The following is a 72,089-nucleotide window of genomic DNA, read 5'->3' on the forward strand; positions in this document are numbered from 1 at the left end:
AGAGCCCTACTCCTTGAGCCACAGGAGCTGCCCCTGAAAATGTAAATAACTTTAACAAAAACAAACCATCTTGTTAATGGTTTCAACTCAACTTCATTAACATATGACAAGAAGCAAGAAGGGAAAGATCACGACAATCCCAACATAGTTAACAAAACAAAGGAAGAACTATGTGACTTAGTGGTTACTACTTAACTTTGTTAGCATATGACAAGGAGAAAGAAGGGAGCGATCTCAGGGATCTCTGCATAGTTAACTAAACAAAGAAAGGGCTACGTGACTTCAGGCAGAGGGAGCATGAAGAAAGGAATATGACTGTTTTGGGAATGGAGGAGAAGCATTTGGGGGTTCATTCTTTGAATGTTCCCCAGGCTGTGAGGGCTCTGCCATCTCACAGCCCGCTCTCTGTATCTCCTCCTTTCCTATTTGCAAGTCTTAATTCATGGACATAGGTTTTTAACTGGAGGAATCGTTTGGCTCCAACTCTGCAGAGGATTGGGAAGATATAAAATAAAAATTATATTAAAGTTCCTAATATAATGTTATTGTAAAATGCTCAAATGTTTTCTAAAGGATTAAAAGAGTGTAATTTATCAAAAATATGATGAGTTTGAATTTTTTGATGTTTTGCTATATTAAAATTATTATTATTATGGGTAATATCATGGTGCAAAGACCCGTCAAGTTCAATTAAAGTTTGCATGCCTGATTTGTCATACCATGGCTGAGTAACATGACAAAAGATGGCTGTTCAATTGCAGTAATAGTATCAAATGAATTAATATTGTAAACACAATTAGATAAATTACAATTTAAACAAGTTAAAGAGGGTCCATGTTCAGTTTTGGTTATAAAAGTATTATCAACTAGTAAAAGTCTCAGGGGTGAAACACAAGTCATAACATAAAGTTCGAGAGTCATTTTTGCATCACTTCATTAGTGGGCTCCAGGACTTCCACTGGCTGAAGAATTGCTGCAAGGCACGAGAGATGTTTCTGGCTAACTCCTGATTCTGTCGTCAAAGTATGTAGAATCCATTCTCTAGTAGTGACACAATCATTAATGTTACAAGAGGCAAGTAGTCTTCTAGATTAATACCGTAGTTTCTGATTATCTCCTTTGATAGGGATGCGAACTGGAGTTATAAGGTAAAGTCACTTCATAATTTATAAATTCCTATTCAGGAAGCCAATGAGGACTGTTTAGCTATTTTAGGAAAGATGCAAACATGTCGTCTTCTCCATATTAACACAGGATCAGGCCCTTGCCAGGTATCAGTTAAGGGGAAATTCATAGGACCTCAGGATATGTAGAGGATGGAGAATTCCAAAAATGTTCTACTGCTGTGTGACCTAAAGTATCAACATTTAAAAATTTTTAAATGAAAAGAGTGTGAGAACGAAGGTTATGTGGAGTTCCAGGATATACCTCCCCCTTTTTTAGTTTTAGTAATTAAAGTTTAAGGGTGTGATGAGCACATTCAGCAATACCTTCATCTTGAGGGTTGTAGGGTATACCTGTTTTAAGGGTGACAGAAAAAATTGAATAAAAGGAAGAGAAAGTTTTGCTAGTGTAAGCAGGACCATTGTCTGTTTTGATCAATCATAGGATTCCTAGAATATTAAAAGTGGCATGCAGAAGCAAAAATGAAACCAGAATGTCAACTGTAACATGAATAAATAAAAGAGTTTTCAAATGATGGGGAATGAGTAACATCCATTTGCCAAAGTTGATCAGGTACTAGGCCACGTGGATTTATGCTGAAGTGAGGAATAGGGAGCTGCTATGGGCAAGAAAGACTTTTTTTTACTATTTGGCAAGCTGCTTCATGAGTGAGATGAAATTGATGATGGAATTGATGATGAAATTGAGATGGAATTGATGATAATTCATTTTGGTTATGAATTAATGACCATACTTGCAACACCTGAAGTAGAATTATCTGTGAAAATGGTAGGGACCTGAGGGATTGGTTGGGAAACAATAGTAGAAAGAAAAAGAAAAGAAGTGATGGAATCAAATTGAACAATTTTATCTGGTGGGTAATGACAGTTCACTTGGCCAGTGAAATTAGCAAAGGTAGTTTGCTACCAAGAGGATATTTCCCAGAGCCACTGTTGTTGGTCATCACAATAAGGGACAATGATAAACGCAGGGTCATGTCTTAGGAGTTGCCAAAGTCGTCAGCAGACCTTTAAGAATTAAAGCAGCAGTCATTTCATTATAAGGAGTTAAAATCTTTCTTGGTGTCGTTTTCAAATGAATCCACTCTAAAGGGCTAAAAGATTGTCACAATAAAGCAGTGGGAGTATGAAAAGTAGGGAAAATTAGTAGAAAGATTGAAAAGTTGGGATCAAGGCGGGTAAGTTACGCTTGCTAAAGGGCTCTCTCTATTTTAGTTAGAGCTCTGATTGCTGCAGGAATTAAAGAACAGGAAGAAGGATAAGTTGGACCTTTCAGAATATTAAAAAGAGGCTTTAAATTTCCAGTAGTAAGTTTTAATGAAGGACGGAGCCAATTAATATTTCCTGGCAACTGCTGAAAATCATTTAAAGTAGTGAGTTTGTTAGTGCAGATTTGAAATTTTTGTTTGTGGGTGATTTGTCTGTCCTCAATAAGTTGACCTAAATAAGAAAAAGGAGGAACATTTTGTATTTTTTTTTGGAGTTATACATAATCTATAAACTGTTGATGTGTTCTGTAAATGAGAGGATGATTGTTAATGTATAAGAATCAGGGTGAGAAAGGAGAATATCATTCACATAATGGACAATGTCAGCAGTAAGAAATTGTGTACAAATTGGCACTATTGTGGCAGCAACAAATTTTTGATACAAATCGGGGCTATTAGCCAATCCTTAGGGAAGGACCGTCTACTGATATTATGCAGAAATTTTGAAATTAATCTTAGGTAAACTGAAAGCAAAGTGTTTAAAATCATCAGGGTGAAGTGGGGTAGTAAAAAAGCAATAGTGCCAAGGAATAGTTGTTAAGGATGGAATTCTTGGTTGAAGTCTTATAATTTCCAGGATTTTAGTAATAACTCTAAGGTTTTGTAAACAGAACCAGTAGAGAGAAGTAAAATTCGGGTAATTTTCATATCAGGAGAAATAGTGATGATATTTTGAGTAGCATAAACTATAACTCTTATTTCTTTTACATAAAAAGACTTTCCATGGGTAAACTACTGCATCCTAAAAGAAGTCTTTTTAGGTAAGGGGCCACAAACTTTTGTTGGGATAGCCTGAGGGCCCATTTCTGGTGGTGGGACTGAGGTCCAATTCTGTGCTGTCTTTGGTGGCTCTGAACAGTTGGGAAACAATAGACATTGCCCCTGCTGTTAGATGGGCTGGGGCTGGTCTCTCAACCTGTTTCCCAAAACAGGATTTCCATGTAACTGATTTCTGTTTTGTTTGAAGTCAGATTAGTAATACTCTCGGACATGTTAATTTCTCAATTAAAGTCCTTGAAGATTGTTTTTAATTTTCAAAGTAATTTCTTTTGAGGACAAACTTTGGATTCAGTCACCTTTTGAAGATAATTTTTGGGAGGAATTAAAATTTTTACTGACAATACACACTAAGACAGGCCAATATTTTGAATATTAGAAAATATATAAATATAATCATAGAAAATTAATAATAACTTTATATTAGATAATATTTTTTATACATTCTTAACATATCAAATAACCTTAATATGTATTTCTGAGATTTCCAGTGGTCTTAATATTTTAAAAGGACTAAATTTTGAGTTTTAGTATTGAAAGGTTTGTCAAATACCAAGGGCTCAAAACATTCATTCAGAAGATTTTAAGGATAAAATATAGTCAATTAGATCATATGTAAATTCTTTCATAAATTTTTTATTATAACTTTATTTAATTCTGCACAAGTAATTTATAAATATTTGAATTTTGTTTGGATTGTCTTGCCTATCACTATTTGAAATAACTTTTGTTTTAGGACAAAATTTATTATATAAGTTTTTTTTTTCACAATGCCATTTTCTTTTCTGTCTAATTTTTTTTTCCTTTTGGCAAATGTCTCTGTCTTTGAGTGATATGGTGCCTAAAAACCTGGCAGCGTCATGAATAGAAATGTGTGCAAACACCAAGAGACAAAGTATTTTGGATAGGACCATTTGCTTATCATGACCCTTGCAGGGCCCAGCATGCTTCTGAAGCTATGTAACAGCTGTTCTCACAGCATAGGTTACATTAGGAAATGCTTGTAAGGTAGTTCAGAGTTTCCACTTCCCTCTCTGAAGCTGATTTTGGAATTCTTTTCATATGCATTTTAAAACGTGTTCTGTCTAAATTTTTCTGACTTTTAAAAAATCATTTATCATAGACTAGGATTACAATTTACTCTGAAGTTAATTATTTACTTGGCTAAACTGATAATTAGAAGGTTTAAAGGGCAAGAATTTTATTCTGATAATGACTCAGTTTTTCAAACAATTAAAATAATTAAATTATTATAATTAAAAGACATTATATGGAAAATAGCATTGATATAGGATTTTCCCACTTAGAGCTAGACAGGGACTCCCCATATTTTAGGCTTAGGTGAGCTCAGAAATTAAACTTCTATCTTTAGTTAGAAACAGGCAGTAGCCTGAAGGCCATACCTTCTGAACTCTAGCAAGGGTATGAACATAGCAGCCTGAAATGTTTTATGAGGCCGCACCCTGAGCAGGGAGCACACACCCTAATCTTCTCTCTACAATCTAAATTGTAAAGAACTAATAAGTTTACCCTCGTGGAGAGGCTGCATTCCTTTATTTGTTAAAGTATCTATTTAGTTTATAAAGGTATTTTTTCCATTTACCAAGTTCTGGCTAAAATTTCTTTTAGAGCCAATATTTACGTCTAGACAAAGGACTTATGCATAAGATCTCTGACTCAGGTCTTTTTCCCTGTGCCAAAAGCTCTGGCGATTTCCACTCCCTCTGCATGCTCCTCTGTCCAGGAAAATGTCATTTTATTACTGATCTGTGGCCCATGGTCTCAATTCTCAAATCTCCATGACCAAGGACTCACTGAAGAAAGAAATTTCAGTAACAAAGTCATAACACAGTCATCCTTTCTGATGTCTTTCCTTTTTTCTTTCCTTTTTTTTTTTTTTTTTTTTTTGCAGTTTTTGGCTGGGGCTGGGTTTGAACCCACCACCTCTGGAGCCTACTCCTTTGAGCCACAGGCACCTCCACCTTTCAGATGTTTTTTCATTGTCTCCCTAAGTCTCACATGGCCACGTGGCCGCCAATGCTTTTATGATAGTCAGGGGGCAAAGCCAGTGTAGGGAGAAGGGGGCCATGTGGGTTAGACTATAAGTTCTGCAGCTCTTGGCCCCAGTATGGGGAACACATCTTTGGCCTTACCTTAGTCATCCTTCTAAATGTCAGAATTCAAAGGCTTGATATCAAGAATATAAGTTCACTGTAAAATTCAGCAAAATCTAGAAATGCTAGAGAAGTGGCAGTTCTCTAATCTTTAAACATTTGAACTTTAACAATAGGTTTAAGATTAATTTTATCTGTTAAAGAATAGTAAAGTCACTTGAATAAGAAGGGATTTGAGTTTTTTGTTTTTCTGATGAGTTACTTAACGTAAGCACTTATACCCATCTTTTTTGCCAATTAGTTAGAGCTCTTTATATATTTTGATTGTGAAATATACGTACATGACATGTACAGACACAAACATAGAGACAGACATATAGACTTTGTTTGCTGGCTTTTAAACATTTCTAAACATTTTTTATACAGATTATTATTTTTTTAATTACCTAATTAATGTATTTTAGCAATTCACCTAGGTTTAATACACAACAAACAAAGAAACATGAAATTTTTTGAGAACAAAATTAGAACTAATGAGAATTAAAGTTTTTAGTGTTCAATCAAAATAAAGTAAGTAGACCACGGTGATTGGGGACAATGGGTGTGTGAGAGCAGAACCTCAAGACTCCCAGGAGAAATCTCCTGGCAGCACTGCTGGGAGTGTTGGAGCACTGCACTCCCAGTCCTGCCTGTCCAGGTGACCACTAGGCTTCCCCAGCAGTACATAGCACTTACTGGAGCAGTCTAGGGATCCCCTCATGGTCATCTTTTAAACTATTTAAAGTTAATTGAGTTGGAGAATTTAATCTTTTGAGAATTTTTATCTCAAACAGAAAATGGGTATTTTCATTTGTAATTTTTCAAAAGTATTTATAGGCTTGAAGAACAGTTTAGGCCTCCTAGCCAGGAGCTGAAGATGCCTCAGAGGCAAATTCTTTGAGCTTTGGCAAAGGAAGGTATGAAGAGAGGTAAGAAAAAACAGGTTTAGGTAATTCCAGCCATAGTTACTAGCCCCGTAGGGTCTGTGTCTGCATCTGAGGTGGAAGAGGAATGTTCCTTTTCATACTCTCATTCCTCCTCTTATAACTTTTGTTGGAATTCAGGGGGAAGAGGTTTTTCTGCCAGAGCAGAAGGGGACAAAGATTGGAAAGGGGGGCATCCATGTTAATAGGGGTTGGGCTCTAAACAGTCTCTAATTAGTTCCCAAAGAGGAAAGGCATCAGTGGGAAATGAGAGGGACCACGGGTAGTATAATGAGAGTGTAATTTCGATCCTACTTTATTCCAAGTTATTGTACTGACTGTGCCTTCCTCAGGAAACCAAGAACAAACTTCCTGAACAAATTGGAGAAAGAATTCTAATTGATTGGTAGGAACACGACAGCCCCTAGCTTTTAGCATAGATTTGAACATTTGAGTAAAGAGTTCTCAGTCTTGAGAGCCTGACTGCCCCATAATTTGTTACTCCCAATGAAGACTGTCCCCGCACACTCAAAAATTTACTTACTGACTGCACAGTCACACTTCTTTCTTCTCATGGGGGTTCCCTCCCCTGTGTGCACCTACTATTCCATACTCTGGTCCCTGTTCAGGTGCCACCTGTTGCAAACCAATGCAGCAAAGGGGATTGAACCAGAATGGAATTGGTGGGGACTGAGAAAAATACAGCATAAAAGAAGAGACGGAAACAAAGGATGGGATCAGGAGGTCTGACTGAGCTGATGGCTGCGCCAGCACCAAAGCACAAAATCAGCTTTATTTTATAGTATCTGTACAGGGTTGTGTGGGAGGACGGGGGTGGGGGGTAGCATAGATAACATGGGGAAATAGCATAAACAAAAGACATAGTTTTGGTCTTACAGTACAATAGGAAAATGTAAATAACTTTAACAAAGACAAACCATCTTGTTAATGGTTTCTACTCAAACTTCATTAACATATGACAAGAAGCAAGAAGGGAAAGATCACAACGATCCCAGCATAGTTAACAAAACAAAGGAAGAACTATGTGACTTAGTGGTTACTACTTAACTTTGTTAGCATATGACAAGGAGAAAGAAGGAAGAGATCTCAAGGATCTCTGCATAGTTAACTAGACAAAGAAAGGGTTATGTGACTTCAGGCAGAGGGACCCTGAAGAAAGGAATATGGCTGTTTGGGGAACAGAGGAGAAGCATTTGGGGGTTCATTCTCTGAATGTTCCCCAGGCTGTGCAGGCTCTGCCATCTCACAGCCTGCTCTCTATACAAAACAGAGAGTCAAAAGAGAGACTGTAAAAGGTGGTTTTCTCAAAAGTGAAAGAGACACTAGGGGAAAGTATGAAATTTGAATAAATGATGTGGAGACCATGAAGATATGGACCAAAAAACCAGCCAATACAAAACCCATTTGCATTTACTGTCATTGCTCTTCATAGAGGATTTATTTCATCAACATTTTATGTCTTCAGTGTGTTTTACCCAATTTATTTTCTTTTTCCTATTGTCCTTCTTTCTATTGGACAGAGAAAAAAGTTTATTTTTGAATGCTAATCATTAACCATAATGGAATATCATGCAATCATAAAATGAAGCCTATGGAGAACCATACAAAAATATGCATAACATGTACATTACAGTCACAATTGTATTTACATTTCATGAGTGCATATTTTTAGGTATTTTTATTGACAAAGCATTGGAATAATTGGTAGAATAAAAACTTTTGGACTTGTACCAGTACCTGTGAAGATTCCTTGTGATGTGCAGGGGCCATTTCTTCATGTTCTTTACTGAACGAGTATGTAGTTCCTGGTAAATTTCATTTCTCCCCTAAGGAAAAAAGGTAGCAAGGTGTTTAACATTCAGAATACCTTGGCCCCTGGAAACCTGTTTAGTTTGTTTTTATAGAAAATCCTGCCTTTGTAGCACTTTAATAGAATTTACTTAATGCTGGTCCCATCATCACTCATGACATTTCATCATTTGTGGTGATAATTTCCAAAGGCTTAATGGTTGCTAACACACTTCAGCTATGATGACCATACATGTTAAGTGTTGCCCAGGGAATGCAGGATAATGTGAGGATATTTAATAAGTTGTTTTTGTTTGGAATTTTATAGCATAAACGTAGGATAAAACACCTCCCAACCATGTCACCTTTTGGCCTTTCTATAAGCTCTGCTTTCCTAGAATGTGATCTCCTTCAGTGTTGACCTTCACACATAAGCACCAGCAGGAAACATAGGTGAGGGCTCTGTGAGTGGCATTATAAGGAAAGTCCCACCATTGTGAATACATATCTACTGCTCATCTGGTGGAGCTAAAGATTGAACCAGAAAACCACAAATTCATTACATTCATTGGAGACCCGAGAGTACATGCCCAGGGACCCACTGAAATTTCATAGCAAAGGTGTCAAAAACACTTGGAGGAAGGATGCATGGCCACCTTTGGAGGATGGGATGATAAGTAGTGCAGAGCCTGGAGTTGTCCTATGGGTAACCACCCTGGAGGCCAACAGCAAACGGCACACAGATGAAAAAATTCCTGCCTTTATCCTCACTCTCATTGGATATTGCAGGCCACAGCAAATCACAGATGAAACCTGAATATGAAAGCACAAAGTCAGTCCGTCAGGTTCACACAGATATGCACACAAGCTTATTGTTGATCCATCTGTATGACAGAGCCCTGAACTCAGCATGGGTCCACATGGAGTGAACCCCAAATTGGTGCATCAGTACCATGTGGCTCCCAAATCCCATGAAGGAAAGGCCATGCCACGAGACACTGGTACAAATCTCAGAGCTACCTGTGGTTTCTGGTCAATGCTGTGTTTGGGTTTAAGTGTCAAAAGTTCCATAAAAGGCAATAGGGATCACCAGGGCAGGTGCCAGACACCAAAGGAGACACTGAAATTTTTGTGGCAGGTACTTTCCTGTCTTTGCAGAGCAGCAGAAGTGAGCAGAAGTAAGGCAGTTACTGGACACCTCACCAAGACCCCTAAAGCACCCACTCTGGGCCCTGATATCAACTGCATGTGTCTGGAGGACCACCCAGATAGTGAGGGGACACCAGAGGGCACAGAAGAGGCTCCACCTCCATCAGCACCAGGGACAGAGACCTTCCCAGAACTACTTGGCCTCTGCAGCTGCAGGGGGCGCAAGCTCAGGTGCATCTCATGCCCTCATTCCCAGAACTCAGTGTCCAAGTCCTCAGCAGCATGTAGAGTCCAACAGAGTAGACACACCTGCGAGGATTACGTGTTGTAAAAATCGGAGGAAATGTCTCACAAGTGAAATACATAAACATGTAAATAGCTATATGTACATAAACAGCTATAGTCTACAACTAAAATGTTATTCATGCTAGGATATATTTACACAAATATGAGGAATAAGAACATATCCATTTATTCACTCTCCACCCCATATTTAAGAAAATGTTGCAGAGTATACATGCTGTTCTGCACCTCGTGATCTTAATTAGTATCATATTTTGCCTTTCTTGACATTTGCACCTAGAGGAAGGAAGCTATATTTTAAACAATGTCTCTCCTTATCTGTTTTATCACTAGTTTAAGTTTGAGGCTTATGACCATATAGCATCCACCTCCTAGTGTTCTTAAAAGGAATAGACCATTTATGCGTGCGTGTTCTCTCTCTCTCTCTCTCTCTTTCTCTGTGTGTGTGTGTGTGTGTGTGTGTGTGTGTGTGTGTGTGTGTGTGTGTGTGTTTATTGATCTCTTCATCCTTGGGGGCACACAAGCAGAGACTGTCAGGGGTGCAGTAGCTTGGTAGTGCATGGCTTATCTCTTCACTGTGCTCATGTCTTCACTGAGACCAGAATCAATGGGCTTTCCAGCTACTAGCTCCCAAAATAGCTGATGTCCTCCCCAAGATTCCAGGTGTGAATACTGCTCAACACCTGGATGGTGTTCAAGTTCCCATTGCTGCTTCTCCACAGAAAACTCTTCTTGATTTAGGCCAAGGCTCTCAGTGCCTAAGAGGGATCTCACCAAGTCATTATCAACAGCTAGAGAGACCAGACGGTGAAAACAGGCTGGACCTTTATGGCCCTTCAAGACAGTACAAGGTCAACATCTCTACCCACTGCAGGATCCACTTCAAGCTCCCTCTCCAGTTTAAACGTCAATGATAGCAACAGTAATAACAATGAGCAGCATTTACTGAGCCCTTACTATGTCTTATGCATTTTACATACTTTGTCTCTTTTAATTACCACTGCAATCTTGTGGGGTAATTGCAACCAAAATGGCCTTTTATAGACACAATGGAGCACAGCTGTGGTGAAGGGTGAACAAGGTGAGGCTGAGTGGTCTGGGGTCACAAGCTTTGTGACTGTGGGTAGTCACATAAATATCTTCCAGGCTCATGCCTCATTTTTAAAATGGAAAATATGGTGAATATATTTAAAGAAATTAAAACAGGTTCAGTGATTTGTGTTGGCAAATGCTAGTGGCCACCATTCCTGCTCTAGGCTTCTTGCCTATCTCAAGCATATAGTAGGTCTGCAATGAGTTGAGAACCCTTCTGGCCACTGGGGTCTCTTCCATCTGTACCTACAGGACCCTGCCTGGTTTGTCATATTTTGGATTTGCCACCAGACTCTGAAGTGGACAAACCTGCCACCAGATGAGGTCTTTCATGGTGGTGGGGGAGGATGTTTTGGAGGAGGCAAATCCCACCACCTAATAGAGGACTCTAGGACCAGCTGCCTAAATCACCTGGTGATTGGACTGGATGTCGGGGTGGGGTGAGGTTTAGCATCTCCCCATATCCTGCCAGTGTCAGGAGAACTTTCATTCCCCCAACCTGCTCAGCAGGTGTACTAGGAGCTCCTCCTTCAAGCCCTCCCTCACCTAAGACCACCCCATAGTGCAATTCTGAACAGAAATCAGGAAAAGCCAGGGATGGGGGTAGCACTAGCTATTGGGTGGAACATCCTGGATGTGAGAAGAGAGGGCAGGTGGTAATACAAAGGCCTCACAAAAATTCCCCTCTGGGAAATGTCCCTGGATTCATACAAGATTGTCCCCAATAAATAGGAGAAGAGGAGCATGGCAGAGGTGAGGGGCATGGGCTCTGAGGCCTCACACACCTGGGTTCCTATAAGTTCTGCAACTTGGGCTAGAAACTTGCTTTCTCTGGACCCCGTTTGCCCTTCATTAAATAGGCATCTTCCCTCCTCTGGAGGCTATCACTTGGGTCTCTTCAGCAGTATCAGACGCTTTGGCTGGAGAGTTGAGGGGACAATGCTGGAAAGACATTATGCGTTATGGTGCAGGTGAGCATCCAACACAAAGAAGGCACACTTTATGTAGAGCACCTGGAACAGAGTAGGACTATGTTATATAGAACACCTGGCACACAGTAGGCACACTTTATGTAGAGCACATGGCACACAGAAGAAGCACATGATGTAGGGAAGCCAGCACACATTAGGCATACTTTATGCAGAGTGGCTGGCACACATAGTAGGAATGTTTTAGGCAGAGCATCTGGCACACAGCCAATAGGATTTGTGTAGAGTACTTGGGACATAGTAGGTGCACTTTATGTAGGCACCAAACACGTAGTAGACACAAAACATAGTGGACGCTTTATGTAGAACATCTAGCACACTGTGGGCATGCTTTACATAGAGCACTTGACAAAGAGTAGATGAACTTTGTATAAAGTACTGTGTTCAAAGTAAGTTGATCTAGAGCAACTACCATACAGCAGATTTACGTAGAGGACAGTACGGAGTATGTGCACTGTATGTATATAGAGAACACGGTACAATATTTTGCACAGAGTAGTGCACTAGCCTATAGCAACTCTAGTGCTACTTGCCAGCCCCTTTCCTTTCCTTTTTCTTTTTGGGGCTCCCAACTCTGTAACTGGACTGGATGTCGACATAGAGTCATCCTGTCTCCTATGAAGGACCTTGTCTCTTCCCAGATGGGAAGACTGAGCCCAGGATAAATGGCACTTTCCACAGTCAGAACTAGGATGGGGCAGAATGAGGACTCCACTGAGGGCCCCCTGGCTCTGCTCTCTCCTTCCTGGATCCCATCTGCTGACAGCCCCTTTCAGCCTAAACCCTCATTTCTCTGTTCTGTCCTCTGACACTGAGCACAGCCTCCAGGTTTGCCCTGGCAACTGAGCTCTTCATCGCTAGAATCTGACCAGGACAATTGCCATCAAGGCTGGATTCTTTGTTTCTCTTCTTCGCAGTCATGTCTCAATCCAGGCCCTGGGCTGCCTCTAGGCAGGACTTGAACTCCTGCCAGGCTGTGCATCCTGGGCCCATAGCCTTTTGTCTCTCAGCCTCATAATTCTGCACCAAGAAATGGTACACGGAGTCCTCCAGGCCCACACTTGCATAGGAGCTCAGGAGATAATCAGGGACAAGGTTATGCTGGGCCTGTTCACGTGGCACCTGAGCTTTTAAGCTCATGTTTTTATCTGCCACACCCAAGCCTGTAAACTTTAGAGCTCAGAGTCACCTTTGATTGCCCCCAACTTATTCCTACACCCCAAGTGGGAAGAGTTATAAGTCGAGGACCCAGTGCCTGTGCTGTGTCATCACAGCAGCTGCTTCCCCACCCCATGTGTTGGCCACCTTCCCAGACATGGTCTGGCCCAGCACAACCCTCCTGTAGCTCCCTCTTTTCAGGGGGTAGGAGCAAAGACTTTCCAGCAGAGAGGAAGAGGAATTTATGTGAACAAGCTGCTCCTAAGAGAAAGTACCAGGCTGGAGGTGGTGTGTCTGGAGGGTCCTGGTCCAGGATCGGGGGAGGGGAGCTGCCCAAGGCTGGAATAGCTCCAGGAATGTGTCCTTGGAAATGGTGGTTTCCTGGTAACCTAGGCCTTGACAATGTCCCAGTGATTCAGGCTAGGCCTTTCTGGACTGTAATCAGCTTTCTCTCCCCTCCTCCTCTTTTCTTCTCTCTCACTCTACATCTTCCCCTGGGGTGCCTGCTTTCCCCTCTGAGCCCTCCCTGTCCCTGCCCCTCTGCACTGGCCTAAAGTTCCCTTTCCCTTTCCTGGACCTCAGAAACTCCCCTTCCACACCTCTGTCCTGCAGATGACACAGTTGAGCCTGTCCTCGCTGGGCCTGGGGCCAGTGGCAGCCTCCCCGTGGCTGCTGCTGCTGCTGATTGGGACCTCCTGGCTTCTGGCCTGTATCTTGACCTGGACCTACACCTTCTATGACAACTGCCACCGCCTCCGCTGTTTCCTGCAGCCCCCAATGCGGAACTGGTTCTTGGGTCATCTGGACTTGGTGAGTGTGGTAGCAGGACAGGTCGTGGGTATCAAGTTGGGTGAATTTCCCCAGGGCCGGGAAGGGGGCTCAGGGAGCTGAGGGTCCAGGTGGGCTGAGGTGTGGGACAGCAGAGAAGTGAGAGAGGCAGCTCCTCATTCTTCTGCTCACTCCTCACACTGGTGAACCTTGAGGAGCGCCTAGAGAGGCTACACAGAGCAGGGACCCCCTGGTATTACCATAGTCTCCACAGATGGACTTGAGCCCTCATGAAGGGCACTTTCCAGGCTCTGCTCCCTGCTTGGCCCATTTCCTCTGTCTGCCCCTCTCTGGGTTTCTGCTTTCCACAGGAATTAGCTACCACCCTCTGAACCCCATCTCAAATACACAGGGGCTCAGCTGGTCCAGGAGAGAAGTGTGGGCAGTGTCTCACCCCCTGCCCTTCCTGGGGCACCTTCCTTTTATCCTGCTCTTCCTCACAAAGATGTCCCATTGGGCCCTGCTGTGCAACCTGGATAATGTTGGCCACTCACTTTTCCTTTCAGGAGACTTTCTTAAACCACCTCCTCTAGTCTTTGCACTCTGATTTAGACCTGGTCTCTCCTTTGTGAGATTTGGCCTCGGTCTGTTCATTTCCAATGGCAGGAGTGATGGGCGTGTCCTTAGGTTTAGTAGGAGAGTGCACAGAACACATTGTGCACAGAATCTGGTGTGCAGAAGGTGGTTACAGGTGGGAGCCACAGCCTTGATGGATAGTCAGAGCTCCCCTCTACGCCCCTAGGCTAGCCGATGCTGGAAGGTCCCCAGGGTGCAGACCCTTCTCTTCGGGAGGACCTGAAGCATGTGTAGACCAACCAGGATGTGAAAAGATGTGGTGACCAGCCATAGAGACACATTCTGAGTCACAGTCCTGCTCACAGCTCCCTCTGTGGGGACCTCCCCATATGGCTGCCCCAAGTCTGAAACCATACCAAGGACAAAAAAATTTCTTCCTCTGGACCCAAGGTGGAAGAAGAAGCCCCTCTGTAGGAAGATAACATGTCCTTTTGCTCTGCCCTGGGATGTACTTTTGACATTAGGTGATCGCCCCAAGATAGAAGGAGGAGGAGGAAGCAGAGATTCCCTCCAACTCTGCATAACCAGGCAAACTGTTTGCTGCAGTCTTGTACCATGCCTACAGACTGTAGGGGAGACCTGCGGTGGCTCCTCCTGAGGAAGGTGTTTTAGTCAGGATCCTCCAAAGAAACAAAGCCACAGGACACATAGACCTAGCTATAAGTATAGATAGATAGGAGGGGATTTATTATGGGAATTGGCTTATGTGATTATGGAGGCTGAGAAGTCCCACCATCTGCCATTTGCGAGCCAGAGATCCAGAGACTCCGGTGCTAGTCTGAAGGTCTGAGAAGCCAGAGTTCTAGTGTCTAAGGGCAGGAGACGGTATGTCCCAACTCCCAAAGACAGAGCCAAGTCCCCCTTCCTCTACCTTCTGGTTCTGTTGAGGCCTTCTATGGATTGGATGATGCCTGCCCACACTGAAGAGGGCTGATATTTCTTCCTCAGTTTACCATTTCAAATCATAATCTCTTCTTGAAACTCTCACAGATACATCTAGAAATAATGTACCAGCTATCTGGGCATCCCTTAGCCCAGTCATGTTGGCACCTCATAATTAACCATCACAGGGGGTAACAGTTCCTGCCTTACTTGCAGATCCCCCCTACAGAGGAAGGTTTGAGGGAACTGACAGAGCTGGTGGCTACCTACCCCAAGGGCTTTAAATTCTGGCTGGGACCCATCTTGCCCATCATCAATTTGAGCCACCCTGACATCATCCGACCTGTCCTGAATGCCTCAGGTACCCACGCAGAGCTTGTGGTGGTGGGCACCATGGCATACCTGAGGGCTTCCAGCCTCTTTCCCCGCACACACACTTCTGTGTAGCCCTTTCTGTAACCTGGCCCCTCCTTCCCCTTTCTCTCTCATCCATCTTCCTCTTCCCTTCATGTACTTACCAGCCACCACCTCAGGGTCTCCTTCCTGCCATCTACTCCCTATCCTGGTGATATAGGCAACATTGAAGCCACACAAGGCCTCAGTCCAAATCCTTGTCCTAGAGAAATTCCCCAACTTCACATGAACAGGAAAGCACCAGAGGAAGATGGATATGATAGCTCAGAGGAGAACTTAGTCTCTGGTGGGGCAGGCTGGAAGGCTTCTGGAAAGGAGTTGTTAGAGCTGGGTCTGGAATAATGAATAGGAATTTTTTTAAAATGGAGGGAAGAGTGATGCAGTGGGCACCATTAGTATTCCAGGCTCCCTTCCAGGTCTGATATTAGCCTTGCCCATCTCCAAGCCCAGAGCAATGAGGAGAACTTGCAGCTGGTGGAGGACCTGGGCTGCTATTTCCTTGACTCTCACCTTTGTGAATCAGTTCCTTCTGCCCCACCCTGTGGTTCATCTTCCATGAGTTCATTGCTCTTCTACTTCAGTGACCAGGAATCTATAGTGGGAGACCACACCAGAGTCTGGTTCCCTTCCCTTGCCCCTACCCTTCCCTTCTTTGGACAGGTCATACTGATCAGGGAAGTGGGCAGCATTGCATAGAGAGTAAAGCTCTGACACCAAAATGCTGAGAGATCCTGGGTAGGTTCCCAGGTCTCTTGAGCTTCTGAGAGTTGTGAGTGATAGAAACTCAACCTCATTTTGTCTGAGAAAAGAAAAGAAATCTATTGACTGGGAAGTCCAGAGTGGGTGGCCTTCAGGCATGGCTTGATCCGGGTCTGAAATAATCTGTCTTTTGCGATCTGTCCCCCTCTTGATTTGGTTTTACCTTTTTCTGTATTGCTTTTCCTTTCAAGAGTTTTAGAAGTTTTGGAAAGCTCATCCTTTCCCCAATTTTTCCATAAGTAATCAATGTTTCACAGTGGTTGTCCTGGCCAGGGTTATAGGACAAATTCCTCATCTGATTGCTCTTACTCTGATTGCCCAGGCTTGGCAGGCATCATTTGACCTGTCCCAACCAGAACTATTATTTTGGGACATAAAGTACTTTGATGATCAAGAACTCAGGTCCTGGATTCAGACAGGCCCAGGCTCAGGTCTCAGGCATGCCACTTACTACCAAGGAGCTCACGGGCAAGGAACTTTGTCATTAGAGTCTTACTTTCTTTATCTGGAAAATGGGATGAAAAATAGCACAGGTGAAAGGTGGCATTTAGGATTTGTCTCAGTTCGTTTCTGTTCCTGTAACTGAAAAGCTGAGACAAGGTGATTATAAGGAAAATAAACCTATTTCTTTTTTTTTTTTTTAATTTTTTTATTAAATCATAACTGTATACAATGATATGATTATGGGGCATCATACACTCACTTCGTAAACCATTTGACACATTTTTATCACAGTGGTTAACATAGCCTTTCCGGCGTTATCTCAGTTACTGTGCCAAAACATTTACATTCTACATTTACCAAGTTTCACAAATACCCCTGTAATATGCACCACAGGTGTGATCCCACCGATTCCCCTCCCTCTACCCACCCCCCCTTTTCCCACTTCCCCCTATTGTTAAGTTGTAGCTGGGTTATAGCTTTCATGTGAGAGCCCCAAATTAGTTTCATAGTAGGGCTGTGTATATTGGGTATTTTTTCTTCCATTCTTGGGATACTTTACTAAGAAGAATATGTTCCAGCTCCATCCATGTAAACATGAAAGAGGTAAAGTCTCCATCTTTCTTTAAGGCTGCATAGTATTCCATGGTATACATATACCACAATTTATTAATCCATTCGTGGATCGATGGGCACTTGGGCTTTTTCCATGACTTAGCTATTATGAATTGGGCTGCAATAAACATTCTGGTACAAATATCTTTGTTATGTTGTGATTTTTGGTCTTCTGGGTATATGCCCAGCAGAGGAATTACAGGATTGAATGGCAGATCTATTTTTAGATCTCTGAGTGTTCTCCATATCTCTTTCCAAAAGGAATGTATTAATTTGCATTCCCACCAGCAGTGCAGAAGTGTTCCCTTTTCTCCACATCCACGCCAACATCTCTGGTCTTGAGATTTTGTGATATAGGCTAGTCTCATTGGAGTTAGATGATATCTCAAAGTAGTTTTGATTTGCATTTCTCTGATGATTAAAGATGATGAGTATTTTTTCATATGTCTGAAGGCCGTGCGCCTGTCTTCTTCAGAGAAGTTTCTCTTCAAATCCCTTGCCCAGCCTGCGATGGGATCCCTTGTTTTTTTCTTGCTGATGCGTTTGAGTTCTCTGTGGATTCTGGTTATTAAACCTTTGTCAGAGTTATACCCTGCAAATATCATCTCCCATTCTGAGGGCTGTCTGCTTGCTCTGCTTACTGTGTTCTTAGCTGTGCAGAAGCTTTTTAGTTTGATCAAGTCCCAGTAGTGTATTTTTGAAGCTGCTTCAATTGCCCGGGCGGTTCTCCTCATGAAATGCTCACCCAGACCAATTTCTTCAAGGGTTTTCCCTGCATTCTCCTCTAGTATTTTTATAGTTTCATGTCTTAAGTTTAAATCTTTAATCCAATGAGAGTCTATCTTAGTTAATGGTGAAAGGTGTGGGTCCAATTTCAGTCTTCTGCAGGTTGCCAGCCAGTTCACCCAGCACCATTTGTTAAATAGGGAATCTTTTCCCCACTGAATGTTTTTAATTGGCTTGTCAAAAATCAAATAGCGGTAAGTAGCTGGATTCATCTCTTGGTTCTCTATTCTATTCCAGATATCTACTTCTCTGTTTTTGTGCCAATACCATGCTGTTTTGATCACTATCGATTTGTAGTAAAGTCTGAGGTCTGGTAGTGTGATTCCTCCTGTTTTGTTTTTATTTCTGAGTAATGTCTTGGCTATTCGAGGTTTTTTCTGATTCCATATAAAACGAAGTAATGTTTTTTCAAGATCTTTAAAATATGACAGTGGAGCTTTAATAGGGAGTGCGTTGAAATTATATATTGCTTTGGGTAGTATGGACATTTTGATAATGTTGATTCTTCCCAGCCATGAGCATGGTATGTTTTTCCATTTGTTAACATTTTCAGCTATTTCTTTTCTTAGAGTTTCATAGTTCTCTTTATAGAGATCTTTCACGTCTTTTGTTAGGTAAATTCCCAAATATTTCATCTTCTTTGGCACTACTGTGAATGGGATAGAGTCCTTAACTGTTTTTTCAATTTGACTGTTGTTGGTGTATATAAAGGCTACCGATTTATGAATGTTGATTTTGTAACCTGAGACACTGCTGTATTCCTTGATCACTTCTAGGAGTTTTGTAGTAGAGTCCCTAGTGTTTTCCAGATACACAATCATATCATCTGCGAAGAGCGAGAGTTTGATTTCTTCTGACCCTATATGGATACCCTTGATCGCCTTTTCTTCCCTAATTGCGGTGGCTAAAACTTCCATTACAATGTTGAAAAGCAATGGAGACAATGGGCAGCCTTGTCTGGTTCCTGATCTGAGTGGAAATGATTCCAATTTAACTCCATTCAATATGATATTGGCTGTGGGTTTGCTGTAGATAGCCTCTATCAGTTTAAGAAAAGTCCCTTCTAGACCAATTTTCTTGAGTGTTCTGATCATGAAGGGATGCTGGATATTATCAAAAGCTTTTTCTGCATCAATTGAGAGAATCATATGGTCTTTGTTTTTTAATTTGTTTATGTGCTGAATTACATTTATAGATTTACGTATATTGAACCAGCCTTGAGACCCTGGGATAAAACCAACTTGGTCATGATGTATAATTTGTTTGATGTGTTGCTGGATTCTGTTTGTTAGGATCTTGTTGAATATTTTTGCATCTATATTCATTAGTGATATTGGTCTATAATTTTCTTTTCTTGTTGGGTCTTTTCCTGGTTTGGGGATCAGGGTGATATTTGCTTCATAGAACGTGTTGGGTAGTCTTCCTTCTTTTTCTACATTTTGGAACAGGTTGAGTAATATAGGTACTAATTCCTCTTTAAAGGTTTGGTAGAATTCTGACGTGAAACCATCTGGTCCCGGGCTTTTCTTTTTAGGGAGGTTTTGTATAGTTGATGCTATTTCTGAACTTGATATGGGTCTGTTCAACATTTCCACTTGATTCTGGTTAAGTCTTGGAAGGTGGCGTGCTTCCAAGTATCGGTCTATTTCCTTCAGATTTTCATATTTCTGAGAATAAAGTTTCTTGTAATATTCATTAAGGATTTTTTGGATTTCTGATGAGTCTGTGGATATTTCGTCTTTGTTGTTTCTGATTGATGATATTAGAGATTTTACTCTTTTTTTTCTGATTAGGTTGGCCAGAGGTTTATCTATTTTATTGACCTTTTCAAAAAACCAGCTTTTTGATTTATTGATCTGTTGTATTATTCTTTTGTTTTCAATTTCATTTAATTCTGCTCTAATTTTGGTTATTTCTTTTCTTCTACTGGGTTTGGGGTTGGAATGTTCTTCCTTTTCCAGTTGCGTGAGATGTCCCATTAAGTTGTTAACTTCCTCTCTTTCCGTTCTCTTGAGGAAGGCTTGCAGTGCTATAAATTTCCCTCTTAGAACTGCCTTTGCAGTGTCCCAGAGGTTCTGATAGTTTGTGTCTTCATTGTCATTTTGTTCCAAAAAATTGGTGATTTCTTTCTTAATCTCATCTTTGACCCAGCCATCATTCAGCATAAGGTTATTTAACTTCCATGTTTTTGTATGGGTATGCAGATTCCTGTTGTTACTCAATTCAAGTTTTATTCCATGATGGTCCGAGAAGATGCATGGAATAATTTCTATTCCTTTAAATTTACTGAGGTTAGACTTGTGACCTAAAATGTGATCAATTTTGGAGTAAGTTCCGTGGGCTGATGAGAAGTATGTGTATTCAGTTTTTTTGGGATGAAATGTTCTGCAGATGTCTGCTAAATCTAAATATTGGATGGTTAGGTTTAAATCTAAGATTTCTTTGCTCAGCTTCTTTCTGGAGGATCGATCCAACACTGCCAAGGGAGTGTTGAAATCTCCAACGATTATGGAGCTGGAGGAAATCAAGTTACTCATGTCTGTTAGAGTTTCTCTTATAAATTGAGGTGCATTCTGGTTGGGTGCATAGATATTAATAATTGAGATCTCGTCATATTGAGTATTACCCTTAACAAATATGAAGTGACCATTCTTGTCCTTCCTTACTTTTGATGGTTTAAAGCCTACTGTATCTGCAAATAAAATTGCAACACCTGCTTTTTTCTGATTACCATTTGCCTGAAATATGGATGACCATCCTTTCACCCTGAGTCTGTATTTGTCTTTTAAGTTGAGATGTGACTCTTGTATGCAACAAATATCTGGCTTAAGTTTTTGTATCCAGTCAGCTAACCTATGCCTCTTTAGAGGACAGTTTAAGCCATTCACATTGATGGAGAGTATTGATAAGTCTGGTGGAATTTTGGGTATCGAGTTTTTCAAAGGTCCAGTGGACATTTTTAATCCTTTCGCCAGTGTGGAAGTTGGAGTTTGATCCGAAGTTTCTGAGTGAGTTTACTTTTGTGGTATAGGATTGGGTTGGTCATTGTGGAGGATAGGTCTGAGAACATCCTGAAGAGCTGGTTTACTTATGGCGAATTTTTTCAACATATGAATGTCATTGAAGTATTTAATTTCTCCATCATAGATGAAACTCAGTTCAGCTGGATACAAGATCCTGGGTTGAAAGTTTTTTTGCTTTAGGAGATTAAAAGTTGATGACCAGCCTCTTCTGGCTTGAAAAGTTTCAGCAGAGAGATCTGCAGTTATTCTAATATTCTTACCTTTGTACGTTATAGTTTTCTTTCGCCGGGCTGCTTTGAGAATCTTCTCTTTCATGTTAACTTTAGTGAAGTTAATTATGATATGTCTGGGAGATGGCTTATTGGGGTTGATCGTGCTGGGGTTCTGAAGCTGTCTGCTATCTGAATTTCAGATTCTCTAGGCATGTCTGGAAAATTTTCTTTCATAATTTCATGTAGAAGGGCCTCTGTGCCCTTGGCAGCTACTTCATCAGTCTCCGAAATTCCTATAACCCTTATGTTGTTTTTTTTCGAATTATCTGAGAGCTCTCTGAGTGAGTGATCCGTTTTTGCTCTCCATTTCTCTTCCTCTTTGAGAGATTGGGAGCGTTCGAAGACTTTATCTTCAATGTCAGAAATCCTTTCTTCTGCTTGCTCCATTCTGTTACTGAGGGATTCTACTGTATTTTTCATATCTTTGAGGGCTGTAAGTTCTTGTTTCAGTGTGTCTAAGTCTTTGGTGGTTTTGTCTTTAAATTCGTTAAATTCTTGAGACAATTTTTGAATTTCTCCTCGAATTCCTAATTCCATTTTATTAATCTTGTCTGCAAACCAAATTCTGAATTCGACTTCTGACATCTCAGCCAGTTGTTTATGAATGGGATCTTCAATCACATCTGCCGTATCTTTTCTTGTGGGGGTTGATCTATTCTGGTTATTCATGTTACCAGAGTTTTTCCGCTGATTCCGCCCCATGGTTTACTCCCTTTGGTTTTTCCCCTGGGGTTTTATCGAGGGCCCGTACAGTGTTGTGGCCTGAGAAACTGTTGCCCTGTCTGGTGTGGTGGAGCAAAGTGGTTCTGTCTTGTTTTCAGCTGGTTTCTGTTCGATCCTATTGCAACTTCTACTCTGGCTTGAAGTCTCAGCTGTGTGGAAAAATCAGCAATTAAGTCACCCCGCCTGCCCACCTCTGGCCCCTTGGAAAAGGAGAATCAAACCTTCCTACAATCACACACCCAGGGCACCGCCTGAAAAGTCCTCAGTCTATTAGCCCAGTTCAAAAGGTCCGAATCAACTGTCTCAATCGGCACATGTCTCGGGTGGAAGGGTTCAAGAGGTCTCTGGGAACTGGATCACAGGGGCCTGGTGACCCCTCTGACACAGCTCACCCCAGTGCAGCGTGGAGTCAGGAGGAGCCACCCAGCAAACAGAGCAGTCTGGGAAGGTTGACGTCTCCTTCCCCACTTTGCCCCTCCGTCGGACCCAGTCACTGGTATCTCTGCAGATGGCTAACCCAGTTGCCTGCAGTGAACAGACACTCCAGGGGTTTGCACCTGCCTGAATCGGAAGGAAGTCTGCCAGGCCCCCGCAGACTGCCGCTATCTAGCAGGAGGAGATGGGGCCTGACATCTTTGAGTGTTTTGATGCAGGTGATGGGAAGGAGGTGTTCACTCAGGCTTAGCCCCGTCCCTGATGGATGCTGCTAACAGAACAGAACAGAACAGACAACTTTGTGAGGTTCTGTCTCTGTTCCTGTCGTCGCCTACAGGAGACGGGCTGTTTTGAGTTCAAACGTCTTTGCTGTTGGAGAATTGTGTCTGAACACCTCTCTGGGTCAGCCCCGCCCTGGAGGCTTCCGGGTTTGTGAGCCGTGTCACCGGTGGCCTCCTCTGGTTGCCCAGGGAGACAGGGGGTGTGGCCTCAGAATATCCAGAAGTGAGCGTTCTGCCGTTAAAGAAAAAACGGCTGGTGATCTACCTCCAGGGAACTGCTGCTCTGGTGTGGGCACTCAGGCGACCCTTTTCTCCTCTGTCCTGCGCCCCAGAGTCAGCACTGAGCGGCCGCAGTTTGTGCTGGGTCCACACCCCTTAAGAGATCCCCCAAGAATCAGAACTCTTGGGGGATGGGCCCCCAGACCCCGATTGGGAGTGGGGCGGGGGGAAGCTAGAGTTTCATTCAGTTTTACGCAACACTACGGTCTGGGGAGGGCTCCTGCACTGCACCGCAGGGAAGTGCCGCCAAGGGTTGATTTCCCCTCAGCAGAGTGCCCTCTCCTCGCTCATGTGTCCCGGAGTCAGCGCTGACCTGACGCAGCTCAGGCACTGTGCACTCCCCTCGAGAAATCACCCAAGGATCCGAACTCCGGGGGGATAGGCCCTCAGACCCCGAGTGAGAGTAGGGGTTCTCAGCTCTCAGCGGGGAGGCCAGAGTCTGATTCAGTCTTGGGCTCCCTATGCCCGGGGAGGGTTGGTGCACTGCACCGCAGGGAAGTGCCGCCAAGGCTTGATTTCCCCTCAGCAGAGTGCCCTCTCCTCGCTCACGTATCCCAGAGTCAGCGCTGATCTGACGCAGCTCAGGCACTGTGCACTCCCCTCGAGAAATCACCCAAGGAGCCAAACTCCTGGGGGATAGGCCCTCAGACCCCGAGTGAGAGTAGGGGCTCTCAGCTCTCAGCGGGGAGGCCAGAGTCTTATTCAGTCTTGGGCCCCGTATGCCCGGGAGGGTTGGTGCACTGCACCGCAGGGAAGTGCCTCGAGGCGTGACTCCCCCTCAGCCCGGTGCCCTCTCCTCACTCGGCGCGCCTCAGAGTCAATGCTGACCAGTCGCAACTCGGGGACTGTCCACTCCCCTTGAGAAATCACCCACGGATCCGAAGTCCTGGGGGACAGGCCTCCAGACCTCAGTGGGTGGGAGGGGAGCGCCGGGGATTCAGGGTTGCCGGCAAAGGATTCCCAAAGTTTTATTCAGCCCTATGTCCGGCAGGAGAACGCCACGGCACCCCAGTAGGGGAGGTAGGTCCAGTTTTTAGAAGGTCTCTCGCGTGGAGTGTAGTGGGAGGGCCGTTAATTTCTGCCCACCTGTTCAATTGTGGGGCTCTAGAGCCGGTCTCATGGGGGAGGGGGACTCCCGTCCGCTTGGTGGTGGATTTTGTACCTTTTGTTTGCGTCCTTCTGATCACAACTTGCCTCAGCGGTGTTGATGTGCGTTCTTCAGCCTTCTCTCTTGGTGAGGCTCAAGTCCACCAGGATACTTACTAAATTCCTGTCCCTTAACTCTCCTTCTGGACGGGAGCCTTTGTTGAAAGCTGGCTTCAGTCCGCCATCTTGTCTCCCCGCCAATAAACTTATTTCTTACAGTTCTGGAGGCTGGAAGTTTAAGCTTGTGGGGTTCTATCTGCTCAGCTTCTAGTGACAGCCATGTGCTGTGTCATAACATGGCAGAAGGCAGGGGAAGAGGACTGAGCATGCTAGCTTAGGACTCTCTTCCTCTTCTTATGAAGTCACTAATCCCATTCCTATAAAAACCCATTAATCCATGGATGGATCAATTAATGGCTTCATCTCTCAATACTGCCACATTGGGGATTAATGTTCAACATGAGTTTCAGAGGGATAACCACAACAGATTTCAGGTTTAAGCCACAACATGATCCAAAAGGGCAATGACTTTTTCTGTCTTGTAACTGAGGCACCCTGGTTGCTATGTTTGAGAATGTGGAGAGGATGCCTAGGAGGATGCTCAGAACAGAGATTGATGAGATGTTGGATGAAATTCATAGGGCTCAAGTCTGAGTCTCTACCTTCCTTGCAGGTCCTTCTCTCTGGCAGGCTAGAAGAGCTTGACTTGGGTCCTGTTTGTCTTTCTCCAGATTCTGAGCTTGGAGGAAGATCTCCTATATACACAGGGCCCAGGCAGCACCTTTGAAAATGTGGGTTGCTGGTGGGTGGGACCTTGGTCTGTGGTCCTGTGCATCTTCCACCCCACCTGGATTGACTCCATGCTCTTTACTCCAGATAGACATAGCACTGGCCTCAGCTTGCCCATTGCTGAGCTCTTGGTGCACTGGGTGCAGACAGGATGGGCTGTGGCACAGATGCCACTGCTCCTCTCTCCTCTGAACTTCCACCTGTCTGACCTCTGGTCCTGACTGCTCTTGTCTGGGCATATGTTGTGAGGTCTGCTTTATGGCCATGTGTATTGTACACATCTTATCACATGTTTGTTTACACCTGGGTCCAGGTTGCACCTGCTCCATGTTACACTTGGCTTATACCTGGGAATAATATAGCTATTATCATATCTGGGACTAAACTGTAGCCAAGGTCACTTGGAACATGTTGTAGCCTATCTGGTTCTTACATGAAATGTTGCTTGCAACTTTCTTTTTCTCCTGCTTGTCACATCTATGTCATATTTGGTGCTTGTCTGAATTCTGAGACTCAGATTTGGGAACTAAGACATAAGTATTGCCTGAGGCAGGGCTAAAGGTATGTTCAGATCATGCCTGTGGCACAGTCTGGGTCACACTTGGTCCACATCTGGAACATTAATGGGATTGTATTTAAATCCTACCTGGGGCCCATCTGTGAGGGAGGCTGAGGTCATGCAAAGCCATTTCAGGTAAATTTCAGAGAAAGTAGTGTCATTTAGGGCTTTTAATGTATGTTGTGGCCATGTCAGGACATGCCAACACATCGGGGCCATGTCACACATCTCAGATCCATGTCATGAGATGTCAGAGAGTTCTGGGGCAGATAGGGTGTCCTAGGTTCCTGAGAAGGCATTTTGTACTGTGTTGAGCTATTGTTAGATCTTGTAGCCATGTCAGATCATGCAGTAGCTGTCTCAAGACATGATAGAGCATACTGTGCTAGGTTAGGATATGTTGTTGCTCTAGTGTCTGCTGCAGCCTGGTCTAGGTCCCCCTCCTCCCATCCATCGTTCTCCCTGCTTCCTTTGCTTCTCCCGCTTTCTGCTATCTTTCCACTATGCTGGGCATGGAGGAGGGAAGTGCAAACCCCTAGCTGGGAGCCCCCACATGTCACCCTAAGCCCCTCCCCTTTCCTTTTCCATGTCCCCTGATGGTCTTCATTCATGTCAGCTGCCATTGCACTGAAGGAGGAACTCTTCACAAGGTTCATGAAGCCCTGGCTGGGTAAGTAACTGTAGATGAATGGGGGGGGGCCAACCTTCTGGGGTCACACAAAGGCACTTTCCTTGCCCACTGCCCTTGGTTGTCCTATTAGGAGATGGGCTCCTGCTGAGTGGTGGTGACAAGTGGAGTCAACACCGTCAAATGCTAACACCTGCCTTCCATTTCAATATCCTGAAGCCCTATGTGAAGATTTTCAACAAGAGCATAAACATAATGCATGTAAGTTTCTTAAAACTGGGGTCCTAGCTAAAGCCTTGGAGAAGGAGGCTCCCTAGACACATCTTGAATTTTGGCTCTGCTGGGTGGCTTATGGGCCTCTGTTCTTCCTCTCCAAGGCTTGGTTTTCTCATCTGTAAAATGAGAAAAATAATTCCTATAAAAGGAAATGAAGGTAATGTCATGGAGTCTGGTCCCAGGCCTATAGTAGATGCTCAAACAGTGTCAGTTTTTGTTTCTCACACAGAAGCTCTGTAAACTCAATAGAGCAATGATGAAGATTACATTATAGCTACTGCTGCAAACAAACCAGTTCCAAACTCACTGGTTTAAGGCAATGTGTTTATAATTGCTAACAAGTCTGTGGGTCAGTTGGCTAGTTCATCTGGATGTAGAAGGGGTCCTTGATGGTGTATGATGAGCTCCAAGTCAGGCAGGCAGCTTTGCTGATCCTGGCTCAGTCTCTCACATGTGGGGCTTGGCTGGCATCAGGCTACTCTAGAATGGCCTTAGCTGGACAGCTGGACTTTCCTCCATGTGATTCTCTTTCTCCACTTGAAATCCCTGGGTTGTTCACATGGCAGAGAAACTGGGTTCCAAAGGAGTGAGAGGAGCCTGCTGGGCCTTCTGGAGCTTACTTTTTTTAGAGTGATTATGTCATTCATCATCTTTTATCACATCATATTGGCCAAAAACAGAAAAAGCCAAAAGTTCAGTATGGAATCAAAGAGGGATAAAATAGGCTCTATCTCTTAATGGATATTGCTGAAAAATTACATTGCAAAGGGTGTGAATACAGGGAGAAGAGGAGGATTGTAGCTATAGATTTTTTGAAGTGCCCAGAATATTTTTCTTCCTTGTAAGACACTGGATTATCTTGTTACTATTTCGTGAATTCTGCCAGAAGAACAAGACTCCAGGGTCAGAGACAAAGGGCAGTTTATGAATCATGGCACAGCAAGCAGCATGTGCTTCTTTCTGGTTTGCCTCCTTCTTCCAAGCTACACAAATCCCATGTGGGAGGCACAGAAGAGATTCTATAGATCCCTGCTCATGCAGTATATTGCATTATAAGGGAAGAGCATGAGTCTTAGAGTGCTTTTATAATAAGCAGACACAAGCCTGATATGTATGCAGGAGGAAGCATTAATTTATCCCTCAAGGCTGTTCTCTGCAAACAGAATTCTGAGCAATAGTCCAAATTAAGAACATCGGGGCTTTGCATTCTTGATATGCAAGCATGCTCATTGTTGACAATGCTCATTGTCCATGGACGACTATCTTTCCCCACACAGGGATATTTCAGAAATGAATTTATAACAATAAGGATGAGGAAAGGCAGCACTTTTGAGCACTTACTATATAACAGAAATTATCCCATTTGCCAATTCCATGACATAAATTATCCAATTTAATTTCAACAATCCTGTGAGTTAGAGGTTATTTTTTCCCATTAAAGACAATGAAACTAAGAGCCAGAAAGATTAGAGCAATTGCACAAGATAACCCACGTAGTTATCCCTAGCATGCCTAGGGATGGTGGAGCAGGAATTCTAACCTGGCTTATCTGATATCTTTTTTTTTTTCTAATAGACATAGTCTCCCTCTGTTGCCTGGGCTAGAGTGCAGTGGCATCATCATAGTTCACTGTAACCTCCAACTCCTGGTCTGAAGCAATCTTCCTGCCTCAGCCTCCTGAGTAGCTGGGGCAATAGGCATGTACCTCAAGCCCAGATAATTTTTTTCTAGTTTTGGTAGAAAATGGGGTATTTCTCTTGCTAAGGCTGGTCTTGAACTCCTAAACTTAAGTGATCCTCCCACCTTGCCCTTCTAGAGTGCTAGGATTATAGATTTAAATCACCACACTCAGCCCAGGACATTTTAACTGTTACTAACAATTTGACAGGTGGGACCTAAGAGAAGGCAATAAGTTGACCAAGGGCACAGGGAACATAGGATGCAGAGCTTAAATGTGAAACCAGGTCTCTCGACTCGCAGATATAGGGTTTGATATCTTAATAAGTAAAAGCTTTTGCTTTCATTAAAACCTGGTCCTCCCTGGAGATGGGTACCTGGGACAAAAGAGCAAGAGGCTGGTTCTGGGGAGTTCATAATGATGTTTGGATTGGGGAAGGCCTCAAGAAATCTGGGGCCTGGTCCCTTCTTTGTTTCATTCTATGATCAGGCCAAGTGGCAGCACCTGGCCCCAGAAGGCAGTGCCCGTCTGGACATGTTTGAGCACATCAGCCTCATGACCTTGGACAGTCTGCAGAAATGCATCTTCAGCTTCGACAGCAATTGTCAGGAGTGAGTCCTTGCCTATGGCATGGGAACTTGAGCCACAGACCCAAGGGAGTAGGTCTGACCCAAGGGAGGGAGGACTGACCAGAACAACCACAAGAGCCTCGGTGGAGCAGGTACTTGATATCTGAGCTTTGAAGGATAGAGGAGGGTAGGTAGAAATGTTTGAGTGAAGGAGACAAGGAGGCTAGGATGAGTATAGCATGTACAAGAGACAGTAGAAATGAGGTTGTAGAGGTAGACAGGGGATAGATCTCAAGCATATTGAAAACTCTACGAAAGTGGTATGAACTTTATCATGATGTTTCCAGGAGCTAGTTGAAGGTATTTGAGTTGAGGATGGACGTGGTTAGAAATGATCTATGTGGAGAACTGACTGTCATGTAGACACTAAACAGAGTTGACTTTGGATGCAAGGATGCTAGTATGGGGGCTGGGTCATAAACCAGTTGGAATCTGATAATATCTGAGCTATGCGCACAGTATAGGGAAAGAGAAGGGATAAGACTAGACATTGAGCAAAAGACAGAGGAATGGAGCATAATGTACAAGCTATGCTCTGGGTGCCTAGTGCTACATAGAGAGCTCACGGAGATGAAATGCAGGAAGGGAGTTTGTAGCCTTGAGTGTCATTACTGATCCCCTCTGTGCATCTGTGGGACCATCTTTTTCTGGAGGCTCATTGTCCTAATGGGAGGTAGATCCTGTCTGTCATTGGGAGGTGCTCCTGGGGCTTCAGGTGTGTTCAGTTGTTTCTTTCCCATTCCCTCACCCTGCAGGAAGCCCAGTGAATATATCGCCACCATTCTGGAGCTCAGTTCCCTTGTAGAAAAAAGGAGCCAGAACCTCCACTTATTCATGGACTTCCTGTATTATCTCACTCCCGATGGGTGGCGCTTTCGCAGGGCCTGCAGGCTGGTGCATGACTTCACAGATGCTGTCATCCAGGAGCGACGCCGCACCCTCTCCAGTCAGGGTATCGATGACTTCCTCAAGGCCAAAACCAAGACCAAGACTTTGGACTTCATTGATGTGCTCCTGCTGAGCAAGGTGGGCTTGCTGGGATATGAATTCAAAAGAAAGAACGGAGCTTTATGTCTAAGCCAGATCAAAGAATCTGGACTTGAACCAGTGGGTAACAGGGAACCATGGAAATTATTGGAGTTGAGAAGGGTTAGCCAGAGATACGTTTGAGAGATAAGTCTGTGAGGTGCAGCCAGCAGGTGACTGCTAGTTCTGAAACTATGAAAACCCTGACATTTTAATTCATTTACAACTTACTATGCTATTCTGTCACATTTTTAAATGTATCTATATATCTGTGTCTTTTCCATGTCTTCATGTCAGCTGAAGATTCACCTAACCCCTAGATCAGAGCAGCCCATTTATTATTCACAGCAATAGCAGCAGCCAGAATAGGACTTTTAGTGCTGGCTCTCCCCTTCCTAATTCCTCCCAGGGAAATGCAATGTCTTTACCTATTAGTTCACCAGAAATCACACCACAGAAGAGGGGCCCCCACATTATGAGTCTTGGAGCTTATACAAAAGAGCTCGCATATCCCTTCTCCCTTCCAAAAAGAGAAAGAGACATGGAGAGAGCAGGAGGATGAGAGAAGAGCAAGGGAGAGAGAGAGAACTTTATTCTGTTTGTTCTTCGCTATAAACTACTCCTCTTTAATGACATGACAGCATGGCAACCATTTTAAGTTTATAAGTGAAATGCCTTCAGGGGAGATAAGATTCCCTGTATTTACATACATGCTAGAATGTGAGCAAATATCCTTGGAGCAACATTTAATTTTTAACCTCCAAGGAAAATTACCATTTAAACATCCTATAACCCAGGGATTTTTCTCCAAAAGTTCTCATTATGTAGAAATATGAAACTATTCATGGACCATTGATTTTTCCAACAGGGATAAAAGAGGAAGCAGGGAAGTCAGGGAGGAAGTCCATCAGGAGAGGGCTGTGACAATGGTGATGTAGATAGATCTAGGAGTGAACAGTGGGTTTGGGTTTCTAAAAACAGGATGGATCTTCAGAGATCAAAGCTAGTATAATTTGGGGGGGGGTGTTTTCTTCTCTCCAGAATGAAGATGGAAAGGCATTGTCAGATGAGGACATAAGATCACAGGCTGACACCTTCATGTTTGGGGGTGAGGGTCCCAGTGTGGGACTACAGTGGGGGTAGAGGTCTCTCCATCACAGAGACTTGGTGGGTGGGCCTAGATCACTCCATCCTTCCCATCCTCCCTAAGGGCCTCAATGTAAGGGTGCTGTTCCCCTCTCTGGTGCTGAAGCAGCTGAGAGACCCATGTCAACCATCTTGCCACTCAGGCCACGATACCACAGCCAGTGGTATCTCCTGGGTGCTGTATAACCTTGCAAGACACCCAGAATACCAGGAGCGTTGCCGGCAGGAGGTACAAGAGCTTCTGAGGAACCGTGAGCCTGAAGAGATTGAATGGTGAGTACAAGTCCTCAAGGCCTGTTCCTGAGCCCCCCCTCCCCCATTGGCTCTGCTCCACAAGTGGGGAGGAGAGAAGCTGTTTTCCTTGATTCCACCAGTATTGCTTAGCAATAATAGGAGCAGAACCCAGAGGCAGTACTTGGTATGCCCCCTGGCTATCAGAGGAAAGGTTGCAAGCTTTAAGGACAGAAAGACCTGGGTTGCTGAGAGAATTAGTAACCATGATTAATGGCTAATGATGCCACTTAGCCTGTCCACTCCCTTTCTTTTCTCCTTGAAATAACATTGTTTTAAACATCTTCTTGCTCAACTAAATGTTTGTTTTTCTGTGGCCTAATTCTTCCCCTACTGTACACTCCAAGGATCCACATAGGAGGTTCAGAGGTAAAAGTCATCTACCTCTTGTCCACAATACCTGCTATCATTCATCAATCCAGTATTTTTTAACAAACACTCCAACACTGCCTTCTCATCACCAATTCTGCACCCTGCATTTTTTGGTGCTCTGGAGAACTGGGAAGGACCCATCCCAGGGATCCACCTTTCAGGTATTTTCAGCATGGTTAGGGAACAGTCCTAGGTCAGGACATTCATAGCCCACAAGGGCAAGTATAGAGTTGAGAGTAAGAGAAGCAAGACTAGGGGTAAAATGTCTAAGTTGAGGTCCTGCATGTTAGTCAGTAGATATCTGGATGCAGTTGGGGAACAGTGCTCTAGCACAAGAAAACAGGAGGAAAGAGAAACTGTAATGGTCAATCTTAACCCAAGGCTAATGGGCAATGGGGAGCCATATGAAGCGTCTCAGCAGGGAAGGGAGAAGTCAGATCTTGGTAACAGAAAACTGTAGGCCTAAGGTGGAGAGCAGATTGAAGGGGACACAATGTAGAATGAGGGTTGCAGGGAGAAGGTTCTGAAGCCTGAGCTAGGCCAAGAATGGGGGGATAAAAAGGAAGCCTTGGACTGTACAGGCATTTATAGGCAGTGTCCTCCCCTCTAAGCCTTTGCTCAACACAGAATTTTTTGTGAGGTGGAGAAATATTTTCATCCTTTTAAAAACAAGATTTCAAGAAAAATTATACACCTGGTTAAAAATCAAAATGTCAAAAGAGTTTATAATAAAAACAAGCTTCCTTCTTAAATTGCACTCTAGTAGCAATACAGCCAATGGTTTCTTGTGTGTCCTTCCAAAAAACAGCTACCTCATTGCCCACATTTATATGAATGTACAGAGGGGAGTATATAAAATAGACACAGGTCTGCATATTACCAATATATCTTTGTTTCTTTTTCTCAAAATATGAGCTTTGAAAGATAAGTTTATTATTAAATTTGTTTCTAATTTTAATGGACACATTTTAATTATATATGTATTTATGGAGTATAATGTGATATTATGATGTACGTGTGCAACATGGAACAATAGAATCAAGTTAAATAACATATCTGTCACCTCAAATACTTTTCCTTTTCAGGTGGGAATATTTGAAATGTACTCTCTGCAATTTGGAAAAATACCAGACATTATTATTAACTGTCATCATCATGCTGTGCAGCACCTCTCAAAAACATATTTCATCCTTCTGACTGAAACTTGTTGCCTTTAACCAACATCTTCCCGTCCTTTTTCTCTCTCCCTCCTCAGGTGACTACCATTCTCTTCTATGTTTCTTTGAAATCTTTGTTTTCTATTTTAGACCACACAGATAAGATCACGTGGTGTTTGCCTTCTCGTGCCTGGCTTATTTCACTTGGCAAAATGTCCACCAGATTTATCCATGTCAGTACAAATGATAGAATTTCCTTTTTTTAAGAATGCACAGCATTCCATTTTATATGTATACCACATGGAAAATGAGTTCTGAATTACAAAACCAATGAGAATAAATTCATCTTGTACTAAATGAGACATTACAGAGAAGACAAGGGTTATCACTGATATTCCTCCTGCCCCCTCAAATCCCCACCCTTTATCTTCAGGGGTATCTAGACATATCGACTTGTCATCTATCTGTTCATCTATCTCTCTGCCTATCAGTCAAGTCCTAATATATTTTACCTCTTGGTATTCATATCTTTTATATATGTGTGTGCATATATATTTGTGTGTGTGTGTGTATGTACGCATAGTGTAAATTAGTTTTTTGCACTTAACAGTGTCTCGTAGCTATTTTTTCTAGGTGCTGTGTAATATTCCATATTTTATTCAGCTTCCCCCCATGTTGAAGACACTTAAGGAAACATTTCCTCTTATAATAGATATTGCCAGTTTGCTTTCAGTTCCTGAAAGGTAATCAGTACAGAGACTGATAGGACTGGTGATCCTCATTTCTTCCTTTTATGTAGCTGCAGACTATTCTATTGTGTGCATGTACCATAATTTATCTAAACATCTTCTCATTAATGTATATTTGGATTGTTTCCAGGCTTTTTCTAAATTCAACATGGTATAGTCAGCATGCTGTACAGTGACCATTGCTTCCACATGGGAGCATTTCTGAAGAACAAATTCCAAGCAGTGCAATTGGCGAATCAAAAATCATTTTCAGCGTACAATTTTAATGACTGCAAATTGATTCCTATTACCTGAGTTTGATAGCACCAGCTTTCTCATAACTTTTACAATACTATTATTGTATTATTGAATTGTATTTTATTTTATTTTATTTTATTATTTTTTTTTTTTTTGTAGAGACAGAGTCTCACTGTACGGCCCTCAGTAGAGTGCCGTGGCGTTACACGGCTCACAGCAACCTCTAACTCTTGGGCTTACGCGATTCTCTTGCCTCAGCCTCCCGAGTAGCTGGGACTACAGGCGCCCGCCACAACGCCCGGCTATTTTTTTGTTGCAATTTGGCCGGGGCTGGGTTTGAACCCGCCACCCTCGGTATATGGGGCCGGTACCCTACTCACTGAGCCACAGGCGCCGCCCTATTTTATTTTTATTTATTTTTTTTTTTTTTGCAGTTTTTGGCCGGGGCTGGGTTTGAACCCACCACCTCCAGCATATGGGGCCAGCACCCTACTCCTTTGAGCCACAGGCACCGCCCTGAATTTTTTTTTCTCTATACATATACATATGTTTATTTGGTTTCCACTTTTTCCTTCACAAAATTAAAAAGGCTTAAAATTTAATAACAATAACAATGTTTAAGATAAGGTCTAGAAACAAAACCCTTGTAAAGAACAAACGAAGATAAATACATTCAGTAAAGAAAGCAGACGATTGCTGCAATGGAATATTGAGCAATAATAATAATAATGCAAAAAAAGTAACTTTCACATTGTCAGATAAGAGTATGTCTATCATAAAATGCTTTGACTCTGAGGTTCAGTATGGAGTCATCAGTTAACTTCTTCTTATTTTTTTTTCCAAAGTCTCAAAAAATAGACAACTAGGGTGAAAATCGGTGGATTTAGCAACATTCATTTTTTTAGATATCAAGCATACATGATGTGCATTTTTTAAGTTGTCAGTTAAGAAAAAATCTTTAACATGAATTAAAATCTAAAATTTTCTCATTTTATGCTAATTATAGGAAAATGATAAACCTGAAAGAAGAGGGTAAGGTTAAATATTAGATATAAATATGTGTATAAAAGGGAAAAAAGAGAAATAGAAATTCCTCTATTCTTTTACAAATAGGAGATTCTCCTTTTAGTATGTCATTTGTTGGAGAAATATTATTAAATATGAAAATATAAAAAATAAATAAATAAAATAAAAGATAATTTCAAAAAACAGATCATGCCAAATCTTATAGACAATAGAAAGAGAAGAAACACTTCAAAATCATCCTACTTCATCTGATGTACCTGATATCAAAATTGGAAAAAATATATTATTATAAAGGGAAATTACAAACGTATTTCACTTACAAATGAGGATGCAATATCCTAAACAACATATTAACAAGTTGAATTAGAAATTAATGTTCAAGTAATGTACTTTGGTCAAAATTAAATCCAATTTATGTGAGAATTAGTCACTATTTTCTTTTCTTTATTTTTCTCTTTTCCTTTCCCTCACCCCCTCCCTTCTTCTCTGTCTACTCTCTCCTTCCCCCAACGTGTCATTAATTGTCATTAATTGTCTTCATATCAAAGTTGAATATACAGGATTCATGCTTCGCCATTCCTGTGATGCTTCACTAAGAATAATGTGTCACCTCCATCCAGGTTAATACAAATGCTGCAAAATCTCCATTTTTTAATGGCTGAATAGTATCCCATGGTATACATATACCACAGCTTGCCAATCCATTCCTGGGTTGAAGGGCATTTAAGCTGTTTCCACATTTTAGCAATTGTAAATTGAGCTGCCATAAACGATCTAGTACAAGTGTCTTTATAATAAAAGGGTTTTTTTCCTTCTGAATAGATGCCCAGTAATGGGATTGCAAGATCAAACAGGAGGTCTAGGCTGAGTTCTTTGAGGTTTCTCCATAATTCCTTCCAAAAAGGTTGTATTAGTTTGTAGTCTCACCAGCAGTGTAAAAGTGTTCCTTACTCTCCACATCCTAGCCAACATCTGTAGTTTTGAGATTTTGTGATATGGGCCATTTTCAGTGGGGTTAGATGATATCTAGGGTGGTTTTAATTTGCATTTCTCTAATAATTAGGGATGATGGGCATTTTTTCATACGTTTGCTAGCCATTCGTCTGTCTTCTTCAGAGAAGGTTCTGTTCATCTCTCTTCCCCATTGATGTATGGGATTGTTGGGTTGTTTTTTTTGTTTTGTTTTTGTTTTTGTTTTGGTAGATTAATTTAAATTCTGTATAGATCCTAGTTATTAAGCTTTTGTCTGATTCAAAATATGAAAATATCCTTTCCCATTGGATAGGTTGTCCATTTACTTTGGTTGTTGTCTCCTTAGCTGTACAGAAACTCTTTAGTTTAATTAAATCCCATCTGTTTATTATTGCTGTTGTTGCTATTGCCATGGTGGTCTTCTTCAGAAAGTCTTTCCCCAGGCTGATATCTTCCAGTGTTTTTCCTATTCTTTCTTTGAGGATTTTTATCATTTCGTGCCTTAAATTTAAGTCCTTTATCCATCTTGAATCAATTTTTGTGAGTGGAGAAAGATGTGGGTCCAGTTTCAGTCTTTTACATGTGGATATCCAGTTCTCCCAACACCATTGCTAAGTTTTATCTTTTTACATCATTGTGGAAGCTAGGTTATTTCCTTTAATTTCTGGGTGTTTACTTTGCTGAAGGTCCATTGTGATGGTGAGTGTGTAGAGCAGGTTGAAGTATTTCCTATAAAGCTGGTCTTGTTGTGGCAAATTTCCTCAATGTTTGCATATCAATAAAAGATTCAATTTCTCCATTGATTAAAGCTTAGCTTAATGGGATATAGAATTCTGGGTTGGAAATTGTTCTGTTTAAGTAGATTAAGGGTAGATGACCATTGTCTTCTTGCTTTATTTATTTATTTATTTATTTATTGCAGTTTTTAGCCAGGGATGGGATTGAACCCGCCACCTCTGGCATATGGGGCCAGGGCCCTACCCCTTTGAGCCACAGGCGCTGCCCTGTCTTCTTGCTTTAAAAGTTTCATTAGAGAAGTCTGTGGTCACCCTGATGGATTTGCCCCTCTACGTCAGTTGGTGCCTACTCTTGGCAGCTTGCAAAAACTTTTCTTTTGTCTTGACTTTAGATATATTCATCACAATGTGTCTTGGAGAAGCTCTATTTGAGTTGAGGTAACCAGGGGACAGATATCCCTCTGAAAGGAGTGTGTCAGAATCTTCGGTGATACTTGGGAAACTTTCATTTATAATATTCTCTAGTATGGCTTCCATTCCTCTGGGGCATTCTTCTTCCCCTTGTGGAATACCTATAACTCATATGTTTGAGTGGATATATCTTGCTGAATATTGTCTGGGCAACAGATGATCTTCTGAGGTCTGACATGTTAGTCATAATGTTGATACAGCTAGCTGTACAAGATAGGGACTGGAGGCGTCTGCTGATTTCTCAGACCCCACAGGCTTGGGAGCCCAAATGTTTCCTGAGCCTGCTTAAAAGACACTCCAAACTGTGAACCTTGGCTAAGCAGAAGCTTTCCAAGGAAAGCACTTATCGCTGGGATCTCTCCTGATGTGACTGCCCACTTGTCCAGTGCACCAAAACCCATCTCACTGTATGCCCCTGAGGGCCAAGGCTATAATCTGCCAAACACTGAGATCACAGCTCTTCTCCAGTGTCTCAGTCCCCACCTTTGGGCAGCTCAGTCACTAGATTACCCACCAAGATCTCCTGGCTGAACCCGGAGCTGTGACCCACAAGGGCAGCTCCCCCACAGAGGGGCACAGAGAGGCTGTGCAGGCACCCTACAGCTGAATGATATGAGCTCCTTTCTGGCTCAGCGGCTCAGTCTAGGGCCCCAGACAATGCCCAAAGTCATCTGCATACCCAGCCAAGATCTCCCAAGGCAGTTCAATTGAGTGCCCAAGTCCAAACCCAAAACAGCCCACAGATAAGGCTTTTCCTGCTTGCAGTCTTGTTGTTGCTATGGTTATAGCTGCGGGCAGCCTCTGACTGAAGAAACACACCTACTACTTGCCAGTTATCCACTGCTTTTGTCCTCCTGGGGTGGAGTCCAGAAGTCTCTCGTTGACTTCCTGTGTCACCAAAGGGAAGTTTCAGGGCAGAAACCAACGCCCTGTTACTGCGCCACCATCTTGCTCGGAAGCCTCGACATTTATTTAAATAATAGTGAGATTGAACAACTCTTGCACATGTTGATAAGCCGTTAGTTTTCATTTTATAAAGTATTCATCTTATGTTTTTTGCTCTTTTTGTTTGGGTTCTTTTTTTCATATTTACTTATAGAAATGTGTATCAAAATTAATCTTTTTTCTATCTAATGTTGCAAAAGATTGTTTTTTGATTTGGGGAGAGTATTTTGGTTGATTTTCATGAAGCCAAATGTGTCTACATTTTCTTTTACAGCCACACTGTCGGTCCATTTTGCAGAGTTTTGTGGGGATTCCTTTACCAGATGTGACATTGTACTCACACATCTCTCTCTATCCTATTCCATGGGCCTATTTTGCTGTTTTTGCAGCAGTGCCACAGTATTTTTATTACTGTGACTTTATAACAGGTCTTAGTATCTAGTCAAATAACTACTTGCTCTTTAATATTTTATTTTCAAATTGACCTATCATTTCATTATATGTATTCTCCCAGAAATAAGAAATCAGACAGATTTTCATTTGAAGTGAATATATTATATTGGTTGATTTCAACACGATTGATAAGTGGAAACTTCAAAATATTGACACATCTCCTTTCATATTATGAAATGGATATTCACTTATTCAAATAATTTTTAGTCTTTTAACAAAGTCTAATATATTTCCTTAGAGATCTTATGCATGTTTTTTTTAAGCCAATCCTTAGATGTTTTTGTTGCTATGGTGAAGTGTATCTTTTATTTGGATTAAGAGAAATATATAAGTTCATTTGGAATATAGAGATATCATGTTTTTTAATTTAATTCAAGTATTTTATGTTATTATTAGCATCTTTTCTGGTGTTATCTTTTCCAACTGGTTGTTATTTCTTTGCAGAAAAATTAATTATTTAGGCATATAAATTTTGCACCTAGCGAACGTAGTAAATGCTAAAGATGGTATCTAGTATCAAGAAGAAAATTACAAATAAGCCTTTGAACAACTGAGAAGTTGTCTAGAATTTCAAGATGAGTCATATTTTTAATATTTTTTAAAACCCAGAAGAGTCTTTAAAGCTCTAACAGTGGTTCTCAACCTGTGGGTCACGACCAATGAAAATACATCCTGCATATCAGATAATTACATTACGATTCATAACAGCAGCAAAATTACAATTATAAAGTAGCAACAAAAATAATGTTATGGTTGGGGGGTCACCACAACATGAGGAACTATATTAAAGTGTCACGGCCTTAGGAGGTTGAAAACCACTGCTCTAGGAGAAAGCCTGGAGAAATTATTTTACAGCTCCAGAGTAGGGATAACCTTACTTTGACACCAGTCACAGGAGAGACACAAGAAGAGATGATATAATGTTCAATGAGAAAAGATACAGAGTATCTGCATAGTATCATAGTATATTGACAGTATCATAGCTATAGTATAGTTGTAGTATAGAAAATAGCTTTGGGAGTATAAATTAAAAAATAATAACTTAGGTAATCTGTGGGGTGGTCTTGGTCAATGGAGCAGGTTGATATTGTCGTTTTCAAATTTTGAACCAGTCAAGTGTATCAAGTACTAACATTTTACAGAGCCACTGGAAAACAAGTGGGCAAAGAATTCAGCCCCCTTCCTAGATCATCAATGTTTTTAAAAGTTGTCCAGTGGAATCGCTTTTGTTTTCTAAGCATAAAATCATTGTCTAATGAAATGATACATTTACCCCCCCATTTCGAATTTTACTTTACTCCTTTTTTTCCTGTCTAATTTCATTTGCTAGTAACAAAACACTGAATTTGTGTATTTTGTTTCTTATTCACTTGTATTTTGATTTTGCTTTTTTGACATAAAAATATTTTATGCTCATTTGTTAACTTTTTATAGTTGGCTTTTGGATGTTGTGTTTTCCTCAGAACAATCTTTTAAAAATAACTGTCTAAATTTTCTCTGGGACTTTTCTAATTCTCTGCTCTTGTGATTTTTTTTATGCGTTTCTAATTCTCAATTTGATTCTTGTGGAGCTTATTTGTTGTAGGAAGAAAAGCTCCCACTGAGAAACACGGTGATAACAGAATTCTGTTTCTGTATTTGCTTTCTGAATAACTGGTGTTTCCTAGGGACGACCTGGCCCAGCTGCCCTTCCTGACCATGTGCATTAAAGAGAGTCTGCGGCTGCATCCTCCAGTTCCATTGGTCTCCCGCCGCTGTACCCAGGACATTGAGCTCCCAGATGGCCGGGTCATCCCCAAAGGTGCCCACAATGGCAGGGGGAGGAGGCTCCTGGGCAGGAAGAAGATCCCATCAGGCAGAGGGACCCAGTTCTGACTGTCCCCTCCTCTCCCACAGGTGTCATCTGCCTCATCCATATTTTGGGAACCCATCACAACCCAACTGTGTGGCCGGACCCAGAGGTGATAAACTTGCCCCACTTTGTTTTTTTATCCCTTCCAGGGGTCCTACAGGAGGGGGCAGGACTTTGACAGGGAAACTGGAGGTTACCTCCTCCCCTACTACTAGACACACTCACCTGTGTCTCCAAGGCTGGCTGTCCTGGGAGACCCCACCCAGCAAGCCTGTCTCCTTCTGTCCTCCAGGTCTATGACCCCTCCCGCTTTGACCCAGACAAAGTCAAGGAGAGGTCACCTCTGGCTTTTATCCCCTTTTCCGCAGGGCCCAGGTAAGTTTGGTGTGTGTCCCAGGCAGGCATTGAGTGATGGGTTCAGGGGTCTGGGCAATGAGCATGGGGAAATGAGGGGCGATGAGGAGCTGCAGATGGTCAGAGGCTCATCTGTCCTTCCCCTTCTCACTCCCGAAGTTAAGGGCAAAGGTCTATGGAATGGGGATCACTAAGAGGGAACCAGGGTGTACTCAGAGCCCCTTCCCCTCTCTGCTGTCATGTGTTGGAGCCTAGAGTCTGGGCCTGGCTGGGGAGTTTTACAGGTTCGCACTGGGCAGAGATGCGGGGTAGGGTTCCACGGATAGTTATTTCTCTCTCTGCCCTTCAAGTTGATCTGGGTAGAGGTAAAGGCCCCAGGCCAGGATCCACAAACGATGTGGCTGGGTTATTTGTACTGGGGTAATTCAGGGTGTCCATCCCCACCCCTAGGAACTGCATTGGGCAGGCCTTCGCCATGGCCGAGATGAAGGTGGTCCTGGCGCTCACGCTGCTGCGCTTTCGCCTCTTGCCGGACCGCACGGAACCCCGCAGGCTGCCTGAGCTGATTCTGCGCTCGGAGGGCGGCCTTTGGCTGCGCGTAGAGCCGCTGAAGGCGGGCGGACAGTGACCCGCCACCCCACCCTCCTACCTTTGCAGGTTCCTGGGAATAAAACTCTGCAGTCTCCTCTGCCCGAACCTCACCCACAGCCAGCAGGGGGCGCTCGGGCACTGCGCGGACCAGGGGTGGGCTTGATGGGTGGAGGTGGGGCTGGTCTGTGAACGCCACACCCCGACCGCCTCCCTGGCTGAGCGCAGCGCTCCTGTGCCTACCGCTGGTTCTCTCAGAGTTCAAGTATGAACTTTATTCTACAGGTGCCATGGAGGTGTTTGAGCAGGAGAGGGCCAAGGTTAAGGCTAAATTTAAGGGGCAAGATGGAGGCTCTGAGACAGAGAGAGGACTCCTAGAGGCAGATCATTCAGCTAGACTGAGGGGTGCTCCCCTGACGCCCCCACAGAGCCCCCTGACCAGCCCACAGCACAGAGGAGGAAGCCTGCAGCTCCCATCCTGGCAGCCTGTCCAGGATTCCTAGTTCCCTTCCTGCTCTTGCCAATGTCCCACCCCTGTGTCTGGGCAGCCTGGACAGCACATATTGATTTAAACCCGCTTAGAAGCTCTCACAAGAGCGTGGGTGGGGAGGCTCATCCCCACCCTTTCACCTCTGGGTTCCTCCTTCATTCCCACCACAGGCCACCCTGACCCATCTTGGAGGGGGTGGGGGCAGTGCCATCCTGTTTCACTGGAGATCCAAAGCCAGACCTCTGGAGGCAGGCACCTAAAGCAAAGGGATCCCGAGCCAGACTGCTTGGGCTCAAGTCTGGCCTCTGCTGTGACTTGGGCAAGTTAATGTGCCTCTCTGTGCCTCAGTTTCCTCAATGAGGACAACGCTGTGTACCTCAGGACCGTCCTGAGGGCTGATTCAAAAGGACTTAGAGCTGTATCTGGTGCACAATTAATGCTCAATAAATGTGGCCAGTATTTCTGCCTGTTCCAGAAAGTCTGCGGAAGCCTTTCAAGATACTTAATCCTGCCATGACTTTTAAGAGTGTGCCTTGGAACTCAGAATCAAGAATTCTAATATTTGTGCTCATTCATCAGGTCTTTTCCCCACAAGATTTGTCCATACAGGAAGCAATTCTTTCAGAGGGTGATGGGGGCACCTGAGAGTGCAAAGAGGTAGAGAATGAGAGTAACTTCAGTTAATGTCTCAAAATAGTGTCCTGCTACAAACAGTGATCTCTTCTCACAGGGTAAGGGACTCACACCATTGAGCCCTGCTGAGTCCTTAAATCTCCTCCTACCCTCAGCCACTCTGGCCTTCATCCTAATAGATTGTCCTTGCACCTTTGGCAGAGATCAGTACCTACATTTATGTGAATCTGTTTTCTGTCCTTTCTATACTGTTCCATTGACCTACAGCCTTTCACCCATACTGCAACATCTGGATTGCTGTAGCTTTATATTGTCTGGCTGAACAGGGCCAGTCCTCCAACTTAGTTCTACTCCTTCAATATTGTATTGGCTACTGTAGCTGTTTTGTCTTTCCTTATATTTTTAGAATTAGTTTGTTGGTATCCACAAAATAGATTTCTGAGATTTTTATTTAGACTGTATAAAATCTATAAGTCAAGTCGAGAAGAACCAACATTCTGTCAATATTGACTTTTCCTGCCTTATAAGAAATGCCCATTCAGCACCAGGGAGCCTGGGGTAACTTTGTGCCCACTGCTCCCCACCTGAAAGGCAGCCACCTCCTCGCCTGTTATGCAAAACATGTTCCTGAGGAATCTGATGCTAAACCATTCCTAGAGGACTTGCTTCTGGGTCCCTTGCTTTATGAAAGTCAGTGACTGAGAGGACAAACAAAAGTTTGGCCATGCATCTGTCCATTCATGCATCCTCTGTCTGCCCTTGGGGGCTCAAGAGTATGTGCTCTAGAGGGAACCACTGAAACTGCAGCCTCATGGTGTGAGAAACACCTGGATAAGAGAGACGTGGCTATGTTACGGGCCCTGTGTTACATGTGATTATGGCATGGAGATTATATCTTAAAAGGAAGGTGTTATGTGTCAGAGGTACACACTTAAGTCATTATGGATTAAATAATAGAGTGTTGGGATTTCTTAATAATACTATAGCAAATTCATGGTAGGGATATAAATGAAACAGAATTGGTTAGTGTTTAAAACTTTTGAAGGTGAGACACCAAAAATTATCATATTTTTCTTCTACTTTTGTGTCTATTGGAAATTTCCACATAAAAGATCATCAATGAAATTTGTTATTAACTATTTAAAAAGAAAAACAGCATTTAAAAATAAACTCAGGCTTGGTGCCTGTGGCTCAAGCAGCTAAGGCACCAGCCACATACACCTGAGCTGGCGGGTTCGAATCCAGCCGAGGCCCACCAAACAACAATGACGGCTGCAACCAAAAAACAGCCAGCCACTGTGGCAGGTGCCTGTAGTCCCAGCTACTTGGGAGGCGGAGGCAGGAGAATCGCTTGAGCCCAGGAGTTGGAGGTTGCTGTGAGCTGTGATGCCACAGCACTCTACCCAGGGTGACAGCTTGAGGCTCTGCCTCAAAAATAAATAAATAAATAATGAATAAATAAACTCAGCGACACTGGAATAGAAAGGAAGTGTCTTAGTCTATATACATTAAACATCCATAAATACAATGCAAATATAATATTCTATATACATTAAACATCCATAAATACAATACAAATATAATATTCTATTATAAACAAGAAACAAACTGTTCCCACTGTTGTTACTTTTCTTTAACATCATAATGTGGGACCTACCCAAATATGTAATAAAAAAAACCCATAAGAGTGGCCAGTCCTGGTGGCTCATGCCTGTAATCCTAGCACTATGGGAGGCCAAGGCAGGTGGATTGCCTTGAGTTCAGAGGTTCGAGATCAGCCTGAGCCAGCATGAGACCCTGTCTCTACCAAAAAAATAGCCAGGCATTGTGGTGGGTGCCTGTAGTCCCAGCTACTTGTGAGGCTGAGGCAAGAGAATCGCTTAAGCCCAAAAGTTGAAAGTCTGTGAGCTGTGATGCTACGGCACTCTACCAAGGGCCATAAAGTGAGATTCTGCCTCAATAAAAAAGTAAAAAAAAATAGATAAAAGAAAAAAATGAAAATAAAAAAAAACTTCAAACTAAGACAATTGAAAGCCAAATGAAAGCAAAATTTAAAAAAAAGAGTATTAACAATTGAAAACGATGATACAAAACTATCACAATTCATAGATGGGACCAGATTGTACTATGACAGAGATATGAAAGAATTTATACAAAAACTTTCTAGAATTTTTAAGTATGTACCAAATTTTTTCATTCCAAATCAGTATACAAAGACTAATTGCATTTTTATGCAACAAGAACAAATTGAAAGAAATAAAAACATAGAAAGGTTGTGTTTACAATAGCATAAAACACATCACATATTGATAATACATACCAGATTTTAATGTCTTTGAGTGAAAACAATGAAGCTGTGTACAAACACATATAAGGAACCCAAATTCCTGAATTAGAAACTCATTGTCAACACGTAATTCTCAGGAAATTCGGTAAGAACCTACACTGAAGGAGAGACATGAGCAAGATGGCATGATAGGTGATCCCAGCCTCTCTACAAATTTGGCGGCTGATCATGGAGGAAAATAACTCTGGAAGAGCTCAGGAGTCCACTTCAGAAGGTACATCAACACTTGTTTTGGAAGAGAAAAACAAGATAGCCACACAAAAAGGGAAGAAAGAAGCTTCATTTGGGCTGTATCACCCCATCACCAGGTGAGCCCTGCTCAGCACCCAGAGGGAATTCCAAGGCTCATGAGTGCCCCTTGCAGGGTAAAGAAGAGCCAGGTGAACAACTGGCATCCCCATCTTTCTGGGCACTACTGGAATGACTAGCTTCAAGTTCATCCCACTCAGATTGCTATGGGAACCAGCATAGCTGAGATGTCTTGAAACAATGGGGAGCAAGGAAGAGAGACAGGGGTTATTCACATCACCTATGCAGTGTGAGCTACCTGGTGCCCAGCAGTCTACTCTGCACAAACCTCCAGCAAACTTCTCTACTCAGGACCTCAGTGGGACTCTAGGCTGTTGTGCACTCCTTATCTCACAGTTTTTACCACACTACTAGCAGTGTTGGCCATTGTAGACCCCAGTGACCCATCCGTACAGGACCCTAGCAATTTTTTTCCCTGAAGAAATCAACAGCCTACTCAGCAGTAGCAGACATCCTGCAGCCTTCACCACTAAGGGTCCCATAATTTTTTTCCCTTTGCAGGTGCTTGAACCAACACCCTTCCCACTTTCCCTTTCCATTCCTTCTCTTTCCCCTTCCTCCTATGGAAAAGCTCAGTTGCCAACCTCCTTCTTCTCCTCCTCCTTCCCTTTCCCCATATTTTGCCCCATATTAGTCTTTTTAAAATTCATTTCTCACACACATCAAAAATTAAAGAACTCCTGGGTGGTACCTGTGGCTCAAAGGAGTAGGGCACCAGCCCCATATACCGGAGGTGGCAGGTTCAAACCTGGCCCTGGCCAAAAACTCCAAAAAAAAAAAAAAAAAAAAAAAACTCCTTTCCCACTAACTTCCACATTTATACCTGCTTTGTCTCTTTAAACCTTTAAAGAGGAACTAGTACCTATATTACTTAACCTTTTCCAAAACATCAAAACAGAAGGAATACTTCCAAACCCATTCTATGAAGGAAATATTATCCTGATCCCCAAACCAGGAAAAGATCCAACAAGAAAACAAAATTATAGACCAAGATGGCAGCCGAGTAACAGCTTCCTTGCATCTGGGCACCGTGAGTCTGGGGAGATAGGACTCCAGGCATCTCTGGCTGGTGGGATCTGCCTATCATCACCCCTGCAAGGATACAGGGAGTCAGCGAGAGACTTCTGGACCCCAAGAGGAGGACTAAAACAGTGGAAAACTGGCAAGTGGTCGTGTGTGTTCAATCCATCTAAACCCGCCCGCAACTGTAAGTTCAGTAGCAGCGAGACTGCAAACCAGAAAGGCCTTACCTGTGAACTGTTTTGGTGTCTTTGGACTTGGCACTCAGTTCAACTGCCTTGGGGAGAGCCTGAGCGGGAGTGCGGAGAATGTTGGCCTTTTTCTAGGGCCCCAGTCTGAGCCGCGGAGCCAGACGGAGCTAATAGTGTTTGGCTCTGGGTCAAAGGGAGCCATTGTGAGTGATCTGCCCCGGCAAGCTCCGCCCTCAGGGTCGCAGAGCTAGAATTGGGTGGGAGCTGGTAACCCAGCAACCAAGTAGCCTAAGGGCAGGGTCTGAGCTGCCTTGCAGCCCTAACCATGGGGGCAGAGGGAGACCAGTTTTGGCACACAGGGTAAGTGGATAGCCACTTCAGCAAAGATTCCAGCGACAAGCAGTTCCCTGGGAAAGCTTCTGCTCAGCAAGTGAACAAGTTCAAAGTACCTTTTAAGTGGGCTGAAGAGAGATTTAGGGTGTCTACCTGCTGGGGTTTGAGAAATTAGCAGCCTCCAGTCATATCAGAACTGTGATTAACATCTCATACTCCAGAAGACCACATGTTGCCGAGACAATATTCAATAACATATACATACTGCTTTGTTATTGGTTGTGTTTTTTTTTTTTTTTGGTTTGGTTGTTTTTTTGTTTATTTTGATGTTGTTGATGTTCTTTTGTTTTTTAAGTTCAACCTTTTCCATACACACCTTTTTCTTTCTCAATTTTTCTAGTTTAATTGTAATTTCCCATTGCTGCCTTTTTCAATAACTAGAACTTCATTTTTGTTAGTGTTTCTACCGCTATTATTTGGTTTTCCACCCAATTTTATCCCATAAAGTTTTCTGTTTGCTTGTTTTGGTTTGATTTACAGCATTTTTGTCTTCTCTACCTGGTGGAGGTGGGGTACTGTGTCTGATCAGGTTAGCAAAGAGCTGCTGACCTCAAGGGAACCACCCAACTGGGAACCCCCAGAAGGTGGGGTTTTTTTTAAGATTGTATCAAAGTACCCTACTGTACGCCTATATTGCTCTGTCTCCCTCTTTCTGTGCCTCTCTTCTTTTTGTCAATATTCCATTTACCGACACCCTCTCTTTTCTCTATTTTTCTTTGTTTTTCTTATCACTCGGTCCTCCTTTCTTTCATCCCTTTTTTGCTCTTCAACCTTCTCACCCTTCTGGTCCTGTAATTCTTAGTCCACAGGCACGAGAACTTAAAGAGCAAGAGGAAGTGAAAGGAAAATTAGGGCAAGGAAACAGATAAAAGAAATCATTCATGAGGAAGAATCAGCAGAAAACTCCAGGCAACATGAAGAACCAGTCCAGAACAACCCCACCAAGGGACCATGAGGTAGCTACTGCAGAGGATTCCACCTATAAAGAAATATTAGGAATGACAGAAAGGGAATTTAGAATACACATGTTGAAAACAATGAAAGAAATGATGGAAACAATGAAGGAAACTGCTAATAAAGTGGAAAATAACCAAAAGGAAATCCAAAAACAGAATCAAATAAGAGATGAACGATATGAAGAATATAAAAAGGATATAGCAGAGCTGAAGGAACTGAAACAGTCAAGTGGGGAACTTAAAGATGCAATGGAAAGTATCAGCAACAGGTTGGACCGTGCAGAAGAAAGAATTTCAGAGGTAGAAGACAAAGTTTTTGAGATGACTCAGATAGTAAAAGAGGCAGAAAAGAAGAGAGAGAAAGCAGAACGTTCACTCTCAGAATTATGGGACTTTATGAAGCGTTCCAACATACGAGTTATAGGAATCCCAGAAGGGGAAGAAGAATGCCCCAGAGGAATGGAAGCCATACTAGAGAATATTATAAATTAAAATTTCCCAAATATCACCAAAGATTCTGACACACTGCTTTCAGAGGGCTATCGGACCCCAGGTCACCTCAACTCTAACCGAGCTCTCCAAGACACATTGTGATGAACCTGTCCAAAGTCAAGACAAAAGAAAAGATTCTTCAGGTTGCCAGCAGTAAGCGTCAGTTGACCTACAGGGGCAAATCCATCACAGTGACCGCAGACTTCTCTAATGAAACTTTCCAAGCAAGAAGACAATGGTCATCTACCTTTAATCTACTTAAACAGAACAATTTCCAGCCCAGAATTGAGTACCCTGCTAAGCTAAGCTTAAAAATTGACGGAGAAATCAAATCATTTACGGATATACAAACATTGAGGAAATTCGCCACAACAAGACAAGCTCTACAGGAAATACTTCAACCTGTTCTGCACACTGACCACCACAATGGATCAGCAGCAAAGTAAGAACTCAGAAATTAAAGGACAGAACCTAACCTCCACACTGATGCAAAAGATAAAACTAAGCAATGGACTCTCACAAAATAAGACAAACAGAATACTACCACACTTATCAATTATCTCCATAAATGTTAATGGCTTGAATTCCCCACTGAAGAGACATAGATTGGTTGACTGGATTAAAAAACACAAGCCATCCATTTGCTGTCTGCAAGAAACACACCTGGCTTCAAAAGACAAATTAAAGCTCTGAGTCAAGGGTTGGAAGACAATTTATCAGGCAAATGGAATTCACAAGAAAAGAGGAGTTCCTATTTTATTTTCTGATACATGTGGATTTAAAGCAACTAAAGTCAAAAAAGACAAAGATGCTCACTTTATATTGGTCAAGGGAAAAATACAACAAGAAGACATTTCAATTCTAAATATTTATGCACCCAATTTAAATGCTCCCAGATTCTTGAAACAGACCTTACTCAGTCTGAGCAATATGATATCTGATAATACCATAATAACAAGGGAACTTAACACTCCTCTTACAGAGCTGGACATATCCTCTAAACAGAAATTAAACAAGGATATAAGAGATTTAAATGAGACCCTAGAACAACTGTGCTTGATAGACGCATATAGAGCACTTCATCCCAAAGATAAAGAATATACATTCTTCTCATCACCCCATGGAACATTCTCCAAAATTGATCATATCCTGGGACACAAAACAAATATCAACAGAATCAAAAGAATTGAAATTTTACCTTGTATCTTCTCAGACCATAAGGCACTAAAGGTGGAACTCAACTCTAACAAAAATGCTCGACCCCACCCAAAGGCATGGAAATTAAACAATCTTCTGTTGAATAACAGATGGGTGCAAGAAGAAATAAAACAGGAAATCATTAACTTCCTTGAGCATAACAACAATGAAGACACAAGCTACCAAAACCTGTGGGATACTGCAAAAGCAGCTTTGAGAGGAAAAGTCATCGCTTTAGATGCCTACATTCAAAAAACAGAAAGAGAGCACATCAACAGTCTCACAAGAGATCTTATGGAATTGGAAAAAGAAGAACAATCTAAGCCTAAACTCAGTAGGAGAAAAGAAATATCCAAAATCAAATCAGAGATCAATGAAATTGAAAACAAAAGAATCATTCAGAAAATTAATGAAACAAGGAGTTGGTTTTTTGAAAAAATAAATAAAATAGATAAACCATTGGCCAGACTAACGAGGAAAAGAAAAGTAAAATCTCTAGTAACCTCAATCAGAAATGATAAAGGGGAAATAACAACTGATCCCACAGAGATACAAGAGATCATCTCTGAATACTACCAGAAACTCTATGCCCAGAAATTTGACAATGTGAAAGAAATGGATCAATATTTGGAATCACACCCTCTCCCTAGACTCAGCCAGGAAGAAATAGAGCTCCTGAACACACCAATTTCAAGCACTGAGATCAAAGAAACAATAAAAATCTTCCAACCAAAAAATGCCCTGGTCCAGATGGCTTCACTCCAGAATTCTATCAAACCTTCAAGGAAGAGATTATTCCTGTACTGCAGAAATTATCCCAAAAAATTGAGGAAGAAGGAATCTTCCCCAACACACTCTATGAAGCAAACATCACCCTGATACCAAAACCAGGAAAAGACCCAAACAAAAAGGAGAATTTCAGACCAATCTGACTCATGAATATAGATGCAAAAATTCTCAACAAAATCCTAGCCAATAGATTACAGCTTATCATCAAAACAGTCATTCATCATGATCAAGTAGGCTTCATCCCAGGGATGCAAGGCTGGTTTAACATACGCAAGTCCATAAACGTTATCCACCATATTAACAGAGGCAAAAATAAAGATCACAAGATCCTCTCAATAGATGCAGAAAAAGCATTTGATAAAAACCAGCATCCTTTTCTAATTAGAACACTGAAGAGTATAGGCATAGGTGGCACATTTCTAAAATTGACTGAAGCTATCTATGACAAACCCACAGCTTATATTTTACTGAACGGAGTAAAACTGAAAGCTTTTCCTCTTAGAACTGGAACCAGACAAGGTTGTCCTCTGTCACCTTTACTATTCAACGTAGTGCTGGAAGTTCTAGCCAATACAATTAGGCAAGACAAGGAAATAAAGGGAATCCAAATGGGAGCAGACGAGGTCAAACTCTCCCTCTTTGCTGACGACATGATCTTATACTTAGAGAACTCCAAAGACTCAACCACAAGACTCCTAGAAGTCATCAAAAAATACAGTAATGTTTCAGGATATAAAATCAACGTCCACAAGTCAGTAGCCTTTGTATACACCAATAACAGTCAAGATGAGAAGCTAATTAAGGACACAACTCCCTTCACCATAGTCTCAAAGAAAATGAAATACCTAGGAATATACCTAACGAAGGAGGTGAAGGACCTCTATAAAGAAAACTATGAAATCCTCAGAAAGGAAATAGCAGAGGATAGTAACAAATGGAAGAGCATACCATGCTCATGGATGGGAAGAATCAACATTGTTAAAATGTCTATACTTCCCAAAGCAATCTACCTATTCAATGCCATTCCTATCAAAATACCAACATCGTACTTTCAAGATTTGGAAAAAATGATTCTGCGTTTTGTATGGAACCGGAAAAAACCCCGTATAGCTAAGGCAGTTCTTTGTAACAAAAATAAAGCTGGGGGCATCAGCATACCAGATTTTAGTCTGTACTACAAAGCCATAGTGCTCAAGACAGCATGGTACTGGCACAAAAACAGAGACATAGACACTTGGAATCGAATTGAAAACCAAGAAATGAAACTAGCATCTTACAAACACCTAATCTTTGATAAACCAAACAAGAACATACCTTGGAGGAAATACTCCCTATTCAATAAATGGTGTTGGGAGAACTGGATGTCTACATGTAAAAGACTGAAACTGGACCCACACCTTTCCGCACTCACAAAAATTGATTCAAGATGGATAAAGGACTTAAATTTAAGGCATGAAACAATAAAAATCCTCCAAGAAAGCATAGGAAAAACACTGGAAGATATTGGCCTGGGGAAAGACTTCATGAAGAAGACTGCCATGGCAATTGCAACAACAACAAAAATAAACAAACGGGACTTCATTAAACTGAAAAGCTTCTGTACAGCTAAGGAGACAATAACCAAAGCAAAGAGACAACCTACACAATGGGAAAGGATATTTGCATATTTTCAATCAGACAAAAGCTTGATAACTAGGATCTATAGAGAACTCAAATTAATCCACATGAAAAAAGCCAACAATCCCATATATCAATGGGCAAGAGACATGAATAGAACTTTCTCTAAAGACGACAGACGAATGGCTACCAAACACATGAAAAAATGTTCATCATCTCTCTATATTATGGAAATGCAAATCAAAACAACACTGAGATATCATCTAACCCCAGTGAGAATGGCCCACATCACAAAATCTCAAAACTGCAGATGCTGGCATGGATGTGGAGAGAAGGGAACACTTTCACACTGTTTGTGGGACTGCAAACTAGTACAACCTTTCTGGAAGGAAGTATGGAGAAACCTCAAAGCACTCAAGCTAGACCTCCCATTTGATCCTGCAATCCCATTACTGGGCATCTATCCAGAAGGAAAAAAATCCTTTTATCATAAGGACACTTGTACTAGGCTGTTTATTGCAGCTCAATTTACAATCGCCAAAATGTGGAAACAGCCTAAATGCCCACCAACCCAGGAATGGATTAACAAGCTGTGGTATATGTATACCATGGAATACTATTCAGCCATTAAAAAAAATGGAGACTTTACATCCTTCGTGTTAACCTGGATGGACGTGGAAGACATTATTCTTAGTAAAGCATCACAAGAATGGAGAAGCATGAATCCTATGTACTCAATTTTGATATGAGGACAATTAATGACAATTATGGTTATGGGGGGGTAAGCAGAAAGAGGGAAAGAGGGAGGGGGTGGGGCCTTGGTGTGTGTCACACTTTATGGGGGCAAGACATGATTGCAAGAGGGACTTTACCTAACAATTGCAATCAGTGTAACCTGGCTCATTGTACCCTCAATGAATCCCCAACAATAAAAGAAAAAAAAAAATTACATACAATACTAAAAAAAAAAAAAAAAGATTCACCATAGCAATTCCCAAGATAATCTTAAAACATCATAAAAATCAAGAGATTATAACTTAGTCCCATAAAATGGTAATTATATTTCAAATCAATATTCCTCTAAGTCAGTATAATCCATTCATCTCATTAATTGTGAGTAATAATTACTCACTTGAAGACTTTTCTGAATAGTCTACAGGCACAAGTCAACTTTTTCTACCAGGTGGAGCCTGTGGCTCAAAGGAGTAGGGCACTGGCCCCATATGCTGGAGGTAGCAGGTTCAAACCCAGCCCTGGCCAAAAAAAAAACAACAAAAAACTTTTTCTACCTACAACAATCACAGCACTGTTGATTTAAAAAGAAAAATTCCAAAAATTATATGGACTCCGGATAAGGAAATGATGGCTCACTCCTCCTCAGCCCCATTGCTCAAAGGGATGTTAACACTACCTTCTATAAACTTTCAAACATAAAAAAATATTTTTTGACTACTGTGTACTTATAAACATGCAACTGCTATCAGTTGGTTGTCTCCTCAGCAACCCGGTGAGTGGAAGCGGATCAACTGAGATTTCTTTGTTTTCAAAAGATAGGATCATACGATGTACCTGTACTTGCCTTTCTTTTAACTTTATGATGTACTTTGGGCTCTTTGTACATTATTACATCTGCCTCATTTCATGATTGTACGGTATTTTATTGTATGAGATATTCTATCTTAACTAGCTCCTTCTTGATGGCTGTTTATGTTGATTCTGGTTTTTTTTTTTTTTTCTTGGCTGATATAAACATTGTATGTTTGTATCATCTCTCAGTCGTTCAGATTCCTAAAAATAAAATAACTGGATCAACTGGAGTCTATTTAAAAATCTCGTGATCTGTTGCTAAGCTGCCCTCCCCCCCAGGGGTCTCAGTATATTTCACCTATAGCGCATGAAAGTCAGTTCTAGTGTCTAGGAAGGGAGGCACCTGTGTTAATGGAGGTGTTACATTCATTTGGAATAGAGCTTTCGCGTGCATGCTCTTCTTTCTCTGCCCCCGCTTCCCGTTTTTCTTTTACAGTCTCTGTGAACAGATTAGCAGACGTTTTCAATTTATAGCACTCAGTGACAAACTGCATGTGATGGTTATACTAGATTCTTGCCCCATCCTTGATTGGGCGAAGCTCTTCACATACACACCGAACTTTGATTTGTGAAGACAAGCTTGATGATTTCAGGAAAATAAGAGAAGAGAAGACAAATTCTTAAGACTGCTATTTAGAAAACTGTTGTGAATCTGCTTATCTGACATGTAGATGTAGAAGAATAAACCTTGTCTCTGGCATTACAGATACTGAAAAAAAAAAAGAAAGAAAGAAAATTATAGACCAATATCACTAATGAACATAGATGCAAAAATATTCAATAAGGGGGAGGAGATAAGATGGCTGACTGAAGCCAGCTTTCCACAGAGGCTCCCATCCAGAAGAAGAGTTAAATGACAATTAAGTTTATGGGGGGAAGGAAAAGCAGAAAGAGGGAAAGAGGGAGGGGGTGGGGCCTTGGTGTGTGTCACACTTTATGGGGGCAAGACATGATTGCAAGAGGGACTTTACCTCTTGCAAACATTCCAAGTGTAAGGGCTTGGAATGTTTTGAGACAAGGAAGCTTGTTTCTTTTTTTTCTCTTTTTTAGAAAAAAGAAACACTTTTTTTATTGTTCTTTTTCATTTTCAACATGTCTACCATCACTACTAATACAAAGGATAATATGATTCTGTAGTTCTCAGAAACATTTTCAAGCTGATTTTCAGTAACACCAGCAATAACATCAGTTATCCTAGCTTGAAAGTCTTCTAAAAATGGAGGTTTGGTTGAATAAATATTAGTTTTCACGTGTCCCCATTAAAAGAAATCCAATGGAGTCAAATATGGTGAATGTGGAGGCCAAGAAAATGGTCTACCTCTTCCAATCCATCTGTGAGGGAATTTCTAATGCAGAAACTGTCTAACATGCAAAGCAAAGTGACAAGGAGCATCAAGTTGAAACACTGTATTTTCTATCAGTCCTAATTGTTCAAGCTGAGGAATAAAGTAATTTTGTAGCATTTCTAAATACCTATCACCATTAACAACACACCCTTCAAAAAAGAATGACCCTATGTCTTGATTTTTTTCCCAAAGCACACCACACATTAACTTTGGGAGAATCTCTTTCATGTTCTACAGACTCAAGTGGACTTTCAGTTCCCCAATACAGCAATTAAGCCTGTTGACCTTGCCACTAAATGTTAAATGTTACTTCATTAGAGAACATTAAATTACTCAAATATCCATCACTGTTGCTAAGTTTTTCATTGAACTGGTGACAGAAAGTTGTGCATGATAATCCTCTTATAAAAACACGTAATGTACTTGAATTTTGCATGCTTTCATGTGAGTCTTGTCTGCAGAATCTTATGCACAGTAGACTTTGAAAGCCTCATCTCTAGTGATGCCTGTCTTAAAGACTTTCTTGGACTCACCTCAAAGGTTCCGTCTATGGATACTATAGTTTTCTTACTAACACATGGCCTACTAGACCATGGATGATTATTGACAGACCCTGTTTTTTTAATTTTTTATTCACTTGGATATGTAATTCCTGTGTGGTGCTTCTTTCTTAGAATGGGTTCTAAACCTTTTTTGGACAGCAGTGGTATATTTTGGTTTTACCAACCAAAGAACACAATTTACTTTCTCTTCCAGTGAAGCCATGAGTCAACAGTGATTCTAGCCAAGGCTCCCTCAGGAAGCCTGTTTCTTAATCAAAGATAAGCCACCAGATACATAGTAAGACTCAAATAACTCATTAAGTAAATTGATGACCTAGAGGTGTGGTTTGACCTTTATCTCACATGGCCTTTGGCCTGCTAATGATTTATCATCTCACTGTTACAAAAGGTAACTCCAGAAGGGAGGAGGGAGCATAACTAGGCATGTCTGACCTCCCTTCTCCACAAAGTCTGCAACTCAGCTTTAAACACTTGTCTACCAATGGGGGCTCAGAAAAGCCACTCCTGTGGTTTTTTTCCCCACATATTTGTTTCTGGACAAAGGAACCAACAAAAAGAAAACATTGGTAGTATCAGTCCCTTATCTTCATTGGTAGCAACTTAAGATTTTTCTGTTTCCCTTAGCCAAGAGGGCGTTCACTCGGTCAGCTGAAGTTAAGGTTTTATTTTAGTTCACAGTTCTGTAACAAAATAAAAAAAATTAGGACCATCCAAACTCGATTTGCCAAAGGAAAAGTTCAGACTGGAGATTGAGTTATGCAACACTGTTGTCCCTTTTCCAAATACATGACCAGCACTTCCAGAATTGGTATTTAGGTATTTTACATTAGGCAGACCCCCCCAAAAAAAATCCCACAAGGCCTCTTTTTGTCCCTGGATGATGGTCCTTAAAAACTGTTCAAAATTAACTTATTGAAGATGGCGGCGGTCTCAATGTCAGAAGTGCTGAAGCAAGTGGTGTGTTGGAGAAGGGCAGTAGGTGTAGTTGCTATTTCCGTTTCCAGGGTCCTGACCAGGACACAACAGAGGATCCAGAAATTGGGGTCTAATGACTCACTTGACTATAAAAAATAATAGAAGTGGCATCCACCGTACCTCCGGAAGAGTCGTGCCACGACATGCAATGGGTGCCCCCCTTGATCTCCATAAGAGCTGCGCTGTGACCCATAACCTGCGATTGGCACCCACCCAGACCCCAGTAAGAGCTGCACCACAACCTGCAATGGGCGCCCACCAGACCTCCTAAAGAGCTGCACCGTGACCAGCACCTACCCGGACTTCCGTAGGAGCAGTGCCACAACCCACGCCCACCGGGCCTCTGCGTGCCCTGACCAGGAACCCCATGTCCTCCCTCCTATAACCTCCCTGCCTCCACACGGGGCCCACTCATCTGACCAGGGACTCCGGTAACCACATGCCCTCCAGAGCCCTCCCTGCCTCTACTGAGTGCCCTTCTCCTGGCTACAGACTGCTGGAGCCTTGGGCCCTCTGTGACAAAGTCACTGGGCACCAGGCACTCCCAGAGCCGTGTACACCACCCCCCACCCTGTTGCTGGATCCAGGTGTGTCACGCTCTGGAGCTGCTCCCACAACCAGAACTCACTGGCTGGGGCAGCCCCATAGGAGCTACACAGGGTCACTCCCTACAAAGATCCAGCAACAATAGAGTGATCCCGCTGGGGTCACCAACAGGAGAGACACCTCCCCAACTCTGAGGATGGCCAGAGGGAATGGTAAAAAACAATCATGAGGCAAAATCAACAGAAATACTCTAGCAATATGAATAATCAGAGTAGATCAACTCCCCCAAGGAACAATGGGGCAGACACAGCACAAGATCCCATGCACAAACAAATAGCTGAGATGTCAGAAATTGAATTCAGAATCTAGGTAGCAAATAATTGAATTAGAATTCCAAGAAGTAACCCAAAAAATATCCCAAGAATTCAACAAATTCAAAGGCCAAATGAGCAAAGATTTTGACACATTGAAACAAGAAGTTGCAGCCCTAAAAGATCTGAGAAACACAGCAGAATCCCTCAGTAACAGAATGGAGCAAGCAGAAGAAAAGATTTCTGCCAGGAAGGCCATGTTAACCAGTGTGATGAAAATGTGTCAAACAGTCTATAAAACCAATGTATGGTGACCCATGATTGCATTAATGTACACAGCTATGATTTAATAAAAAATAAAAATAAAAAAAGATTTCTGCCATTGGAGACAAAGCTTTCAAACCCTCACAAACTCTCAAAGAGGAAGAGAAATGAAGGGCAAAAAAGATCATTCTCTCAGAGAGCTCTGGGATAATTTGAAGAAAATCAATATTCATCTTATAGGGATCCCCAAAAGTGATGAAGTGGCTTCACAAGGCAGAGAGTCTCTTCCCCATGAGATAATGAAAGAGAACTTTCCAGACATGACAAGAGATTCTGAAATTCAGATAGCAGACAGCTTCAGAATGCCAGCATGACTCAACCCAAATAAGACATCCCCCAGACACATTATAATCAATTTCACTAAAGTTAATATGAAGGAGAAAATTCTGAAAGCAGCCAGATGAAAGAAAACCATTACCTACAAGGGAAAGAATATTAGGATAACTGCAGATGTCTCTGCTGAAACCTTTCAAGCTAGAAGACAATGGTCACCAACTTTTAAGCTCCTAAAACAAAATAACTTTCAACCCAGGATCCTATACCCAGCTAAACTGACTTTCATTTATGATGGGTAAATTAAATAATGCCATTCACATGTTGAAGAAATTTGCCATAACCAGCTCTCCAGGATATTCTCAGACCTATCCTCCATAAAAACCAGTGTAATCCTCCACCACAAAAGTAAACCCACCCAGAAAAATTTGATCAAATTCCAACTTCCACAGTCACAAAAGGATTAAAAATGTCCATTAGACTCTTGAAAGGCTTATTAATATTCTTAATTAATGAGAATGGTTTAAATTGTCCTCTAAAGAGGCACAGGTTGGCTGACTGTATACAAAAACTCAAGCCAGATATCAGCTGCATACAAGAATCTCACCTTATATTAAAAGACAAATATAGACTCAAGGTGAATGGATGGTCATCTATACTCCAAGCAAATGGAAAGCAGAAAAAAGCAGGTGATTCAATCCTACTCACAGATGCAATAGGCTTTAAACCAACAAAAATAAGGAGGGATAAGGATGGACACTTCATATTTGTTAAAAGTGATACTCAGTATGATGAGAATTCAATTATTAATATTTATGCACCCAACCAGAATGCACCTCAATTTATAAGAGAAACTCTAACAGACGTGAGCAACTTGATTTCCTCCAGTTCTAGAGTAGTTGAAGATTTTAACACCCCTTTAGCAATGCTGGATAGATCCTCCAAAAAGAAGCTAAGCAAAGAAATTTTAGATTTAAACTTAACCATTCAACATCTGGACTTAACAGACATCTAACAAACATTTCATGCCAACAAAATTGAATATACATTCTTCTCATCAGCCCACAGAACATACTCCAAAATTGACCACATTCTAGGCCACAAATCTAACCTCAGCAAATTTAAAAAAATAGAAATTATTCCTTGCATGTTCTCAGGCCATCATGGAATAAAAGTTGAACTCAATAACAACAGGAATCTGTATACCCATACAAAAACATGGAAGCTAAATAACCTTATGCTGAAGGACAGATGTGTTATAGATGAGATCAAGAAGGAAATCACCAAATTTTTGGAACAAAACAACAATGAAGACACGAACTATCAGAACCTCTGGGATACCGCAAAGGCAGTCCTAAGAGGGAAATTTATAGCACTGCGAACCTTCCCCAAGAAAATGGAAAGAGAGGAAGTTAATAACTTAATGGGACATCTCAAGCAACTGGAGAAGGAAGAACATTCCAACCCAAAACCCAGCAGAAGAAAAGAAATAAACAAAATCAGAGCAGAATTAAATGAAATTGAAAACAAAAGAATTATACAACAGATCAATAAATGAAAAACTTGGTTTTTTGAAAAGATCAATAAAGTAGATAAACCTTCAGCCAACCTAATCAGGGAAAAAACAGTAAAATTTCTAATTTCATCAGTCAGGAATGGTAAACATGAAATAACAACAGACCCCTCAGAAATTCAAAAAATCCTTAATGAACATTAAAGAAATGTTACTCTCAGAATATGAAAATCTGAAGGAAATCGACCAATACTTGGAAGCATGCCACCTACCAAGACTTGGCTACAATGAAGTGGAAATGTTGAACAGGCCTATATCAAGTTCTGAAATAGCATCAACTATACAAAACTCCCTAAAAAGAAAAGCCCAGGACCAGAAGGCTTCACGTCAGAATTCTACCAAACCTTTAAAAAGGAACTAGTACCTATATTATTAAACCAACTCCAAAATATAGAAAAAGAAGGAATATTACCCAACACATTCTACGAGCAAACATCACCTTGATCTCTAAACCAGCGAAAGACCCAACAAGAAAAGAAAATTATAGACCAATATCACTAATGAATATTGATGCAAAAATACTCAATAAGATCCTAACAAACAGAATCCAACAACACATCAAAAAAATTAAACAACATGACTAAGTGGGATTTATCCCACGGCCTAAACGCTGGTTCAATATACATAAATCTATAAATGTAATTCAGCACATAAACAAACTAAAAAATAAAGACCATGTGATTCTCTCAGTTGATGCAGAAAAAGCTTTTGATAATATCCAGCATCCCTTCATCATCAGAACACTTAAGAAAATTGGTACAGAAGGGACATTTCTGAAACTAATAGAGGCCATCTACAGTAAACCCACAGCCAATATCATACTGAATGGAGTTAAATTGAAATCATCTCCACTTAGATCAGGAACCAGGCAAGGTTGCCCATTGTCTCCATTGCTCTTTAACATTGTAATGGAAGTTTTAGCCATTGCAATTAGGGAAGAAAAGGCGATCAAGGGTATCCACATAGGGTCAGAAGAGATCGAACTTTCACTCTTCGCAGATGATATGATCGTATATCTGGAAAACACTAGGGATTCTACTACAAAACTTTTAGAAGTGATCAAGGAATACAGCAATGTCTCAGGTTACAAAATCAACACCCATAAATCTGTAGCCTTTATATATACCAACAATAGCCAAGCCAAAAAAAACAGTCAAGGACTCTATTCCTTTCACAGAAGTGCCAAAGAAGATGAAATATTTGGGAGTTTACCTAACAAAGGACATGAAAGATCTGTATAAAGAGAACTATGAAACTTTAAGAAAAGAAATAGATGAAGATGTTAACAGATGGAAAAACATACCTTGCTCATGGCTGGGAAGAATCAACATTGTTAAAATGTCTATACTACCCAAAGCAATATATAATTTTAATGCAATTCCTATTAAAGCTCCATTGTCATATTTTAAAGATATTGAAAAAATAATACTTCATTTTACATGGAATCAGTAAAAACCTCGAATAGCCAAGACATTACTCAGCAATAAAAACAAAGCAGGAGGAATCACGCTACCAGACCTGAGACTGTACTATAAATCGACAGTGATCAAAACAGCATAGTACTGGCACAAAAACAGAGAAGCAGATGTCTGGAACAGAATAGAGAACCAAGAGATGAATGCAGCTACTTACCATTATTTCATCTTTGACAAGCCAATTAAAAACATTCAGTGGGGAAAAGGTTCCCTATTTTACAAATAGTGCTGGGGGAACTGGCTGGCAACCTGTAGAAGACTGAAACTGGATCCACACCTTTCACCATTAACTTAGACTGTCACTGGATAAATGATTTAAACTTAAGACATGAAACTATAAAAATACTTGAAGAAAGTGTAAGGAAAACTTTTGAAGGAATCGGCCTGGGTGAACATTTTATGAGGAGGACTCCCCAGGCAATTGAAACAGTATCAAAAATACTTTACTGGGACCTGATCAAACTAAAAAGCTTCTGCACAGCCAAGAACATAGTCAGTATAGCAAGCAGACAGCCCTCAGAATGGGAGAAAATATTTGCAAGTTAAACCTCTGATAAAAGCTTAATAACCAGAATCCACAGAGAACTCAAACATATTAGGAAGAAAAGAACAAATGATCCCATCTCAGGGTGGGCAAAGGACTTGAAGAGAAACTTCTGTAAAGAAGATAGATGCATGCTCTACAGACACATGAAAAAATGCTCATCATCCTTAATCATCAGAGAAATACAAATCAAAACTACTTTGAGATATCACCTAACTCCAGTGAGAGTAGCCCACATAACAAAATCCCCAAACCAGAGATGTTGGCGTGGATGTGGAGAAAAGGGCACACTTCTACACTGCTGTTGGGAATGCACACTAATACATTCCTTTTGGAATAATGTTTGGAGAATACTTAGAGACCTAAAAATAGACCTGCCATTCGATCCTATAATTCCTTTACTAGGTATATACCCAGAAGACCAAAAGTCACAATATAGCAAAGACATCTGACCAGAATGTTTATTGCAGCCCAATTCATAATTGCTAAGTCATGGAAGAAGCCCAAGTGCCCATCGATCCACGAATGGACTAGCAAATTGTGGTACATGTATACCATGGAATATTATGCAGCCTTAAAGAAAGATGGAGACTTTACCTCTTTCATGTTTACATGGATGGAGCTGGAACATATTCTTCTTAGCAATGTATATCAAGAATGGAAGAAAAAGTATCCAATGTACTCAGTCCTACTATGAAGCTAATTTATAGCTTTCATATGAAGGCTATAACCCAACTATAGCACAGGAATATGGGGAAAGGGCCAAGGGAGGGGAAGGGAGCGGGGAGGTTAGGGTGGAGGGAGGGTAATGGGTGGGGCCACACCTATGATGCATCTTATAATGGGTACAGGCAAAACCTCCTAAATGTGGAATACAAATGTCTACATACAATAACTAAGAAAATGCCATGAAGGCTGCGTTGAACAGTTTGATGAGAATATTTCAGATTGTATATGAAACCAGCATATTGTACCCCTTGATTGCACTAATGTAAAGCTACGATTTAACGATAAAAACAGGTAACTTATTTACTTAGCCCCTAAACCAGTGTTTCTCAAACTTTTTTTTAATCTCACAGCACACTTGAACCTATAGTTAACTTTTGCAGCACATTTAAATTATGTTGATTTAAAAAGGAGTAAAAAAAATGGAATATACTTACTGTGCTTTGAACTTCATTTGAAAATAATTTAATTCATGATCTTTAAAAATTTTCATGGCACACCTAAAATCCTCTCATGACACACCAGTGTGTCACAGCACACCAGTAGAGTATCACTGCCCTAACCCTTTCCAGGCATACATCCTCCCATTAACAAAGAGATACCAATTGTAACCTTAGCTCTGTGACCTAAATCTAATCCCTTGTTTATGGGAACAAAATCTGTTAAATTCCACACTGAGAATTATAAGCTTCTTTTCCCAAGTGAAGAAAAAAGACAGAATGACATTACCAGGCCCTGAGACTTCTACACAATCAGCCTTTCCTTTATTCTTTCTTCATATGTTTACTTTATCTTATGTATAGCACAGTTTCATTGGGTAATAATTAAAATCAGAAAATTGTAACTGTTTGCCTTTCCACCTGCCCCCAGCTTCCTGTGTATCCTTCCCATCAAAGAAATATGTAAACACTGAACCTCCTGAAACCTCTCAGAGCACAAGCCACAGACAACTGACACTGTGATTCATGTCTTCCTGGCTGCAACCTCAAGCTCTCCAGCTTAATAAACCTCAATTGACTGAGATTCCTGACAAAACTAAATACCACTTCAAGCACACCTACTCACTGGTCTCCCAAACACAGAAGAAATCTCCAAGCAAATCTTCAAAGAATCAAACAAAAGTGGCCTAGACTGGGATCCTCAGGAAATCTTGGAGTCCCCAGAATGAAGGCCTTAGGTAAGGATTCATGTGAGTGATTTATTAGGATATATTCCTAGGAAAAAAAATGTTGAGGAGTATTGGAGTGGACCCAGGAAAGAAAGGAAATCAAGAAAGGAGTTATATTTAGCACATTCCCACAGACCAGTGATCCCCAAAATGGTTAGCACTAGGGACTGGGACTGGTTTCATGGAAGACAATTTTTCCATAGACTGGGGGTTGAGGTGGAGGTGGGGGGCATAGTTTTGGGATGGTTCAAGCACATTACATTTACTGTGCACTTTATTTCTATTATTATTACACTATAATATATAATGAAATAATTATACAAATCACCATAATGCAATCTCTGTGTTAATGACAATCTGTATTTGCAGCTGCTCCCAAGTGCTAGCATCACCACCCCAGCAGCTCCACCTCAGATCCTTGGGCATTAGATTCTCATAGGGAGCACACAACCTAGATCCCTTGCTTGTGCAGTTTACAGTAGGGTTCAGCTCCTATGAGCATCTAACTCTGCCCCTGATGTGACAGGAGGTGGAGCTCATATTCTGATGGAAATATTTGGGAGTGGCTGTAAACACAGATGAAGCTTCACTGGTGCTTGCCACTCACCTCCTGCTGTGTAGCCCAGTTCCTAACAGGCCACAGACTGGTATCAGGGGTCAGGGAATGCAGGCATAGAGAATAATTTGGCCTGAGCCTCCAAGTGAGTTCTGGAAAGCAACAAGGCACACTTTCATGGTTGTCTCAATCAGGAGCCAGAGAGCAGGAGAATTTATCCTCTGAAGCCCACCAGTCATTAGGTTAAGACTGCTCTGAAAGAGATTGCAAAGTCCCAGGCACCTGTGGTCCTCAGTGGCCAAGCAAAGTGGATTCCAGCACCCTGTGAAGCACCATAGCTGCTGGCTGTTGGAGGCACAGAGGCATTCTGACTATCCAGTGCCTGTCACCCTACTTCAATTCCTAAAGGTCAGCAGAACCTCACCAGGTACCACTGAATTAAGACACCCTCCCCTACATCTGTCTTAGGACTGAGCCCATTTGAGGGTATTCTGCCCTTCACAGGCAGAGCAGACTCTCCCTGGCTCCAGAACAGACACCTCCCCTGGTGGGTCTCTGCACTCTGGATTCCCAGCTCTGACCTCAAATCTTTTTCTATCAGCTGAGGGCAAAGGAGGCTGGTGACTGACCCTTTGAAAACATCAATGGACCACATCCGAATGCTGCTCACGTGCAACCCTTCTCCCCTCAGTGGTCTTCATTTGAACATTTGCTACCAGCACCAAGGTTTTCCACCTGTACCTGTCAAGGTCCAGGGCACATGGAAGACATTCTGCCTGGTTTATGGGTGTAGGCTGAAGCTGTGAGGAGGGTGAAAAAGCTCCTAGTCATTGAGACCCACAAACTGGTATTTTGGGGTCACTTCTGGGGAGAGGGGCCATGATACTCAGGAACTGGTTGGTGCAAAGACAGCAATGAAGATTCTCCAGGGAGAACTAGGCACCGTAGGTGGGTAGGGAGATCTGGTCCTGCCTGAGCTATTTCTACCATTTCAGGAGGAAATGAAGAGAAGTGGGAGGGACTAGGATTGGAAAGATCTAGGAGCTGAACTGATCCCACAGAGTTGAACCCTGACAACACACTACACAGGTCCCACCCATGACCTCCTAACCTGATACACATTCTTGAACTCTCTTCTCAAGGTTCATTCCACTTTCTCTTATGACACCTGTTCGATCTTGGTCTGGGAGATTCAATCTCTTCAAGAAGGACTAGGGCCTTATAACATCAGAGCTCCTTTTATATGCATTGTGAAGATCTTCCAGGCTGTCCTTTATCTTTGAACCTTTGTAATGCAAGGTTTCAAGAAGAAAAATGGTCACATTTGTCTTTTCTTCATGCATATGTTATGTCTGGTTCAGTTCTTATAGTCTGCAGTTGCATTGTTTTTCTCCTCAATTTCCTATCTTTGCTCTGCCAGCTACTTTCATCAAAACTCATTGCTGGATTTTTTTTTATTTGCATATTTTTTTATTTATTTTTATTAAACCATAGCTGTGTACATTAGTATGATTGTGGGGCACCATACACTTGGTTCATAGATCGTTTGACACATTTTCATCACATTAGTTAACATAGCTTTTGTAGCATTTTCTTAGTTATTTTGCTAAGACCTTTACATTCCACATTTACTAGGATTCACATATACCCTTATAAGATGCACCGCAGGTGTAATCCCATTAATCCCCCTCCTTCCCCTTCCCTTCCCCCTCCCTCCCCTCCCTTTCCCCTTTCTCCCTATTCTTAGGTTGTAACTGGGTTATAGCTTTCATGTGAAGGTCCTACATTAGTTTCATAATAAGGGTGAGTACATTGGGTACTTTTTCTTCCATTCTTGAGACACTTTACTAAGAAGAATATGTTTCATAGAGTGCTTTTATTTTTATTTTCCTTCAATTGTCTATAATTTTCTTCCGTTTCCTGGGATAAATCTTTTGTGAAAGTTTAAAGGTGCCAGCCACGGTGGCTCACAACTATAATCCTAGCACTCTGGGAGGCCAAGGTTGGTGGATCACTTGAGCTCAGGAGTGAGACCAGCCTGAGCAAGAGTGAGACCCCATCTCTAAAAATAGCTGGGAGGTGTGGCGGGCACCTGTAATTCTAGCTACTCAGGAGGCTGAGGCAAGAGAATCACTTGAACCTAAGAGTCTGAGGTTGCTGTAAGCTGTGATGCCACAGCACCCTACTGAGGGTGACAAAGTGAGACTCTGTCTCAAAAAAAAAATTAAGGGGGGAGGAGACAAGATGGCTGACTGAAGCCAGCTTTCCACAGAGGCTCCCGTCCAGTAGGAGAGTTAAAGGACAAAAATTCAGCAAGTAACCTGGTGGATTTGAGCTGCACTAAGAGAGAAGGTTGAAGAACGCACGTCAACCCCGCTGAGGTGAGCTGCGACCACAAGGATACAAACAAAAGGTACGAAATCCATCACCAAGCAGACAGTAGTCCCCTCCCCCATGAGAGGGCTCAGAGTGCCCCACAAACAATCGGGCAGAGTTCAAAGGTCCTCCCACTACACTCCATGGGAGAGACCCTCTAAAAACGGAACCTACCTCCCCTACTAGGGTGCCACGGTGTCCTCCTGCCAGGCATAAAATGGTATAAATTGTATATAGCCTCTACCTGGAATTCTGAGCTCCCACCACTCTCCTTCACTAACACTGAGGTCTGGAGGCCAGTCCCGGTCAGTGAAGAGGGGACCGCACCGGAGTGGCAGTTCCCTGAGGCACAGTGCAACAGCCGTCTTTTGGTGACAATACGGCCAGGCATAAAACTGTGTAAAGCTGTGTGTGTTCTCTGCCCGCAACCCCAGGCTCCCAGCGCTCCCCGCACTCCCCAAGGTCTAGAGGCCTGTCGCTCCAGGGGTCCAGACTCTTGGGCGATTGCTCGAGGGGTGTAGACAGTGCTGGGCTGCAGCTGGTCAGTGCAGACTCTGGGGTATGGGAGCAGAGAGAGGATGGTTGTCTGGAAGGCAGCTACACCGGAGCAGCAGTTGCCTGAGCCATAAAACAGCAGCCCTCTTTTGCTAGCAATATGACTCACAACCGAATATTCTGAAGCCACACCCCATGTCTCCCTGGGCAACCAGAGACTCTGAGTATAGGATTAGCCTGAGGCTACTCCAACTTGCAAACCAGGGAAACTCCCAGGGTGGGGCTGACCCAGAGGTCTGCTTTACTAAACCTAAGACTCACCTGGCCCTCAGGGGATTGTCAGCCTATAGACAATACAAGAGCAAAGACAAGCTGATTTGGAACTCGATTCAGCTTCTCTTCTGCAGGGGAACCGCACAGTTGTTCTGTTCTGTTCTGTCAGTAACATTAATCAGGGGCGAGACTGGACCTGAGTGAAAACCCCCCAAACTTCATCAAGTGCCCAAGGTTGTTAGGCCTCACCTCCTCCTGCTAGAGAGAGGCAGAGCGCAGCGGCCTGGCGGACTTCCTTGTGATTCAGGGAGGTGCAAACTCCTGGAGTACTGATTCACTACAGGCAACTGGGTCAGCCAACCGCAGGGCTATCAGTGACTGGGTGTGACAGTGGAGCAAGGTGGGGAAGGAGGCATTAACCTTCCCAGACTGATCTATTGGCTGGGTGTCTCCTCCTGACTCCACACAGCACTGGAGCAAGCCACAGCAGAGTAGTCACCAGACCCCTGTGATCCAGTTCCCAGAGACCTCTTAAACTCTCTCACCTGAGACAGGTGCAGACTGAGACAATTAATTTGGACTTTTTGAACTGAACCAATTGCCTGAGGACAAATCAGGTGGTGCCCTGGGTGCACGGTGGTAGGAAGGTTTGATTTTTCTTTTCCAATTGTTTGCCGGTGTGGGGTGGGTGACTTAATTGCTGATATTTCTCCACAGCTGAGACTTCAATCCAGAGTATCTGTTTCACTAGGGTGGAACAGAAACCAGCTGCAAACAAGACAGACCCACTTAGCCCCACCACACCAGACAGGGCCCCAGTTTCTCAGGCCACAACACTGTACAGGCCCTCAACAAAGCCCCAGGGGAAAAAAATCAAAGGGAGTAAAACAAACATGGGGCGGAATCAGAGGAAAAACTCTGGTAACATGAATAACCAGAATAGATCAACCCCCCACCCCCAAGGAAAGATATGGCAGATGTAATTGAAGATCCCATTCATAAACAACTGGCTGAGATGTCAGAAATCGAATTCAGAATTTGGATTGCAGACAAGATTAACAAAGTGGAATTAGGAATTCAAGGAGAAATTCAAAAGTTGTCTCAAGAATTTAACGAATTTAAAAACAAAACCACCAAAGACTTAGACTCACTGAAGCAAGAATTTGCAGCCCTCCAAAAAATAGCCGGGCATTGTGGCAGGTGTCTGTAGTCCCAGCTACTCGGGAGGCTGAGGCAAGAGAATTGCTTAAGCCCAGGACTTGGAGGTTGCTGTGAGCTGTGTGAGGCCATGGCACTCTACCAGAAAGTGAGACTCCGTCTCTACAAAAAAAAAAAAAAGAATTTGCAGCCCTCAAAGATATGGAAAATACAGTAGAATCCCTCAGCAACACAATGGAGCAAGCAGAAGAAAGGATTTCTGATATCAAAGATAAAGCCTTTGAACGCTCCCAAACTCTCAAAGAGGAAGAGAAATGGAGAGCAAAAATGGATCAATCTCTCCGAGAGCTCTGGGATAATTTGAAGAAGGCGAATATCCAAATCACAGGAGTTCCAGAAACAGATGAAGTGGTTTCACTGGGCACAGAGGCCCTTCTGCATGAAATTATGAAAGAGAATTTTCCAGACATGCCTAGAGATTCTGAAATTCAAATAGCGGACAGCTTCAGAACCCCAGCACGACTCAACCCCAATAAGACATCCCCCAGGCATATCATAATTAACATCACTAAAGTTAATATGAAGGAGAAAATCCTCAAAGCTGCCAGGAGAAAGAAAACCATTACCTTCAAAGGGAAGAATATTAGAATGACTGCAGATCTCTCTGCTGAAACTTTTCAAGCTAGAAGAGGGTGGTCACTGACTTTTAATCTCCTAAAACAAAATAACTTTCAATCCCAGATCTTGTACCCAGCTAAACTGAGTTTCATTTCTGATGGAGAAATTAAATACTTTAATGACATTCATATGTTGAAGAAATTTGCCATAACCAAACCAGCTCTTCAGGATATTCTCAAACCTATCCTCCATAATGGCCAACCCAATCCTATACTACAAAAGTAAACTCACTCAGAAACTTCAGATAAAACTCCAATTTCCACACTGGCGAAAGGATTAAAAATGCCCACTGGACTTTTGAAAAACTCGATACCCAAAATTTCACCAGACTGATCAATATTCTCCATTAATGTGAACGGCTTAAACTATCCTCTAAAGAGGCATAGGTTAGCTGAGTGGGTACAAAAACTCAGGCCAGATATTTGTTGCATAAAAGAGTCACATCTTAACTTAAAAGACAAATACAGACTCAGGGTGAAAGGATGGTCATCCATATTTCAGGCAAATGGTAATCAGAAAAAAGCAGGCGTTGCAATTTTATTTGCAGATACAGTAGGCTTTAAACCATCAAAAGTAAGGAAGGACAAGAATGGTCACTTCATATTTGTTAAGGGTAATACTCAATATGATGAGATCTCAATTATTAATATCTATGCCCCCAACCAGAATGCACCTCAATTTATAAGAGAAACTCTAACAGAAATGAGCAACTTGATTTCCTCCAGCTCCATAATAGTCAGAGATTTCAACACTCCTTTGGCAGTGTTGGATTGATCCTCCAACAAGAAGCTGAGCCAAGAAATCTTAGATTTAAACCTGATCATCCAACATCTGGATTTAGCAGACATCTACAGAACATTTCATCCCAACAAAACTGAATACACATACTTCTCATCAGCCCATGAAACTTACTCCAAAATCAATCACATCTTAGGACACAAGTCTAACCTCCATAAATTTAAAGGAATAGAAATTATTCCATGCATCTTCTCAGACCACCATGAAATAAAACTTGAGCTGAGTAACAACAGGAATCGGCATACTCATACAAAAACTTGGAAGTTAAATAAACTTATGCTGAATGATAGCTGGGTCAGAGATGAGATTAAGAAAGAAATCGCCAACTTTTTGGAACAAAAAAACAATGAAGACACGAACTATCAGAACCTCTGGGACACCGCAAAGGCAGTTCTAAGAGGGAAATTTATAGCACTGCAAGCCTTCCTCAAGAGAACAGAAAGAGAGGAAGTTAACAACTTAATGGGACATCTCAAGCAACTGGAAAAGGAAGAACATTCCAACTACAAACCTAGTAGAAGAAAAGAAATAACCAAAATTGGAGCAGAATTAAATGAAATTGGAAACAAAAGAATAATACAACAGGTCAATAAATCAAAAAGCTGGTTTTTCGAAAAGGTCAATAAAATAGATAAACCTTTGGCCAACCTAATCAGGAAAAAAAGAGTAAAATCTCTAATCTCATCAATCAGAAACAACAAAGATGAAATAACAACAGACTCCTCAGAAATCCAAAAAATCCTTAATGAATATTACAAGAAACTCTATTCTCAGAAATATGAAAATCTGAATGAAATTGACCGATACTGGGAAGCACGTCACCTTCCAAGACTTAGCCAGAATCAAGTGGAAATGTTGAACAGGCCTATATCAAGTTCGGAAATAGCATCAACCATACAAAACCTCCCTAAAAACAAAAGCCCGGGACCAGATGGTTTCACGTCAGAATTCTACCAAACTTTTAAAGAGGAACTAGTACCTATACTACTCAACCTGTTCCAAAATGTAGAAAAAGAAGGAAGGCTACCTAACACGTTCTATGAAGCAAACATCACCCTGATCCCCAAACCAGGAAAAGACCCAACAAGAAAAGAAAATTATACACCGATATCACTAATGAATAAAGATGCAAAAATATTCAACAAGATCCTAACAAACAGAATCCAGCAACACATCAAACAAATTATACATCATGACCAAGTTGGTTTTATCCCAGGGTCTCAAGGCTGGTTCAATATACATGAATCTATAAATGTAATCCAGCACATAAACAAATTAAAAAACAAAGACCATATGATTCTCTCAATCAATGCAGAAAAAGCTTTTGATAATATCCAGCATCCCTTCATAATCAGAACACTTAAGAAAATCGGCATAGAAGGGACATTTCTTAAACTGATAGAGACCATCTACAGCAAACCCACAGCCAATATCATATTGAATGGAGTTAAATTGGAATCATTTCCACTCAGATCAGGAACCAGACAAGGCTGCCCATTGTCTCCATTGCTTTTCAACATTGTAATGGAAGTTTTAGCCGCCACAATTAGGGAAGAAAAGGCGATCAAGGGTATCCACATAGTTTCAGAAGAGATCAAACTTTCGCTCTTTGTAGATGATATGATTGTATATCTGGAAAACACTAGGGACTCTACTACAAAACTTTTAGAAGTGATCAAGGAATACAGCAGCGTCTCAGGTTACAAAATCAACATTCATAAATCGGTAGCCTTTATATATACCAACAATAGTCAAGTTGAAAAAACAGTTAAGGACTCTATCCCATTCACAGTAGTGCCAAAGAAGATGAAATATTTTGGAATTTATCTAACAAAGGACATGAAAGATCTCTATAAAGAGAACTATGAAACTCCAAGAAAAGAAATAGCTGAAAATATTAACAAATGGAAAAACATACCATGCTCATGGCTGGGAAGAATCAACATCGTTAAAATGTCCATACTACCCAAAGCAATATATAATTTCAACGCAATCCCTATTAAAGCTCCATTGTCATACTTTAAAGATCTTGAAAAAAAATACTTCGTTTTATATGGAATCAGAAAAAACCTCAAATAACCAAGACATTACTCAGAAATAAAAACAAAGCAGGAGGAATTACACTACCAGACTTCATACTATACTACAAATCGATAGTGATCAAAACAGCATGGTATTGGCACAAAAACAGAGAAGTAGATGTCTGGAACAGAATAGAGAACCAAGAGATGAATCCAGCTACTTACCGTTATTTAATCTTTGACAAGCCAATTAAAAACATTCAGTGGGGAAAACATTCCCTATTTAACAAATGGTGCTGGGTGAACTGGCTGGCAACCTGCAGAAGACTGGGATTGGACCCACACCTTTCACCATTAACTAAGATAGACTCTCATTGGATTAAAGATTTAAACTTAAGAAATGAAACTGTAAAAATACTAGAGGAGAGTGCAGGGAAAACCCTTGAAGAAATCGGTCTGGCAAGTATTTTATGAGGAGGACCCCCCGGGCAATTGAAGCAGCTTCAAAAATACACTACTGGGACTTGATCAAACTATAAAGCTTCTGCACAGCCAAGAACACAGTAAGTAAAGTGAGCAAACAGCCCTCAGAATGGGAGGAGATATTTGCAGGTTATGTTTCCGACAAAGGTTTATTAACCAGAATCCACAGAGAACTCAAACGCATTAGCAAGAAAAGAACAAGGGAT

At 41.8% G+C, this 72,089-nt stretch overlaps 1 protein-coding gene and 1 pseudogene across 6 annotated transcripts; both read left to right on the top strand.

Annotated features, from left to right (window-relative positions):
• Window positions 1-12,922: 12,922 nt before the first annotated feature.
• LOC128582213 (cytochrome P450 4F2-like) lies at window positions 12,923-42,253 on the top strand. 6 transcript variants are annotated; one of them, XR_008379006.1, is made up of 14 exons: window positions 12,923-13,090; window positions 13,418-13,615; window positions 15,308-15,452; window positions 26,230-26,283; window positions 26,375-26,502; window positions 28,685-28,806; window positions 29,580-29,850; window positions 30,892-30,958; window positions 31,140-31,269; window positions 40,074-40,207; window positions 40,303-40,367; window positions 40,551-40,633; window positions 41,063-41,338; window positions 41,486-42,253. XR_008379006.1 is itself a non-coding variant. In XM_053585907.1 (14 exons), the coding sequence occupies exons 2-13, from the start codon at window positions 13,418-13,420 to the stop codon at window positions 41,238-41,240; spliced, it is 1,575 nt and encodes a 524-aa protein (XP_053441882.1). In that variant the 5' UTR covers window positions 12,923-13,090; the 3' UTR covers window positions 41,241-41,269; window positions 41,486-42,253. The 6 variants fall into 6 exon arrangements, 5 of the variants coding, with proteins under 5 accessions (XP_053441882.1, XP_053441881.1, XP_053441880.1 ...); XM_053585907.1 differs by having other exon boundaries at window positions 41,063-41,269; XM_053585906.1 differs by having other exon boundaries at window positions 12,923-13,189; window positions 41,063-42,253.
• A 13,795-nt stretch (window positions 42,254-56,048) lies between these two features.
• The window catches only part of LOC128581010 (heat shock factor-binding protein 1-like), an 18,026-nt pseudogene continuing 1,985 nt past the window's right edge, over window positions 56,049-72,089 (top strand).

Source organism: Nycticebus coucang, chromosome 3 (genome assembly GCF_027406575.1).
Source record: "Nycticebus coucang isolate mNycCou1 chromosome 3, mNycCou1.pri, whole genome shotgun sequence".
Classification (NCBI taxonomy): Eukaryota; Metazoa; Chordata; class Mammalia; order Primates; family Lorisidae; genus Nycticebus; species Nycticebus coucang.

Excerpts from the sequence above, each read along its gene's own strand:
- LOC128582213 (XM_053585906.1), top strand. The coding sequence starts at position 13,418 with ATGACACAGTTGAGCCTGTCCTCGCTGGGCCTGGGGCCAGTGGCAGCC. Across the intron at positions 28,807-29,579 it reads TTCGACAGCAATTGTCAGGA|GAAGCCCAGTGAATATATCG; the intron begins GTGAGTCCTTGC and ends CTCACCCTGCAG. Across the intron at positions 29,851-30,891 it reads ATGTGCTCCTGCTGAGCAAG|AATGAAGATGGAAAGGCATT; the intron begins GTGGGCTTGCTG and ends TCTTCTCTCCAG.